Source organism: Phragmites australis, chromosome 9 (assembly GCF_958298935.1).
Source record: "Phragmites australis chromosome 9, lpPhrAust1.1, whole genome shotgun sequence".
Lineage (NCBI taxonomy): Eukaryota > Viridiplantae > Streptophyta > Magnoliopsida > Poales > Poaceae > Phragmites > Phragmites australis.
In genome coordinates, this window is record NC_084929.1 from 29,663,672 (window position 1) to 29,735,760 (window position 72,089).

General features: G+C 42.6%; 3 protein-coding genes, 1 long non-coding RNA gene and 2 pseudogenes across 4 annotated transcripts in view; 2 read left to right on the forward strand and 4 right to left on the reverse strand.

Moving 5' to 3' along the window:
- LOC133929063 (uncharacterized protein At5g39865-like) overlaps window positions 1-1,116 on the reverse strand; it is a 1,285-nt gene extending 169 nt beyond the window's left edge. Inside the window, exon 1 of the mRNA XM_062375655.1 lies at window positions 1-1,116. This exon is cut by the window's left edge and continues 169 nt beyond it. Within this exon, the coding sequence (XP_062231639.1) occupies window positions 206-970 (765 nt within the window). The 5' untranslated portion in view covers window positions 971-1,116 and the 3' untranslated portion in view covers window positions 1-205.
- Window positions 1,117-30,325: 29,209 nt separating this feature from the next.
- Window positions 30,326-31,410, forward strand: LOC133929064 (protein G1-like8). The gene has a single exon (XM_062375656.1). The coding sequence runs from the start codon at window positions 30,555-30,557 to the stop codon at window positions 31,284-31,286; it is 732 nt and encodes a 243-aa protein (XP_062231640.1). The 5' UTR covers window positions 30,326-30,554; the 3' UTR covers window positions 31,287-31,410.
- A 6,658-nt stretch (window positions 31,411-38,068) lies between these two features.
- LOC133928130 (probable methyltransferase PMT23) lies at window positions 38,069-39,732 on the reverse strand (annotated as a pseudogene).
- A 4,065-nt stretch (window positions 39,733-43,797) lies between these two features.
- LOC133928132 (ribonuclease MRP protein subunit POP4-like) lies at window positions 43,798-57,842 on the reverse strand (annotated as a pseudogene).
- Window positions 57,843-58,269: 427 nt separating this feature from the next.
- Window positions 58,270-59,879, reverse strand: LOC133929576 (uncharacterized). Its single transcript, XR_009911629.1, has 2 exons — window positions 59,756-59,879; window positions 58,270-58,524 (listed from the first exon to the last, which is right to left on the reverse strand). It is a non-coding gene; the product is annotated as an uncharacterized LOC133929576 (long non-coding RNA).
- An 8,511-nt stretch (window positions 59,880-68,390) lies between these two features.
- On the forward strand, window positions 68,391-70,863 carry LOC133929066 (zinc transporter 9-like). The gene is made up of 3 exons (XM_062375659.1): window positions 68,391-68,936; window positions 69,075-69,224; window positions 70,401-70,863. Exons 1-3 carry the CDS (start codon window positions 68,406-68,408, stop codon window positions 70,704-70,706), a joined length of 987 nt encoding a protein of 328 aa, XP_062231643.1. The 5' UTR covers window positions 68,391-68,405; the 3' UTR covers window positions 70,707-70,863.
- Window positions 70,864-72,089: the final 1,226 nt, after the last annotated feature.

Below are 72,089 nucleotides of genomic sequence, written 5' to 3' on the forward strand. Positions count from 1 at the left end.
ATCTAAATAACTCCAGAGCCCCAGCTCCCGATCTGTAAGACTGTAACTGACTTCGACCACTTCACTAATCACTACTAGTAATAACTACAGTACTAGACGCGACACAAATGATCTCCTAATCAAGTTTGATGGCAAGTGGAGTACTAGCATTGAAGAGTTGAGTTATTAGAGGGGAATCAGGACCAGATGGATCTTTGGATCTGGATCAGGCGGCGGCGACGCAGCAGGCGGGGCACCGGACGAGGCCGTTCTCGTTGCAGTCGGCACAGGCGCGGAAGCCGCCGCCGCCCTTGAGGCTGTACCGCTTGTGGCTCCCGTCGCAGCCGCCGCAGAGCACGTAGCGCTCGCCGCCGCAGCGGGCGCAGTTGAGAGAGGCGGAGGGCGGCGCGGGGGCGACGATGCGGCGGAGCTCGCCGGACTCGTGCAGGCGGCGGACCTCCTCGGCGCCGCCGAGATGGCGGCCGCCGACGAAGACCTGCGGGAGCGTCACGCGGCAGCGGTGGGGCAGGAGCGCGGCGAGCTCCGGGAGGAAGCCGGGGTCCATGGAGAGGTCCCGCTCGTCGAGGGCCGCGCGGAGCCCCCGCAGGATGGCCCGCACGGCGCGGCAGTCCTCGTAGGTGCCGCGGACGACGCGGAGGGAGGTGAAGTAGAGCACCACTCGCCCGGCCCCCGCGGGGAGCTCCCCGGAGGCGGGGGGTGGGGCCGAGGGCTGCTGGAGCGTGCGGAGGACCCGGAGGGCGGAGGCGGCAACGCGGATGCGGTGGAAGACGCGCGGCGATGGGGAGGAGGACGGAGCGGCGACGTGGGCGGAGGTGTCCGGCACGAAGAGCAGGGACTGGAGGTCCTTGAGGGACGGGGAGTGGAAGGATAGGCGGGGGCACGCGGCGGCGGCGGGGACGAGGGCGGTGGAGGTGGAGGCGGCCGCCGAGGAGGAGGACGAGTTGCGCGTCTTCATCCAGGACGGCCACATGAGGGAGACGGGTGCGGTGCGAATGTGCGATTCGGCGGGCGGGCGACGGGGAATAGTGTACCGGTTTGCTTCGCCTTTTTGCTACTTTCGGCCGGCCTTGCGGCGTGGGTTTTATGCGATAGAACGAGCTTTCCTTCAGCCCGAGCCCATTGGAACAGTTGTTATCCAATGGAGTGGTACTCGTTTCCAATTTTCCATCCAAACCCAATCTGACCATATCCAGTATTCCAAATGGATGCAGTCCAGAACTTAGAAACTGATAACAAAAGAGCTCAGGTTGTATCCAGACAAAGATAGCTGAATTCACGTAAGAAATAGAATCTACCTTTGTAAGCAAGAATCGAATATACAAGAAATAAAAAAAATTAAGGTAAAATATAAAAACGGTACATGTATACTTTAGTCTTTTGACTTGCACTCTTATTTTGCTCCTAACACTATACAAAATTACTTGCGAGTTTGAACTAATTTGTTTATCTAAAATTTGCTTGCAACAAAATTATTCACAAAATATTCTCATTTTTTAATTAAAAATATGTAGCAGCTAGATCCAATATTGCCTTCAAATAATTCTAATTTGTTCATAAAATTTGTGTGAACATCCTATCTGAATTGCCTTAACTGTTATTAAGTTGCTCATATATCTATTCTAATTTACTTCTGATTTTTCACCAATTTGCTTACATAACCATATTTAAGAGGCAAACGAACAAATGAATTATTTATTAAATGATTTCTCCATGTATTGAGATAGGGCACAAATAAGCGTTGTAAGTCCAGATGTAAAAAATATAAAAATAAAATAAAATGCTCATGTTCAGACTTTTTTTTTCAAAAAAGTTGTGCATACCATAAATCTAAAGTATGCGTGTGCAATTATTGTCCAAAAGTTAATCATAGCATGGCTTTTCTACTTTTTTTTATTCTTACACTAGATAGGATGGTAGAAAGGGAATTCGATGAAGAATATGAAATTGGTTCTCACCTAGGCCTTTGTTTACATGTACTATCGTATCTCTGGATGATTGATAAAGCCGATTATATAAATATTTATTTAAAGTAGGGATATCTAGTTATAATTGTACGTATTTAAGATGAGAGTATATGATTTTATACAAATTCAAACTACTCTTAGGGTAATAGCCCTACATCCTATTTCACTTTGATTAATCTCGTAAAATAATTATTACCATGGGGTGTGTCTAAATCTAATATTAAGGATCTTAACGAGTTCTTTCGGGTTCTAAATCCTGATACCCTTACTTGATGAGTCTAATCATGATATGACTCTGTTGTAGATCTTAATAGATTATTTTTATCTCTATCCAACTGAACTTGCTTTGTATTACTTGACTAACTTCTCACTTTCTTTGGTTTAATGACTCTCCTCTGTCTATGTGGGTGGTGATGGTGGGGAGCACTTGGGATCCAATTGGGTATCCTAGAATCAGCTTGTCTGACTGGAATCATATGTTTATGGATGCACCACTTACTTTATTACATAGTTGGGTTAAGAGTACGTACTGTATCTGAAGTTTCTGAGTGTAATCTTTTTGGATTGTTTTACTTCTAAATATATGTAAGTCTCATTCATAATCTGATGATCGTTTCCATACAGAACACGATGAATTATCTGAAATATCAGCTCATATCTTATTTATCTTATAGCGGTTATAAAACCTACCGTATCAGATAAAAGGCACATATATAATGGTGATCTGCCTTTAGGATATAACCTATTTCTAATAAATTCTTAATTATTTAACTATTAATTCTTTTTCTAAATCAAAAGGTTTCCTAGCCTAGCCTATCTCGGTGTCTCGTAAAAAAATCATATAATAAATGTTGAGCTAGCTCAAAAGCTCTTCCGGTCAGAACTCATTCAACCATCTTCAGGCTTATCGGATTAGGCAGCGATGATAGACTTTTTTTCCCTAAGTTTTAGACCTTAGACGATTCTGCAGTGGCGTGGCAACTGCTGAGAGTAAACCTATCTCTACAGTAATAAATCTGCAACAGTTAAGATGAGTCAATACAGCAACACTGCCACAGTATAAAATACAGAACAGTACCATTGATTACTATATTGCCAGTAACTTTGCTACAATGTTACCACAGGGACCTGTAGCGTAAAACACATATTACTGCATGTGCTATAGTTAGGACTGGCACCAGGGCGGACTGAGTTGGTCCCTGTTGATTTTACACTCAACGATGTGGGGTTGGATTTTTGCTCACGGCGGTCGCGGGTCGGGGCCTCGATTTCGGGTCAGGTCTGGGCGAGAGCCGTCGATTTTTACCCATGGGCCCTCGTCGGGCACCCGATTCCCAGCCGTCGCCCCCGCCCGCTTCCCAGTTCGCCACCGTCCGTCGCGCATCCGTCTGCCTCCTAACCGCCCGCACCTGTTGCCGGTCGCCCCACGTTTGCCTGCCTCTCGGCTGTCACTGCCCGCCCGCACCCGTCGTCGGCCACCTCGCCTCTGCCTGCGCTCGCCCGCCCACCTCCACCCATGCTCACCCGCCTCAATCTCTCGACCACCGTCGTGCCCGCAGGTCCTTGTGCGGGTTTCGGGTCCTCGCTAGGTTCGAGATCGGGGGCACATTTTCACCTATTAGTCAAATCGGATCTAGGTTGGGTTTTCTAATTTAGGTTTCACGTTGGTACGTTCTAGTTACACCCAATCCTGACTCGACCCGATCCGTTATCATACCTAACTACAGGTCTCTGCATTGGCTCTTCACTACAGAGGACCCGGGTCCACCGGATTCAATCATGTCGATCGTGAAACGTGATTGTTCTATCTTTATCTTAGTACTCCCTCCAGTTAGCAAAGCTTGACGTTTCGGACATGAGTACAAAATCCCAGGCATGATGATATTTACTATTTTGCCCCTGTTAACACTTAATCACGACAGAAGAAAAAAAGCAGCACTAGGTCATGACTCGTCGTCTCCGCCTATGACTGCTCTGTCTCTTTATGAGCGATTTCTTTTCCTTTCTACCCCCACTATGCCTCTCCTGGCCTTATGGAGCCTGATCCCTGCGAAGATAAGTTCAACCCCACATCAGAAGAGCTAAGATCCTGGTAGTATCACGCTGATTCGGGCGGCGATGAGCTTGATCCCAGTAGCAAGCCGTCGATTCGGGCAATGAGGAGCTAGATCCCGACGACAGGGTGTTGAGAAGATGGATCCCAATGGCAGGGCATCGATTTAGGTGGAGTGGAGTCGGATCCTAACGATAGAGCTTCGATTTTGGTGGCGAGTAGCACAATCCCGCTAGGAGACGTCGATTTGGATCTAAGCTCATCATCAGTTGCAACAGGTGCTCCCCAACCTCCATCGGTGCTCTGTGACCTCCATTGATAGATCTGCGAGCCCTGCCATCATAAAAAACTCTGCAAGTTGCCGTTGGGAGATCCACGAGTACCGTCTTCATTGGGAGCTCCATGAGCTTCGATAACACTGATAACCAACAGTCCATATGCATGACTGGGATCTCAGTCTTTCTCTGCGATTGATTATTGGTTTTGTTACCAAGCTGAGCCAATAGTCCTGTTTATTTTAGTTTATTGTTGGCTTTTGTTTCTCAGAAGCCAAAAACTGAAATAAACAAACTGACTTATTATTGGCTTTTGAAAAACTGATTTTTGATGAAATAAATTAAAAGCTGATAAGCTCGCTTTTATGGCTTTTTGTGTGTTAAAAACCTAAAATTTCTCGTAAAAACCAACCATCAAAAGCCATAAATAGCTTTCAACAAAAATTGTTTTTCAGCAAAAATCTATAAATTTTAGCTGTGCCAAATATGGCCAATGAGTGATGTTAACTGGGGGCATGACCGGTAATGCGTTGCTTGGTTTCCCTAACGTCAAGTTTTGGTGAACTAATTCAAAACCCTCCAAACGTCAAGTATTGTTGACAGGAGGGAATAATTGGTAAAAATGAAGCCCTCATGTTTAACTTCAAGGACTATAAATAACTATGTCTTTTGATTACTGGACCCAGATTATAATGGTATAGATTTAATATAGCCTGAGATCACATATAAAGAAACCATCTAGATTATTGTACCATCACATCTAGCCAACTATGATCCTACTAAAGGATTTTTATCCTATTAACTCCAAATATAATAACAAGTACTCCCTCCAGTCTGAAATAAGTATCGTTTTAAATTACATACAATCAACTGTTTCAACCTTTGTTATAAATTACTTTTTACGTATTAAATTTGGATACTTAAAAATAATATGAATATATTTGTATCGAAAAAGACTTTTATAATAATATACTTTTGCTATGTTTTACTAATATATTACAACAAAAAGTAGTGGTTAAAGTTGTATTTTGTAATCGTATCGATGTCTAAAACGATACTTATTTCGGATCGAAGGGAGTACTTTATCAGCCGTTGTAAGTCGTGATACCTTCGTATAAAAAGCCAAGAAACAACCTACGGCCTTATAGACAACGTCTCAGTCAAGATCGATATCATGTTGGATAGAGACATACTTTTAGATTTAATTTGAACTCCTAAATCATGTGTTTCTTGGGAGGCGCTCTTACCACGACTAGACGAGGAAAGTGAGCGTGTGTTCTTCTACATCCATCTACATATGCTAATGAGATAGAAGATACAACTCATTTTAAGTTGATCTTCCTATATATCCACTAACTATATGAAGTTAAATCTTGTATCCTCTATTTGCTTATTGAACCTTTAAAATTTATTAAAAATCATTCACAAAACAAAATGGACCAAGCCCATAAGTATTTTAACATGTTGTCTTCATCGTATCATCCGAGGGAGCGGCATACCCATGCGCCAGCAAGTCGACCGTCGACGGGAAGGTCGGCATCACGAGCCGCTCCACGTGCCAAGAGTCAGCCAAGGCTTCTACGCCATCGTGGCTGAGAACATTCGTCTGGTCCATCGGTGGCCGCAAGAACCTGGCGCCCCGGCCATTATCGACCTCTCCACGACTCCACCGACTGCGAGTCTCCAACGAGGCAACATGCTAGGTGTTCGGCGAGAAGGACATTAGTGTGAAGCTCTAGGCTGACCAAAGGCAAAACGCTCACGTGAGTGAGTTATGTGCGTCGTCATTGTACCCTATTAAAAAAAAGGCAAGACGCGTGACTTCGCCCCATTCACGAGAGCTTTCGATAGTCGCGCGTCTTCCAACATGTAATGACGCGAATTGGTTACGAATCCGCAAGGGCGAATCCATCGCCAACAAATATGTGAACGGGCATAGAGCCACACGAGAGCGGTCGAGCCCGTCGGGGTTCGAACCTCGGCATCGTACACCTCTATTAAATAGTTTCTAAAGAAAGCTTCGGATAAGGGGATCTAGTTAAAAAAAAAATGACAAAGCATGCTTAAAAAAAGAAAAAAAAGAAAATCTCCGTGCCAAGCATTAGGCTTCCGTGCCAAGCATCGGCGAGTCTTTCGTGCTCCCATGGCTGAGGACATTCTTCTGGTCCATCTCCGTCGGCCTCTGGCTGGTGAGCTCGAGTGGTTCCTGAAGCCAGCTCTTAGCTAGGCGACCTGGGTTAGGTCGGCGCTCCCTATGTTGCTGAGGTGTGGGTCTCCATATTGAAAAAGGAAAAATCTCCGTCGGTGGCCCGTGGCCGCAAGAACCTGACGCTCCAGCCACTGTCAATCACTCCACCGACTGCCAGCCTGCGACGGGCAACGTGCAAGGTGTCCGGCGGCAAGGATGCTTGCCAGCGAAGCTGTAGCCTGATCAAAGGCGAGATGCGTGGATGCGCGCCATCGAGAGCCTCGACAGCCGCGCCCCTTCCAACACGCAATGACGTGAATTTGTAACGAATTGATTTCTTATTACAAAAAAGGCAACTCTTTGGTAGTGTTTGGTAATTGAAAAGATGAGATATTTCATGTCCGACGACGGACGATTATCTAGAAGGCTTACAAGGTGCTCAATTAATTGAAAGCGATTCAATCGATAATTGGTGGTGGATGAGGACTACGTTTGTAAACGAGGGGTGGAGAGGCACATACCGAGAGTCCTTACGTGAAAAAAAATTATTAGTGATTAGTGATAACTGATATTAGTAATATTCTTATTGTGTCATTAAAAATCATTAGTGACGGATCATAACCATGATTTATCACTATAGACTGAACATTAGTGACGGGTTGTAATTTGACTCGTCACTAATGATCGATGAACATTTTTTACCCGAGCTATCCCAACGCAGTCATATCCTATATGCTTTACAAGTCACGCTTTTTCATATTGTTCTCAAGTTTTCATTCTATGGGAATAGAACCCGCGACCTTCTCCTCACGTGTGCAGCCACCTTACCACCTCTGATATCACGTAGTTGTGATAGAAACCGGATATTTTACCATTTTAACCTTCTTTGCTGAAGATTATTAGTAACGCGTCGTAACCATGACCCATCACTAAAGAACTAATTTTTTCGAATTTCGTCGAGGGTTATAATTTGATAGGTGACCTGGAGTGCATTCGGTAAAACAGGTATAACTTTTACATACGAACTCTGATTTTGACCTTTTTTGACTCTACGAACATCTAAAAAAAAGTTACATCCGTTTCTCCCCCACTTCATCGGGTTTAGAGAATTTTTCAAGACAAAAATAGCTTGAAAAAAAATCATTAGTGATAGGTGATAATCGGTATTAGTGACACTCTTATCGCGTCATTAGAAATCATTAGTGACGGGTGATGATCAGTCACTAATAAGATTATTAGTGACGGGTGATAATCAGTCACTAATAAGATTATTAGTGATAGGTCATAACCATGACTTGCTACTGTAGACTGAACATTAGTGACGGGTTATAATTTGACTCGTCACTAATGATCGATGAACATTTTTTACTCGAGCTATCCCAACGCAGTCACATCCCATATGCCTTACAAACCAGGCTTTTTCATATTGTTCTCAAGTTTCCATTCTATGGGAATAGATCCCGCGACCTTCTCCTCACATGTGCAACCACCTTACCACCTCTGCTATCACGTAGTTATGATAGAAACCGGATATTTTACCATTTTAACCTTCTTTGCTGAAGATTATTAGTAACACGTCGTAACCATGACCCATCACTAAAGAACTAATTTTTTTGAATTTCGTTGAGGGTTATAATTTGATAGGTGATCCAGAGTGCATTCGGTAAAATGGGTATAACTTTTACATACGAACTCTGATTTTGACCTTTTTTGACTCTACGAACATCTAAAAAAAAGTTACATCCGTTTCTCCCCCACTTCATCGGGTTCAGAGAATTTTTCAAGACAAAAATAGCTTGGAATATTGAGTTCTCAACCCCAGAAGCTTTTGAGCCTGGACTCTCGTGTACGCTTAAGATCCGACATGTGGACGTCAGTATAGAAATTAGGTTACTGGTGATGTTGAATTCAACATGAAGAAGAGCATAATAGATTTTAAGGAAGTGAACTATCCTCACACAGGTTTTGCCATTGAAAACGCTATTATAAGTAGCCTAACATATTAGGGTATAAGAGATAAATTGTTTACTTTGACCTTAAATAATACGAGTAATAATACTTTAGCATGTGAGGAGTTGATAGATAATCACAAACATGAATTGTTGTTTGAGGGTGCACATTTGCATGTTAGATGTTATGCACATATCTTAAATATCTTGGTCCAAGACGGAATGGAAATAATTCATGTGCCAATATAGAAGGTATGCGAGCTGTCAAAGTATAAAGATTCTTCATCGTACCGAATTCAACCTTTCAATTCACTTACAAGTAATGTGGGTCTTCCTTCGAAGCCTGGTATTTATCTTGATATGTCAAACTGATGACATTCTACATTCAAAATGATTTTAGAAGCACTATAACACAGATATGTCCTTAATAGCTATGTTAATCAATATGGTGAAGTTTCCCCAAATGAGCAAGAATAGTTAAAAACAAAAGCAATTTGCGCATTTCTTAAAGCTTTTAAAGAGGTTACAAATGTTGTGTTAGCTCACCAGAAGTTAACTTCACATACGTTCTTTCCCCTGGTGCTTTATATTTGCCATGCCTTGAATGACCCAGCTTGGTAGACTAGTAAGGTGCTAAAGGAATTGGTTGCCTCTATGAAGATAAAATTTGATAAGTATTGGGATCCTAATCCGGATGACTTTAATCCTTAGAAAAAGAAAATTGGTTATGATTTTAACCTTGCAATTGTCATTGTCGCAATATTAAATCTAAGAAGGAAAGGCGTCTACTTGGATTTTTTTTATCAAAAGGTTTGTAGCAGTGTGGATCAGTTTTATTTATTTGTTAAATATGCTATGCACTAGATGAAGAAATACTTCAAAGAATATGAGCAACTTGCAAGAAGAAGCAGTACATACTCAATGCATCTTCTATTGAAGGCAACAATATTGTGGATTCGCTAGTTCTTGGGAAAAAGGCAACTACAAGAAGAGTTTGTGCATTTCAAGTCACACTACAGAGTTGCTTGTTTCCCAATATCTGAAATCGATACATATTTGGAAGAAGATATTGAGAAGGATAGTGTAAGTTTTGATGTTTTGGCCTGGTGGAAGACACGTGCTGAAAAATTTCCCGTGTTTCTTGCAATTTCCTGTTGGGTCAAGCATTAGATGTAGTAGCCGGTAAAAATATGGTTGTTGAGCCAAGTGATTCTTTGGTTATGTTCCTAGGTGGTGTAGGTCATGCATTCAGTAATGTGCACTTAACTACTGACAAGGATGCATGATATCTAATTTATGTGAATCAAATGGAACATGACATCCTTTGGGAGACCATTGTGTGTATATTGCGATGTCGATGGACTCTTGAGTTATGAAGAATAGAAGATGGGACTGATCCATCAATGAAACAATACCATAATTTATTCTACTCGAGTCATGGATCTGCAAGCGATAGCCATGCAAACAATACCATAATTGATGGGCTCTATGCTAGGGCTAAGCGGATGGTTTCAATCCATCATGAGGAAATGGTTTGGATCTGGTTTCAAACCGTGCCGAGGGAATTGTCTGATGTGGTTTGGAGCTGAAATTGCTAGTGGGTTGGGTTGGTTTGGTTTTGAGAGGTGGAATGGTGGGGTGGTTTGGATTATTGGTGAAATTTGCTACAATAGGATGGCTTGGTGTGGGTTTGAGCCCATTAATCGGTTAGACTGTCAGCAGATCATGATCAATACTACAGTTGGAAGAGGAGGCGTATTGTCAAATGATTATCAATACTATATACTATGCGTGGAGGAATCGACAAGCGCTTAGGGCCTCTAGCTCCTGTAGCTCCTGTAGCAAGCCTATGACAGGTGGGACCCATTCCCAGTGCCAGCTTCCACCCCGCATGCATCCAGAAGACTCCAGCACCTTCCATCATAGACTCCAGCCATGAGCGGAAAAATCCTCGCCACCTCCTTCCTCCGCGTTTCCTTCACGTACTCCCTACGTCCTCCTCCACCTCGCTCCTCCGTGTTTCACAGCCAGGATTCGTCGACGTCCGGAACGAGATAGGAGCTAGCCGAGATACCTCGGCCCCTCGGTGCCACCTCAAATCCATGTTGCCGCCGCTGGATCTGAGCCACCACCGCCCTTTCATGCCTGGATCCGCTTCCTCCACCGCGGGCCGAAGCCGCCGGAGCCATGTCACACCAGAACGAAGCCACCACTGCCCGAATCCGCGTCGATTCGCCTCCCTCCCCCCACGCGACACCCCCCCCACGGGCCATCGCTTCCACTCGCCGACCTGTTGAAGCCTTCCCCAAAGCGCCGCTCCTCCACGACCCGCCTCCATCTTCCCCTCTATTATGCCTCCCGTGTTCAGGGCCCAAGAGGAAGGGAACCGGTGGCACGCGTGCGGGCGTGTTCTCTGGAGCGGGAGGCGGAGGCGGGTCATCTAGAGGCCGTGCTCGGTGGAAGACGACGGTGGGTCAGCTGGCTAGGGTGCGCGTCCCCTACGGGAGCCATGCGCGAGTAGGGAGCTCTCCCTGTGGTGCGGAGTCCACCTCTTTAATCCGCCGCCGGTACGTCCCTCCTCCCATCGTTCCTCCTCCCATGTGAAGGAATCACCGGCCTCTGGCAGTGTCTAGCCACGAAATCGGCTTCCTTAATCGAGATTTTCATGGGGATTTTGTTCCTTCCTCTCACTTTCTGCAGGGATCAACCATTTCCACAAGACACCGGACCACGAGTGGTCCGAGACTAACGTGGTGCTCAGGGCCAGCCTTGACAACTCCTTGTTCTTCACCATCCATTTTGTTACACATTAGTTGAACTTTCAACTGGACAGTTTGAATATAGAGTTCATGCTTTTCAGATTATACCGAATGTACATTAATCAAGAAAGGTATACGCATATCTGTATATATGGCATTTGTATTCTATCTTCTTTAGCATATTTCTGCCAATAATTTTTCATGCTTACAATACTGAATATAGGTGCTGTTTTCATGGGAATATGAGACTCTAGAGTGGTTTAATCTTAATCACTATCATTTTACCTTCTTTTATTCAAATGTTTAGCCTAATATATGGATGCCGAAAACTAAAATATTACGACATTTCTAAACCTGAGACTAATATATATGGCATTTGTATTATATCTCCTTTAGCATATTTCTTCCATTAATCTTTCATGCTTACAATGCTGAATATAGTTGCTGTTTTCCATGGAAATATGAGACTCTAGAGTGGTTTAGTCTTAATCACTATCATTTTACCTTCTTTTATTCAAATGTTTAGCCTAACATATGGATGCCAAAAACTGAGACAATATGTCATTTCTAAACCTGAGATTAAAATCTGGTTTGCATGTACAACTACTCTATGTTTGCAAATTTTTTAAATTAGAATAAACTGTTAATTTTCAAGGTACTGCTTCTCCCTTTCTCCTAAATAGCAAAACCCTAGCGTCGTTAGCATGTACAGTTGGGAAAAGAGGGGTTCTACCCTCTATATCCCTCTCATTTGATTTGGTTCGCAATTTCCTTTATTCTACTCCCCACAAATCAAATCTACACAGCAGTAAAAAAGTATCGATCTATTTTCTCCACCTATGTTATGCTTTTTTTATTCTTATACGAACTATTCTCTAATGCTTTATTTTTTTACCTCGATCATGTAGACCTCCATCACCCACCTGTAGATACTCGACTACTTGAGCATCTGAGTTCTCAGTCTTCACAACCAGTACAAGGTAGGTGCCACTCTGCTGCAATGTTCATTGCTCATTGGCGCTTAGCTTTGTAGTTTTCTATTTTTCAACAGTAGTTAGCCATACAACATTCTAATATTAATGTTGTGTTGTGCTTAATAGTACCAAACTATGAATCAGACATATATAACGGACATATTTTTCTTAGCAGACTCTAGACTCTAGTAGATATAGAGTAGTGGTAGCATTTCAAGCAGTCCGTGCCCTAGATTCCTTGTCAGCCCATTCGTTGATCACGGAATTTCGCTGCAAGTTGTCGGCCTGACGACGCTAAGGATCAATTATGCTGTTTTCAGGAGGCCCCAGGCCACGATCCATCACAGTGCCTGCACTCCAACGGCGTGACTGGTGAATGATCTTTCATAGGGTTCGTTCGAGTCTGACTGAAAATTCCCATTCCACTAAAAAAAGGTCCCGGTCTTTCCTTTTCCATTAGCCTAAATCCTTTTTGAGGTGACATATCTGGAAGAGTGATTAGCATATATGCATGGAAATATGTCCTTTCTGGAATATAATGGTACAAGAGGTGACGATTAAAATGACTGGCAACTGGAACAGGTCGAATATCTCGATCCTAGCTGACGATTAAAAGGACTAGTACAGTACAAGATGGTTGCACTGTCGTTGGTATGGCCGTGGTCGATAGTGGCCGGAGCTGTTGTTAGTTGATTGTCTGCCGAGCAAGGTAAGTTCAGTAATTAAGCCAGGGTCCCATAACTATGTATGACCATGTCTGTAGTGAGATAGTGTCTTGCCGACCTTTGATGTCAAGGATAAGATCGAATTTATTGTGGTTACAACGTACAAGGACACCGACGAAAACAACAGCTGCATCGGGAATCTACGAAGCTAAGCAAAAGATATGTGTGACTAAAATAAAAGCTGCATCGGCCATTTGACGCGAGTTTGATCAACCCGGACACGAGAGAGTTTTGGCGATGACATTGGACACGATCGAGACCCATACACGTCTAGGCACTCTCTACATGTACGCCATGCATGCATGGTGCAAGTCGTCAGTTCATGTCAACGCGCATCACTGATGTACGATACTGTATTACCAAAACCGTCATGGAGAAAACAAAAGGTTTGGTCGATCGCACGACGTGGTTAGCTCGCTCGCGCTAGCCCGCGCCGCCACGCAACTGCGGCTGGACGCGGCGACGTCCCCGTCGGACAAGACGCGATAGGCTGATGGGCGGATCCACGTTGGTGCAAAGGTATTCAATTGAAACCTAACTTTTTTAAAAAAAAATAAGTATATAGTAGGTATACTATATATATATTTTTTAATTGAGCCGACTTATTTACTTGCTGCTATAATATATCACATCACTTAGCAAAACGTGAGTCAAAGCTAACATTCATCTTCCACTTAGCTTATTAACCGAAAAGAATCCACCTTTTTATATCATAGCAACAAGCATAAAAAATCTATAATATTGATACCGTACATACTGAATACCTAATCGCTAAATCTGAATCTGCCATTGGATATGCTTCGGGCTACGGTCTCGCGCGCGCTGGGCTCGATCGAGCGAGTCGTACGTCGTGGTCGCCAGGCCCATGGCTGGGTAGTGGCCCACCGGCGTCCGTCCAGCTCCAGCTAGCGGTTCCGCGTCTCAGGTCTGACCGACCGATCATCGGGCGACGCGTTTCGTGCGGATGACTGCTGCAGAAGATGGGCACTGTTTGAAGGGGTTGCCATTGCCAAGCAGTAGCAATCTCATGTGGCCTAGCTAGCTACTAGTTATGTTCGTTTTGTTAGGAAGCAAGTAGCATTTGCATTAGCAATTTTCAGAAGCGAGGCTATACAGGGTAACCTGAGGTACACACGTGATTATGGGCCCCCTGTGAATCAATAATAGAAGAGATTCACCCAATCAATAATACAAACACGTGAGTATGTATGTGGTGGAACGGCCCATCGCCCCGACAACAGCTCGGGAACATCTAGAGAATTCCAAACGAATGAAGTCTATCTTCGCCAGTAGGTTACACCCTTCGCTAGAAGAGCGGAGGCCCGGAGGAAGATTTGTTGTTGTATAAGCTATTTAAAACCGTTGGTATGATGTGAATTATGTTTAAGTTACGAGAGGCCAGATCTGTCGGAGCGGATTTGTTTCTATCTTCGATTCTAGTCGATTTATGCCACCGGATATGGACATGACTAAATACTGGCCGTACATGCTATAAATGGATAGCATGCACACCTTTAATTAGAAAAATACTTAATTAATTATTTTCTTAATCAGAGCAAATTGGTATCCGCACGCAGAGCGCGCCTACGATAACACCTTGGAAAAAGCGAATTTCTATGTTCATAGACAAAAATCATATGCATTGAAAAAAGCATTTTATATACTATGGAAAAACATTTCATATGCTGTGAAAAAGTATTTCATTTGACCATCTTTTTTATTTTTAGTAATCCTAACAAAGACTAGCAGGACAATGCAGCAAAGAAGAGAGACGCACCCAAGCAGTCCAGAAAATCCAAAAAGCAAATTGTTTCAATTTGCAAAACTCAAATCCGTGTAAACTCATAAAAAAACATATTAGTTCCAAATTACAAGCAATTCATATGAACATAGAAAAGCATATTATATAAATTTGAAAAGCAAAATTAGTATAATTAGGTACAGATTTGAGAAACACATTTCGACGAATAAGCAATTTTTTAAAGTCATGAACAAGTTTTCAAAAAATTGTAAGCAAATTATAATACACACAGAAGCACTTTTTTATATGAAGTTGATGTAAAAAAATATATCATCAAAATATACTGAACTGGGGTCTAGTTTTGAAGCTCTTATCGCACGAAACACAATGGTGCAATTGGATTTTAATTTAGGTACTCGGTTTGGAAAATATGATTTTTTAAAGTTTTAAAATGAAGTTGTATGTGAATGACGTCATCAATTTTATCATCTTTCTCTTCTCCATATATACAACAGCACACAAACCAATAACATCTGGTGCTCAATGAACGACTGATATGAACGTGCATGCCGCACGATAAATACATGCACGCTCAGAATTTAGTCTTTAGATCTTAATTATGTTCTCAATCTACTTCGTTTTATGTCTGTCCATTTCTAGAAAAGAACGCCCGCTACTGGGTAACCATTCAACGTTATGCATGTGAACACTGAAGGCGTAGTATGAAACTTATTCCACACATCTGTCCTGTCAAATTAGGTCTCGTCAGCAACTTGTGAAACGGGCTACACCCTAGGCAAAGTCTATTGTTTTTGTTTAACTTTTAATGGAACTTCATTCCACAAGCTTTTGGTCAAGCCCAGGGCCGGGTTCCGCTCCCCGATCGATCAATCGTCCATGTACTTTGAGTAATTCAATCTGGCTCAAAAAATACCCTTTTTTAAGTATATTGAAGAAGGCTAGAAGCACACGATCAACACACATTGCACTCACGCCCCCATATACACTCATGTAATAGGATGTATCATGCAATATTAATTGATCTGCCATGTAGTATTTTTATTGACGTGGTAAGGAGTTAGTGTGGAGAGCGAAGAAAATTGTATGTTATACAAGATACTGCTCGGACATGAAATCCAAGAATATGAAACCGTGTAGAGATGCACTAGGTTGTATCATATGACAAATTACTTACAAAATTTACAACAATTAATTGCTCTAAGGAGCCCAAGAAACAACAATATTGCCTCTGTTTCACTCTGTTTGTTCATGACATACACTACTATAGAAATGATTTAGTGGAATATTTCTGTACATACGGTTTTGTGAAGTCATCTATGCAAAGATTATCACAAACAGCTCTAAATAAGAACCGTCTGTGATAATGATAAGACGTCTCCGGAAGTGGTAGAACGCTTTTAGTATAGAAAGTTGCTGTTGGAAACCGTTTGTATTAATATTACATATGGCTCTTATTACGAGCCGTCTATAATAAAATCAGTATCACAGATGGCTCTAAATTAGATCCATTCATAATATTAATACAAACGACCTGTATTTGGAGCCATCTGTAATAAAAAAAATATTACAGACGGCTCCACACAGAAACCGTCCGTATAATTAATACAGACGACTTCAAATATGAGCCGTCTGAGAAAATGGCAGGGGTAGGTGGGACACTTTATTACATACGGCTCCAAATATGAAGTCGTCTATACTATTAGAATAGTACATCATCCCCTACCCCCAGATCGAAGCATAGCAGTGGCGCTAAACAACAGCGCACAGCTTTTGAAGGGAGAGGACGATTTTGACCAAAAAAATTATTAGATTTCAATGAAAGCTTGAAGATTTATTGGTATTTGTTTCTCCAAGGTAAGCTTTATGTTCTATTTTGATTTAGATGGTCTAGATTTTAGTTTGGAGAGCTAGCTAAATCTAGATCTAGCTTTTTTCCATAATGACATAGTTTTGTTCTATTCATTAGATGATTTAGATTTATGTTCTAATTTAGTCTTGAGAGATCAAATATATCTACATCTAGACTTAGATTTTTTTCATGATGATCTAGAATATATTAGGTGTTCTAGGTATATATGAAGCTCAAAATATAGATGAAGGTTTAATTATGTGATACTATAAATGACTAGCTTTAATCTAGTGTTGCATATAAATTTTAGATTTTTTATATTTAAACATAAAATTATCAATAACTATATAGTATTTAACGACAAGTTTTGAATTAATATTTGTCCTTATTTTTAGGTATTCATGTATATAATATAACGGTAATCATTAATTATTTTTGAATTAATTATCATTTGTATGGTTCATTCATGTATGCATGCATGGTAGCTCTATTTTTTTCAATGAAAAGCTTGGTTGCTCTCTTTTATTAGGTTGATTTGATATTAATTTACTTCGTCCAGAGCTCTGGGGAACAAAGAGCACACAGGTCGCACGTGTGGCATAGGTGTTTTCGTTCCATGGAAGTTGGGATTCTCTGACGACGTCGATTCATATAGGAGCAGAAGGAGAAACAAAGCTGAGCGCGAAACAGCCGAGCGTGAACGGATGAGAATGGAGATTATCGCTGAGGTCGAAGTAAGGATGAAAGAATAGATGGATATGCTTGCAGAAAGAATGGAACAACGGGTCAAGGAGTGAGTACGGGCTATGAGGCAGTAGGATGCAGCCACGACACTTGAATCTCCACCGGCTCGACATCTGAGCAGCTGCGCATCTGCACCAGACAACGCTCCAGATAACATGTTCGATCAACATGACTTCCCTATCGGTGGATTTGAAGGTGACCCCCCTCCCCCCGGTCGACGACATTCAGAAAGAGGTCCCTAGTGAGAGATATCCCATCGATGATATAGAGGCGGCCACCAAGTGCAAGCTTCTACTGCCCACCACCGTTTGCTCCGATAACATCATTGAGGTTGGCACAGGCTTGGCGTTCCCATGTGGCGGGGAACAGACGATTCACAGACTCCCGCTATAGTCTGGTTACGCTAGGGTGTCAGTGGACTCGGTGTACACGAATTGCACGTCCCTCCCACTTCCTATTCCCTTAGAGGATGACGTCAGGACACTTAGGGAGGCCGTCCACTCCTTCATTCAGTGGCTGAAGAAGTTCATAACACTGGTTGCCCCTCCACCACATCCGCAGCCTCTATCTCCAGTACACGACAGTAGCAACTTCTCTTTTCGTCATGCTCCACCGAAGGTCAAATCTCCTTCTGCACCACATGAGCAACAAAAATTGTCCAACAAATCAGGCCAACAGTCCGTCAAAACGACACCTCCTGGAAAGTACAGAGCCAGCAAATAGAAGGATAAGAGCAAGGAGGTAGAAGAAAAACCTCTATCAAACACCTATGTGGCAGGTCAGTCGTTACTGAGCAAGAAAGCCTTAGAGCAATTGGTCTGGGCAAGTATATATGATTCTGCACGACCTATACATGAAGAGGTTCCATGAGGAGAAATATCTTTCTCCTTGTTTCAGCGCCAAGTACCAGTGGCAATATTTTTTGCAACCAGCTGGAACCTTCCTCGTGACCTTCGAAGATTTATTCCTCCTCTACTGTCTTGACAAGTTGGATGTCGGTCTACTGAGATGATAGACACTGTAAGTGTTATTAATCGCGTTCTATACTTAATGAACCGCCTAACTCATTGATACGCTCATTCATCTACATTACTCTTATGTGTAGACTTATGATTCAAGAAGTCAGGAGAGAGAATCCGAGAATCGGATTCCTTGACCCATAGGTCGTATGTAGGTCAACGATCACTTGGTCTCCGGAGGAGGTCGAGAAATACGTCACGGAGGCCATAGTCGCTATCTGTGGGTCGAAGGAACTTATTCTTCTACCGTACAATTACTGAGACCATTGATACTAGTTTGTATCTATACACACAATCAACACTGCATATATTTCGACTCGATGTACTACGACCCACAAAGGTATTCAGATATGACATACTTGTTGACAAGGGCGTTCGCGAAGTATGTTTTGATGGACGGGATTGTACGAAGAGATAAACCCTCGGTGACCTATCAGCACAAGTTCCCCGTAATAATTCCTCTGTCACACATCAATTTACCTCTCTAGGTCTATAATATGCATTCCATAGAATTAATGTACTGTGCATAAATTTCTGCAGTGTCACAAGCAGCCGCAGGGCACCAACCTCTGTGAGTTCTATGTTGCCCAGTATATGTTGCAAATCGTTGGCTCTAATCTCTCAGTATATACATCGATTAGTGTAATTATAGTATATTAAAATGTATTTTTCATCATTGTGCCTAACTACTTAAATTTTCTTCTACAGACGTATAAATTTCCTACAGGTAATCTCATGAAGGACAATCTAATGTATATTCAAAAACGGCTCATCCATTTCATACTTGCGGAGATCATAAAGGAGACCGGTGAATTTTATAATCCCGAAAACTTTAGGAGCCAAGGTTTGTAATCTCAACAGAAGCTGGTCATTTCAATATATTTAAAATGCTTGTATCTTGCAATCTATTGATGTATTATACATTTATGGCTAATGATATAGAAAATGAAGCAAATGAACTCATTACTTCCTTTTTAATCCAGTGTGCTAAAAGCTAATTTGTTGGTTTATATATTGTTAGGCACATAGTTGACTCAAAAATGAAGAATGATTTGCAAATGTTGTGAGCCTTTGTAAAATTAATATTTTACTTCTTTTTATGTGTGACCTTGTAATGTTGCGATACTTTGTAATATTGACTTTATGATATTGAATGAAGATGTTTGATCTACAAAGTGTATGGAGTTTTAATGCAAATGATCTACTATCTGTACGATATATTGTTGTGTGTATTTTGTTGCTGATATGTCAGTTACATTCAGCAATATATAAATTTTGTATTGTATCTATGACAGTACAGACGGTTTTAGGAATACAACAATCTGTACAAATGATTTTTATAACAGCCTCTGTTATATAGTACAGATAGCTCCAATAACGAGCCGTCTATACTATCACTATATCACAGACGGCTCGAAACTTCAAGCTGTCTATGATATTACATATTACAAACGACTCTTGTTTGGAGCCATCTGTACTATTACTATATCACAGATGGCTCGTGACTCCGAGCCATCTGTGATATTCAATAGTACATACGGCTAGTGATTGGAGCCATATGTATAAAAGTTTTATACATACGGTTTAAAACCCTTCTGTACAAATCTGATTTGTACAGACTCTTTTCCACAGACGGTTCAAAAAACTGTCTCGTACGGGGTTTCCAAACCGTCTGTAAAAATGATTTTTCTAGTAGTGATAGGAAGAATCCGTTTCAAAATGTTTATCCATAGAGAAAATCAAGAGGGTATATGTTACAATGTTTCCACTCTCTATCCCTAACTAAATACTTTAAAAAAGAGAGAAAATGGTTTAATCATATCATTTAATAAGAATATGGATGGTAATTTCAACTAATACTTACTTGGTCAGTATGCATGTTGGGTTATAGATAAACATTGTGAAATAGATGTGTTAGAAAAATTGGACATAAGAGACAAAGATTTTACTCAAAAAACCCTCCAATGCAGAGGTAAAAAACTACGAGAGACAAATCTATTATTGGTTGTACGATATTACAAGTACAAGAAGCGGTATATATTTATAAGCGTTTTATATAGTCATATTTTACTAGGACTTCATACTCCTTGATTATTGAGTCATTATCCAACAAGATGGAATATGATACTATGTATTGAAGGAGTTAATTCAATACATCAATTTATTATTTTACATATAACGCGTGATAGTCTTGATATAGCAATATAGTAGTACTATGTATTAGGAGTAGCCTCACTTCCCAATGAACACACCATCGTTGAGTCTAAGACTTGAATCCAAATGGACTGGCTGTACACCCATGGCACTAAGCTAAAAAATGCTTTCGACTAAGGTCCCGTGTGGTTGTAAGGAATATTTTAGATTTTCTGGTGGTTCTCTAGAATTCCTATTAAACGTATTACAACGTAAAACGTTTTATCTTGAATCACCTGAAAAACATTTCTCATTTTTAACACTACGAGGAGAATCATCTAAAATAATGTTTCACCCGTTTCGAGAATCACTCAGATCATTTTTCTTTAAGAATCCGAATCCAGAATCACTGTCAAACGTTTTCAAAAAATTGAGGATAATTCATCGGAGAAATGTTTCCAGAGAGAATCTGAAATCAAAACGTTTCTGGGAGAATCTAGAGCCCTGCCAAACGAGCCGTAAATATTATTTCAAAAAGAAATAAACAAAGTTTTTTTCCTTTTTTTTAATAAAGACTCGGAAAGCCACCGTAGCATCAAACAGAAGATACGAAACACCTGGCCATTGGAAAGGTTTTGTGTTCCATCTGGTGGCCACCTAGCCATACTACCTCCGTTTCTATTTATTCGTCACAATCTGTTACTGTAGCAAATTTGATAGCACGCTTTTTCTAAAAAATTATAAATATTAAAAAACTTTTATATTATTTGTTTTATCATAAAATAAACTTTATTAGTATTGTATATTTTCAAGTACCTATAAATCTTTTTTTAAAAACGTTTAATTAAATTTACTACAGTAAAAATAGTAACAAGTAAACGAAAACATATGCTTATGAGCTCTTGCACTTCTGCTTCCCGCCTCCCCCAGCCCCTGAGTGACGTCAAGTTTCGGTGTGCATGGCGTTTGGCAGTCTGCAGTTAGGACGCAGGTAGAACGCTCATTGCGGTCAAACTCAAATCCCTTCCACGTTCCAGGACCAGAACCCCACACGGCGGCCAGCGCCGCCCCCTTTGGAAGCTCGAGCGGCACCTGAGAACAACGCGCAGCGGACAGCGGTCATAATCAGACGAGAGGAATTTGGCCGTCGCGTTCGCAGTTTTTTCCATAGCCCCAGTAGCCTGCTGTCCAGATGGCTTAAGAAGTTAACCAATGCGCGGATTAAAATAAGCATCAATCACGCTAGTGCTCAGAGAAAGTAAAGCTACTAGCTAATCGCGACCCCGCCCCACAAATCTCAGCCGATCTGTGACGAACGTACCCACAAATCGCAATAGAGACTGCAATGGCCAGCCATCCTTTCCGTCGTCGTCGCCTCGGCGGTGGCTCCGTCGTTGGAGTCTTCAGGATAGAAAGGTGAGAGGTTAGCCTAGGGGAATCATCGTACGTATTTGACGGGCCAGGAGCCAGCGCCAAGTAATGTTGCTTGGTCCATGATCACGCATGGTTCACGTTTGAAATGGAAAGGGGGAAAAGAATTTGGCGCCGTAAAGGACGCCACAAGGAGGTGCATGTATATGCATGCATATGTGCATATATATGAATTCATGGTGTATAGGTCTTTGCTAGCATATCTAAGTAGTGAACAAGTTTCATGCCAACAATCTATTTCTGTAGTGGGAATGTAATAAATTTTGCCCATGTGCCCTTATGCAAGTCTGTTGGATCTGCACTGAAATTCGATCGCAACATGAATCTAACGAAGAGCATTTATCCCTCTTCTGTAGTGCACGAATATCAGTGTGGATCCAACGGCACAATCCGTATGGGCGCACGCCCTTAAGGGTAAAAAACCGGAGTAGCGAATGAGTAACCTCAGCTCTTGAACAATCCGTGTGAATTATCACTTAACTATCTTAAGTAGCTTGGAGGCTTGGACTACTGTGACACATATGTACGTGTGGAGTTGACGTTACGTTCTTGAAGATGTTAGGCTATCCAGCTCCCAGGTGAGATAGGTTCATGAGTACGTGTTGTTGAGAATGTGTCGGGCTAGAATGACAACGTGGACGTTTGGCCTAATATTTCAAATATCTTGACTCCTTTATGCAGCGAAGGACATGAGTTGGAAGTGTCCCACTAATAGTCCAATGCAGTTACTTTCAGCCTATGAGAAAAGAGCAAGAGAGAATACCTGATGTCCAGATCTGCTGCCAACAAGTTCCATTTCCCCTGTAGAAAAACCATGGCTTGTTGGGTGCCATGGAAACAAAAGCAAAAGTGTAGCACCGCGTTGAAAACATGCTGCTTAATTTCAAAGGCTGCTCAAGTGAGATGGCCGGTACCCTCATACGGTAAATGCATTGACAGATGTCTGTACATCAAGTCTTTTCTCCTAGCTGAACTTATTGGCAGTTGTCCAACCTAAAATTCTAAGAGGGGAACTGCATTTGTGACTGAAGGGTCGTTTTTCTGTGGTAGAGTCCAAATTATTGTTGACCGGGGTTTTGAGTGGACTGTAAGAGTCTGATCCATCTAGCCTGGTCTACTTATACGTGGAATACTCACTAATCACCAGATATAGAACTACAGACCACATAACCAGACATATTAGGTATATCGGCCTTATGTGTAAAAGTAGAGGCATATTTTAGATGCAAGGATAATGCACACACATACATCTCTACATAGGCATGCACAACCACACTCATATACTCGTGAGTACGTCACCTATTACAAATCTATAAATATTATTACTGAATGCTCTTGTGTGTATGTAAAAAGTGGATAGTAAAAGAATTAGAAACATGTGAATAGTTAAATTTAAACCCGATGGGCAAGGGTGGATCCAACAGGGGCCAAGGGGGCGGTCACTCCCTACACCTTGGGTACTCTCCCTTAATCCCCTAGCCCACATGTATGGCATTGCATGAAAAATAGTTATGGTTAAATTTGGTTCATTTGCTACCCCTTAATTTAATTCTTGATTCCGCCACTTGGTGTAGGCTTTATCATGTTCGAAGCTAATACAGTAATGCTACAAAAATACAGTCATTTGCTACCCCTTGATTTGTAAATGAGCTCCCCTTAATTTAATTCTTATCTCCACCATTGCCTATGTGTGAAGTGGATATGTCAATGTCTCCGAGAAACTAAAATCTCGGCCTAGACTCAACAATTGGTGATAGAAGCTCTTGGCGCACGTTTCACCTAGCACTATGCTTTCTTACCTGCTGACAGGGTCATCGGTGGCATACTGCTTGCTTGCTCTGACTCATTCTTCTCTATTTCAGACGTAAGAATGTCCCAGCACTCTGTCTCAGCCACTATCTCCATGCTGAATGACAATCGTTGCTGGTCGCTAACGGTGGTCTACGGGTCACAAGGAGAATTAGAGAAGACTATTTTCCTACAAGAATTACAGGACCTCAGACAGCACATGAGGCCTTCCTGGTTGCTTTGCGGCGATTTCAACCTAATATACAAAGCTAAAGATAAAAATAACGAAAGGCTCAATAGAATACTAATGTGCAAATTCAGAGAGGCTAAAGACAATATGCCGCTGTGAGAACTAAAACTGAATGGGAGATGCTACACGTTGTCCAACCAACAGGAAAACCTAGTGCTCACCTGTGTCGACAGAGCTTCCCACACAATGGACTGGGAACTGATGTTTCCAAACACCATCATGAACGCTATGTCATCAAACGGATTAGACCACTGCCCGCTCCTGATGAAGGAAATGAGTTACGCCAAAAGCACGCCTCATTTCGATTCAAATCGTTCTGGGTCAACATGCCAGGGTTCATGGATGTGTTGCAAGCGGGCTGGAACAAGCCGGGGGATATGACAAACGCAATGAAAAAGTTTCATTTCAAGATGATACGACTGCAGAAAGATCTGCGTGTATGGAAGCAATTGTCGATAGGAGACACAAGACTATGACTAGCCATTGCGCAAGACATGATTCTATGGCTTGATCAAGTAGAAGAAAAAAGGCCTCTAAGCACAGACGAGATTGAGTTCAGGAAGCATCTTAAAAACAAAACGATGGGGCTGGCAGCCATTGAGCAAACCCGGCTTAGACAACATTCACGGCTTACATGAATAAAAAAAGGTGACGTTAACTAAAAGTTTTTTCAGTTGAAAGCCTACTCAATAAAGAGAAAGAACCATATACATGCTCTGGAGACAGAAAGCGCCCCCGTCACCACGCATGCGGATAAGGCATCAAAACTATACACCTTCTTCAAGGACCACATCGGCATGGCCAAACCACGAGGGCTAGCGTTAAGTTGGGAGGCATTGAATTATCAACATACCGACCTACACAGCCTAGAAGATCCTTTTGATGAGGAAGAGGTACTCGCCACCATCAAATCGATACCGCCAAAAAAATCACCGGGGTTCAACGGCTATATTGGATTGTTCTACAGGAAATGCTAGAGTTTTATCAAGGAGGATTTGATGCAAGCGATTCAAGCCTTCTATTATCTACGATGCAAGAACCTATGCTACCTGAATGACGCAAACATAGTGCTTATCCCAAAAAAGAGGGACCGACTAGGGTCAATCAGCTCACACTCCCCCCTACCTAAATTATTTTGTGTCAAGGAGCCAAAATGCTTTTATCAAAAAGACGATGCATCCACGACAATTTTGTTTACATCCAAAGCGTTATCAGAGAATTACAAAGGAAGAACAAGCCATCCCTCTTTGTGAAACTGGACATATCGAAAGTGTTCGATTCGGTCAGCTAGGCTTATATGCTCAAAATTATGACTACCCTCGGTTTTGGCCAAAGATGGCACGACTGGATTTCACGACTCCTTGTGACAGTGTCTTCCCGTGTGTTGCTTATTGGGGAGCCGGGACAATTATTTAACCACACACGGGGACTTTGTTGGGGAGATCAGCTCTCCTCAATGTTGTTCATCTTAGCCATTGACTCATTGCAACGACTTGTAGGGATGGTCGAGGAACAAAGCATCCTAAGCTTGGTTCTCCCAACCAAGGCTAAACTCCGGTGCTCCTTATATGCGGATGATGCTACCATCATTGCTAACCCCGATAAGGAAGAAATGCGAGCTTTGAATCTTATCCTTCTGGCTTTTGGTAAGTGCACCAGGCTATTGACAAACCTGTCAAAGACGAAGATATATCCAATTAGATGACATAGCTTAGACCTACAAGTGGTTAGCACTGAGTTTCCCAAAAATATCAAATCCTCCCCTTGCAAGTACCTCGGTCTTCCTCTTCATATAAGAAAGCTGAAGAAGATTTATCATCAGCCTTTACTAGCAAGTTACGAGGAAAACTACCAGGTTGGAAGGGTCGTCTATTCTTGCTTGCTGGCAGGAAAATGCTTGTCAAATTAGTGCATTCATCCCAGCCCACTTATCACCTGATAGTTTTCCCATTGCAAAAATGGCTCGCGAAATAAATTGATCGTATCCGAAGGGCCTTCCTTTAGAGAGGAGAGGAGCCTGAGAAGGTCAGCGACGCACTCTCCCTAGTTAATTGGAACTCCACTACAAGGCCAAAGGAGCTCGGCGGGCTGGGAATTCTAGACATCAAAAGATTTGCTAGAGCGCTTCGTATTCGTTGGATGTGGTACCAGTGGACTGATTCAGAGAGACCATGGGCCAACCTATCGCTGTCGTGCAATCCCATCGACAAAGACTTGTTCATGGTATCCACTGAGGTCTCAATAGGAAATGAGAACAAAGCTAAGTTTTTGAACGATAGCTGGTTGAACGGAATGACGCCGAGGGTGGTTGCACCCGACCTATACAAGCTAGCTAGGTGAAAGAACAGAATAGTCTGCAAAGAATTATATAACGGGATTCAAAACTTAAGGCCGTTGACCACAGTAGAAGAGCTACATTAGTTTGTTGACCTATGGAACACGCTCCAGGAGATCCACCTACAACCTGAAATAGAAGACAACATAAGATGGAGGTGGGCACCAGATGGGATCTACACTAAGAAGAGCACCTATAACATTCTGTTTGTCAGGGCTTCAAAGTGATACAACATGACGCTAATTTGGATGGCGAAGACTGAGCCTAAGTGCAAAATATTTGCTTGGTTCCTCATCCAAAGGAAGATTCTTACGGTGGAAAATCTTGCTAAGAAAAACTAGCCTCATGATAAAGTTTGCAAGCATCTGACCAAATATTGCACCTTTACTAGACAGGTTTGGTATCATATATCGCATTGGCTAGGATGGAGCCATGTGCCAGACTTTTCATAGTGGACTACGGTAAAGAAGTTATGGCAAGAAGCACGATGCAAAGTTAGAAAAAAAAAACCCGTAAAGAATTCAACAGAGGGATGATCTATTTTTGATGGCATGTGTGGAAAGAATGAAATCGTTGGGTTTTCCAAGAAAAAGCTCTTCCGGAGTTGGTTGTAAGATCGATTTAAGAAGATATTTATCAGAGAAACCTCGTGTGGGTTTAGATGCCTTCCCAAACCTCGTGTGGGCTTAAAGGCTTAGGAAGTTGTTGGGGGGACGTTTTTCCATTTGTGTTCCCTTTGCATCGTCGTGGTGTAGTCGCTTTGCATCCCTCTCTCTATCTCATGGTATGTTTTGTAAAACTTTTTATCCTTCTATTAATACATCCACGGCAACTCTCTTTCTATACACTTAAAAAAAATATCAGACTCACAACTCGAGCCCACAAAAGAGTTGGTGAGCAAGCCTCGGAAAGTAGGCATGCAGTGGTGCGTGTGCCTTAGTAATCAAGCACAAGATTTCCTTTGTAACTGCTTGCTCTCAGAGTGCACCCTTACTTATAATCGAATAAAGATAAACATATCTAATTCTAAAAAGACATGCATTCTTGTCTTCAATGGTCCTTGAAGCACAAAATGGTACTATTAATTCAAGATTGCGTGCTTCAATTTGTATGTGTAAGTAATGAAATTAACTTTATTAGCATTAGTGTTAGTTCACTGCTGCTTATGATCGATACTTCAGCTAAAAAAGAGTGGGTACATACTGACCGTTCAGTAGATAAGCTCAAATCATATCGGGTCTACAAAAAGATAAAATCAAATCAAAATGTGTGCTATAAAGTAACAATCAATATTATCGTGTATTCCCTATCAAAAGAAAGTAACGTTATCGTGCACACGTATAACTATACTTCTGTTACTTTCATGCATCTCCGCTTTTAACACCTAGATCCTGCTCGCTTATCAAAATTACAAAAAACTTGATTGGAAAGTGACATTTGAAGTCCAGGTGAAGATGTTTGATAAGCAGACACGCGCAAAAGATTTAGACGGATCGGGGGTGTAAAGAAATAGGTGAAAACAAAGCAGATATTTTCCGCCCGTCTCTTCAACTGAAGGCATACAAAGCAAATATAAGATGCAACAATAATTATCTATACTATTCGAAACTATCCGTATCCAACTCTAGATCCGAGAAAAAAAAACAAGATAGGATACATGATGACTGGTATCTGCTGCTAGCAGTGTTACGAGAAAACTATTATAATTTTATTTAAAAATATAATAATATATAGATATATTGTCACATACTTAGATAGATAATACTAAATAGTTTGTTTTTATATCTCGTCGATCACTCTCTCTATGCTTACTTTGATTACACCCCTATATTGTTTAATGTAATGTGTGAGGATGTAAATGATGTAGAAAATTCTATCTATCCGACTAATCAAAAGCTTGCGGCATTATCTGCTCTGACTGACTCCAAGAAAAAAATTGTAGAAAAAGATATAGGATAAAAAAATAATTATCCAGCACTATCCATATTCGACTTCGATTTAAAAAATATATAAAATATGATACATGATGAATTATATTTGATCCGTTTACACCCTAAATGTACTTACTGCAGCTGATTGCTGGGAGAATCCGATATACACATAACACCCAATCAATATTCTAAATCTACTAATACGCAGATAATACAAGCTATATGATACCTCTACAGTGGGATTCTCTGTTCAACTTGTTATCAAGATTTTTTTTATCATATCGAAAGAACATTCTTTCTGCAATTGTGTTCAGTGATGCAATTCTTGTTGCATGTTGGAAAAACTTTTCGTTTGTGGACTTTGGGACCGATGGTTATAGTTTGGATGGTAAAGTGCAGAGAAGAAAAAATAAGAATGAGACGCAAAAGGTTTCAGAAGAATGTGTAGCCGAAACTCGAAATAGTACGGCAGCTTCATCTATCTCATGGTCATCCCCGTCCGACAAGCGCTGGTTGACACTGATGGCAAACTACGCACCACGAACTAAACGCGCTAGCGAGCTAGCTGCCACACCTGACGCGCTCGAATGATACCACATCGGGCGCCGGCCATGCAGGAGCCCACTATATGCATGCGACCGCGCCACGCAACAGCCGGCACTGTTCGTTAGGGCTAAAAACGGTTGCAAACTATCGGAAAAGGCTAAAACCGTTTTCAGTTTCATTTTTTAAGCGATATTGAAAATGATAAGTCAAAAACGAATACGACATCGGTATTACTGAAATATCGGAAACGAATACGGCATCAGTATTACGGAAATATCGGAAACGATGATGACGGACAGAAAATATGACCGTATCGATCGGGAATCAATAATTTATAATCGATATACCGATCTGTAGCTCACAAACCATATATCTCATACGACAAGACGATGAAGTCACACATGACTTCATGACATAATGATAGTACGAGTTAAAACACATCTCGTATAAATATATGATAGAGGATAAGACACATCTCGTATAAATATATGATAGAGGATAAGACACATTTAATATGATAAACATAAATTCATGATACATACGAATATATGAAGACAAGTTCTAATGTTAAACATAAGTTTATAGTTCACATATCACAACTCAGAAGTGACAAGTCACATACGTCATACGGACATACCCATAGATATAGACACAGAATGAAGTCTGAACCAAAATAAAATGGTTTGATGGTCACACATGAAGTTTAACAGCTGAACCAAAAGGACATATAAACATAGACATAGTTTCACAGAATGATAGTTGACATAGCAGCGGCGGCGTTGGGCTTGAGACTCAAGAATCAGAAGCCATGAGAGGTCGAGAGGTTGGTGGTGGAGTTAGGCTTGGGCTTGGGTCGATCCGGTCTGGAGATGGGTTGGACTGATGGGCGTCACCTAGGCCATGAAAGGTTAGAATTAGTTGTAGGTATTCGGTAATTATCGGTAGAAATTATCGGCTACAAACAGAAATATTCGAAAACGGACGGAAGGAGGCAAAATCATTTTCGTTTCCGTTTCCGACTTAAATTACTGATATCGTTTCTGATTCGATATCAATACCGCAAGAAACTATCAAAAATTCGCAAAAACAACATCCAATAAAACAGGAATTTTCACTACCGTTTTCAGCCCAAAAGCTCGTCCATACGAGCCCGTACATATGTGCTTCCATGAATCCGCCCACGTACGTGCGCGCCTGCGTGTGTCCTCTGCTGTTACGTCGAGGAGAGACGGAATTGTGTTCGGGGTCAGCACAGGATCCTCTAATTTCATAATGAAGTAAAGTCACAATGTCTTTACTTTATTGTAAGTCGATGTATTAGAGATATGTTTGGATCAACCGCACCTAATAGAATCCTCTAATTTCGTGGTGAAATGGAGTCAGTGAGTGTTATATTACATATGAATGACTATAATTTGATGCTATAGTGTTCTAACAGTAAAATCACTGTTCAACAGGGTGGTCGGAGAGAAAATTCGACTAGCTTTTTCATTGTATGGATTATATTTATATTAAGATTCGTACCATAAAAATAGATAAAAATATTAAATATATAAAAGAATTAATAAATAAATAAATATTAGATAGAGGAGATAAATAACATAACATAACCTGTGGGTTCATACCTCATACAAAATTGTCTTTCCCTGAGGGCCACCACCACGTGAAAGCCCCCCGGCCCCCACCTCCTGCGATCGACCCTCACGCCTCCGTCCCCTTCACTTCACTCGCAGCAGCGTTCAGTTCACCTGCCTTTCTCCAGTCCCCGTCGGGACCCAACCCACGCCCGCACAGGACGGTGCGCGTCTCCACTGATCTGCACGATCGCGCGCTCGCCCGCGCCCGCTGCCGGGCGGCCGGGTGGGCTAGTAGCTAGCGCATGGATCCCTCGGGGCCAGCCGGTTCGTCCTCCTCGGCGGCGGGAGGCGACGCACAGCAGCACCAGCCGGTGCAGCCGCTGGCTCAGGCGCAGCCGGCCCCTCTGGCCGCGCCTCCGCAGCAGCTGAGCAGGTACGAGTCGCAGAAGAGGCGGGACTGGAACACGTTCCTGCAGTACCTGCGGAACCACCGGCCGCCGCTGACGCTGGCGCGGTGCAGCGGCGCGCACGTCATCGAGTTCCTCAAGTACCTGGACCAGTTCGGCAAGACCAAGGTGCACGCCGCCGGGTGCGCCTACTACGGCCAGCCCAGCCCACCCGCGCCGTGCCCGTGCCCGCTGCGCCAGGCGTGGGGCTCCCTCGACGCGCTCATCGGGCGCCTGCGCGCCGCCTACGAGGAAAGCGGCCACGCGCCGGAGTCCAACCCCTTCGCTGCCCGCGCCGTGCGGATCTACCTCCGCGAGGTCCGCGACGCGCAGGCCAAGGCGCGGGGCATACCCTACGAGAAGAAGAACCGCAAGCGCAAGCAGCCGGCACCGGCGGCGCCCGGGGAGGCGTCGAGCGCCGCGTCGTCATCGGCCACCGCGGCAGCACGGGATGCTGCTGCTGCTGCGAGTGGCGGAGAAGGAAGGTCCAGTGGCAGCGCGTCGGCGGCGGCTGCACCGACGACTGGCGGCCAGGCGGGGGGGAGTGGCAGTACTACTACTACTGCACCGACCAAATCCCGAGTATAGTAGAATCACTTTGCAAATCATGTCTATTTGCTTCTGTACGTCTCGCTATACCTCGAGCTTTGCAACATTTGAGCTGTTTCTTCTGCCATTTGGTTTCAGTATCGATCCTTCTCGCTCTTTAGCAGTTGCCTCTCCTTCTTATTTTCTTGCTGGATTTCTTCCTGCTGTTTCTTGAGTCTTTATTCTAGCTGTGCGGCTGTGCCAGCTGAATTAGCTAGCTAGGTCAGTAAGTGGCAACTGACAATTGGGATGTGGATTCATGAGTCGACATGTTTGCTCGTTTCTCACACATACCCATTATCAGATAAAAGCAAGATTTGAGGTTAATTGCACATTTAAGATCTTCATGTTTCAGCCCGGGATCTCTCTCGACTCTTTAACTGACTGTTTCTCTATAGTTCTAGCTACATAAATAGTTATATAAACATATAGTGAGATGCAGTACTCAGTACTTCAATAGTCAGTACTCACTCATACATCTCACTTACATTTGTGTTTTGCTTATACTGTGCAAATAGGTGGAAATTGAAAGCTTGCATCAATGGTGTGTGCCCTCCACCGCAAGCTTTTGGTACAAACACAGTCCTGAATTCACTCTAGCACCAATTAAATTCTATCCCAATCTAGCCCCTGCATGCACTTCTTCGCAGCAGCTTAATTAACATATGCTGAGCAAGGTTGATAATTCAGTTGGTAGCATAAGCAGCTGGTTCAATTGCCATGACGAGAAGTACGGAGCTAGAAGTGGCCATGCACTCAGGCTTCAGTTCTCACGATGGTGTTGTCCTAGAGAGAGTCTTAAATAAAATAGCGCGTGCTCGGGATGGAGGAAGAAGATCTGCACTGGTCCCCCGGCCAGATTGGATTGTATAGTAGGCTGCCGACTCAGGCCCATGGCGCTGACCACACGTGCGCGCGTCCACCACTGTCTCTCTCTTCAAGGATCTCGCTCCCACTGATCACCAAATCATGCATGCGCGCACACAGCTAGCACACTCGCTCACTGTTTCAGCAGCATGCTTCTCTAGATCTCAGCCCCGACGTGCGCGAGCACTCGTCTGCATGGCCGGTGCAACTCCTTTGCTTCCCCGCTGCATCTGCATGCCCTCTCTTCTTTCTCTTCTGTATCTTCATTCAGAGTGGATCAATTCAATATACAGCTCACCAAATATGGTTGAGAAAAATTTACAGATCCACGCACCAAAATGCATGTATCGTTCTTGTCTCTTCTCTCTCCCATGCTCACATTCCTGATCTGACCCCGGTCGATCTCATTCCTGCAAGCCTTTTTCCTTTGCCATGTTTCTTGTTCGAGTAGAAAAAAAGCGACAGAGAGGAGAGGAAGAAGAACAGTAGCTAGCCTTTTCCCTCCCTCACTTTCTCACGCGAAGGGAGGGATGCACGGTGGGCCAGCGCCCACGCTAGGCCTGGTGCGAGCTCCCTTGTCTTTTTGCATACATGCATGGCCCCCTCATCGCCTAGCTCGCTCTTCACCCATCGATCTCTGATCAGCTCGGCACTGTGGCTAAGCACTGCGCGCGCATGCACTTCGCCCCATTTTTTCAGGAAACATCTCCTTAATTTGCTTGGCGCCATGACCCCACCGTGCAAGCTCGCTATAGTAGTGCTCCTCACTGAAACCAGCTCCCCGTGCGATTGCTTTCAATTCTCGCATGCAAGTCTTGTCTGAAATCAATGTGGTGAACCATGTCTGCTTCATCCATCGATCGGCAGCTCGACCAAAATTTAAAATTTGGCTGGCTATTTTGCACCCGATGATTAAAAATGCAAGCTAGGTATAGCTATATAAGGAGCGCAACAAGGTTAGCTGGGTGCCCAGGTTGCTTGTGCTTTTGTTTCTATCGTGGCCGTGGTTGCAACGTTGGTCTGATTTTCTTTTTGTTACTATACGGCACAGTAGAGTAGGGTGTACCGCAGGAGGTGGCTAGAGGAATTATTTTGGGAGGGAGGGACGACAGGCATCATTGGATTCTCGATCTGTGATGATTGGGGCTGTGACATTAAAATTTGCGCCCCGTACACAGTTCGCTGCAGAGGCTGACGTACAAGCCACCCCTCGCTCGTTGCTTTGTTCTTTTCTTGTCCTTGATCGTTGTATATATAGAGAAATAACTAGCAAGCTGATCGAGGAAATCTCACGAATAGTAGGTTGCTTGTTTAGTGAAGCAACATTAGGCGCACTTTCATAGTTTACAATTCATTGCTGTCCTATTTATAATGTTGCTAATGCTAGCTGCGTCTTCTCACTGATGAGTGATGATTGGATATCAGTACGTTATTAGCTAGACGAGACTGTCGTGGTTGCTGACTAGATATATGTAGGCAAGTTAATTGCATGGCTTCCTTGATGTGTCACTGTGGTTGCTAGCAAATAGGGAACTGCACAAAGCTTGGCAACGCTTCCACATTCTGCTGCTGTCTTCTTTTTCAGAACTTGAAGTTTGTGCAGGGTGTGGTGCAAACAGTACATGAGGTACTGTGTGTTCGAGCTAGCACGGGATATGACAGACGAAGGTAGAAGACAAGAATGCAGCTTTTGTGCGAGAATAATATATATATATACGTACTAATGGACCCAAACTTCCAGTACTACTACAGGAAATATTACCGTTTTATGTTCTTTCATAAATTCGAGGCAACCAGTCAGTTGACCCTACACTATCATGATGCTCCTTCTTCAACTCATGAGTTCAGTCAAATGTTTTTTTTTCTCCTAAAGGAGAGTTCGGTCAAATGGTTCACTTAGCCATTAGGCAATGTAATTTGAAGCCTCAGGGTATATCTGCAACCACCTGTGTTCCTTAACTGATTGGGTGGTGGTGATAGCTTTCCTTTTTGTTAATTTAATCTGCTGTTGCTTGGAGATGAAATTTTTTAAAAATAATATTATTTTATTGAAAACAATAGATAAATTCACAAAATTGCAAGAATAAGTACCCGTCGGCATGCGTAGTCCTGACTAGGGACATGTCGGTACTCTACATGCCGACATCCCACATGGCAGTGGGTCTGCAGGCCTGTCGACACTTCAGTTGCCGACAAGTCATATGTCCCGTAGACGATATTTAAAGAAAAATTGATCTTAGATGGAGATGATCTTTATATAAAAATTATAGCTCTTGACGAGATCTACAACTTTGTCGTTGCACACTTTTCTATTTGAAACTGTTTATATATCAAAAAGTGGTTATAAATTTCAGATCTGAAGAACTAGATCTGCAACTTCTAGCCATATTTTGGTCATCTAAACAGATTTAAATGGAAAAATGTTCAACTAAAAAGTTGTAGATCTTATCGATAGGTACAATTGTCATATAAAGATAATCTTCATCCGAGTTCATAGAAAAAAGTTATGATTTTTTTTTAAATCGTCTGCAGGACATGGGGCTCGTCGGCACGCGGAGTGTCGATAGGCTCCAGACATGTACATATTCTTATAATTTTATAAATTTAGCTATTATTTTTTATAAATTTTCAGTAAAATGATATTATTTAAAAAAACTCCTTGGAGATGCAGGTTACTGCGCAGCTATCTTGCGTAAAGGACAGTATCGTATCTGGTTATTTTATTATAAGACGGTTACTACCAATCATAGTACCTGTAAGGAGTATTATTAGAGTTGTCATATACTTTGTGGTTCTAATCAGCTAAATATATAGTACTTGATTCCTCCGTTCACGTTCTAGAATTCGTGCCGTAAAACTTTATAAAGTTGATTACTAATATATTTAGAACAATAAAAAATAGTTATATGAGAACTATATTACTTGATTTTTTTTCTTTTAAAGTGCTTTATGTGTGAAGTTATAAAAAGCAAAGGTCATGGTTGCATCTTGGAGACCCCAAGATTCAAAGACGTCGTACATATGTAAATCCAACTGGCAATGCTGCTTATTATGCATTGCATTATGCTTTATATTTAATTACCTTTCAAATTTAGCTAATTCAGACGATAACAATTCTGATTTCTACTTCAAGATAGTTGTTCATTTGCCCTTTTGTTTTCCCTTAATTAAGATTTGACAGAGATGTGTAATCCAATAAACTATGCGTGGGTAGGAACTTATCGGTGGTACTGCTTCATATCATATTGGCCTTCACTATACTTTCTAACTAACAGACTACTGTCATATTATTTTATATATATGTGGGTGCCCTGTTATCCTTAGTTGGAAATAGTACAGTTAGGTGGATGTTCTTGTACTATTTCATTTTAATTTTTAATTTATTTTAGTTTTGAGGACTGTACTATATATATTTTATATAGATTAGGTAACTGAGTGCACTGTAGTTCACTGTTGTGGCATCTTCAGTTACGATACTAAAAGTAGTATCGTTACGATCCATAAGATAGGTCAGTTAGTATAAATATATATGAATGTAACTTGATACATTCTATAGTCGTAATTATGTGATTTTTATCATGTGATCGTAACTTGTTCACATCTGTTGCCACCTAACTTGGTACATTCTATAGTCGTAATTATGTGATTTTTATTATGTGATTGTAACTTGTTCACCTCTGTTGCCACCCTCAATTACGATTCCAAAAGCAGTATAGTCGCGATCCATAAGATAGGTCAACTCTATTAGTTTGTTAACTCGCGGAAGCCTCAGTTGGCTACACAGAGAGAGATAGAAAATAAACTAAGCCAATCCGCTGGGTTGTGAGGCAGAATGATTCTTCCTCCAGTGCAGCGAGCACTCAATATTTCAGGAATGAATTTGTGGGGTCGGACCAAGATTACCTCTAATTATTTTTGACAAACTATGCGCTATGATAACATGGTACGGACACTTTATGGGAGCATAGGAACAACTAGAAGAATATATCAACGTTGTCGCAGTATATATATACCCATGGCGTTCACCTGGAGAAAAAGAAAAGAATGGGTTCATCACGCAAAGGACGTCTGCTTACAATGCATATGTTTCTTGCTCTAATGGGTCGGGATTGATTTAGCAAAGCGAACCTGGCCAACTTGATGTCCTGATGTGTAACTGGATGTAGCTGGGGGCTAATTAGATTCGTAATGCTGAAGGATGCATCATGCATGCGTGTTCATGGCTAAGCTAGCCGGTTAGCTTGGGTAGTACATTCAGGAGTCAGTACACATCACTTCGGAGAGGACTGCATGCTCTGCTGAACCGCTGTTCACTACGGCCGTCACTCGTACAGCTGCGCCCAAAAGATGATTGTACCGGCCGTGCTATGCATACGGCCGCCTGCAGGCCGACCGATGGGTACGTAACGTACTCGTACCGCGCTGCGCCCAAAACACTGGCTCGGGCGCAGCGGTGTTCACGGCCCACGATCACCTGAGCATGCAGGAGTGCCTAAGTGCACGGACAGATGGACGCAGTACGTGCGGCAAATAAATTTTATAAGACCGGATTCTTAAAAAATCTCCTTTCTACAATGATACTGTTACTTTTCTCTTTAATTTAGCTGTTAGATCAGAGTATGTATGATTAGATCAAAATCTCATGAAGATTTTTTATGAAAAAATCCTATAAAATTAGCTTCCCTACGTATGCGGTGCAAAGATATGCACCGCATCTGACATGATGGCTAAGTACCGGACGGGATGATACAATATTGATATGAGGGTATGCCGTGCATGAGCGTACGCGTGCTAGTCTTTCTGCAGTTGGAGGCCGCAGGAGACGGCGGCAACCACGAGCAGGGGAGGGGCCCGAGGCAGCCGACCAGTGCGACTTTGGCCGTGCCGGCTGCCGACCTAGCTACCCATCAAACCAACGTGCCGACACGCTCGGGTCACGTGTGCGCGACACAGAGTACAGACGCCTCCGAACTCGTGTTGCATGTAAAGTTGTGCTAGGACCTAGGTTGCTTGCTCTTCTAGCGATTAGTTGGCTTTACCAGAATGAACTGGCATTGACAGGTGGCCTGACGATGTCACCACCCCTGAGCCGCCCTTCTCCTCTGTCCTTCCTTCCTTGTCAACCTTTTCTCATCAGATCCTCCTCCCATCCTATCACCTCATCTGCCTCCGCCACCTCCTTGCGGTGACCGGACCTTACCCCTATCACCGCTCCTCGAATGCTTAGATCATTTTTAACCATATTCCTTTTATTTCATTCCTTTCTCGATTCTACTCCATATTTTTATATCATTTATTTTCTTTCATCTCCTATAGCTGTCTTTGAAATGATTTATGAAGAGAAATGAAAAAAAAAATCCTATAATAAAAAAATTGAAGAAATAATTATTTTATAAAGAAAATTATTAGAACGCTAAAGAGAACGAGAATTTATTCGTGAAAGAACAGAACTCAAAAACCCTTAGAGATGATCTAACTCGAATCCCCGGCCTCACCTGAAACCTGACTGCCGCAGTTAGTTTTGAATAAAAAATTTAAGGTTCACACTCTCACTACAGAAGTAGAGACAACAGTAGAGAGCAAACTTCGAGGTCTCAAGATATTGACAGAACAAAAACATGAAAAGAAAGGAGGTCGCGTTTATCCAAGGTTGTTTCAAGATCTTTATTGCTGAATGTACAGAAGTTACTGCTGAACAAGTATGCAAAACGAGAGCCTCTGTATTAACCGTGTATGCATCTGTTAGCCCTAGCCTAATATTGAAGTCTATAACATCCTTATTATTCTGTTTTCACAAAAAAAAAAAATATTTCAGCTCAACACACCGGAAGTATGTATTTCCTATACTTATAAGTGATCGTCTGGATCTAACCATCCTGTATCTCTGCTGTATAAAGAATTAATTCAATCAGAATTCAAAGAATCAATAGAATCTCTGTTCGTTGATGACTCCCCTGAAAGTACGGCCTCCTATGAAATCCTGATCTCGAAGCTGATTTGCCAGGACACCAGGAACTCTTTGTAGCAACAAGAAATTGCTGCTTCACAATGACGGTTTCATAGTGCAGAGACTTGAGAACCAGGCGCATCTTTTTTATCATTTGTATGGTGTCTTTCAACACACACCATCTCCCAGGCTTCAATATCCTGTCGATTTCAGCTGCTACTTCAATGATGTCGCACCTAAGTAACAGACACAAATAGCACCACAGATTCGATAGAAGCACAAGTAGTAAAAGTTCTGAAGGTGTGCGAATTTACCTATTTGTAAGACTTCCGACGAGATCACTCATGTGGAGAAGATCATAGGTCCGTGGGTAGGTGCTGAAAGATTCACACCAATCATGATGTGCGTCAATCAAATCTCTGTCGAAAATAACCGGCAAGGTATCTGGCAGACCAATTGGTACAACATTCATAACCCATAAAGGTTGATCAATGAGTGCTGCTGCAATTCTGGTTCAACAAAAACAAGCCTGATTAGCATTCCTATCATGAATGGAGTCCAATTAGTTTGATAACAATTGTATGTTATGCAGATCAGCATCCAACTAAAAAGTAAGAACTTAAGTATCACTAATTTCTGGTTTGCCTGATCCCACAAAAGAAAAGGGATCTCTGTCTTGCTGACTTTGCAGTCCAAATCAGCAAGTATTAGAATCCCATAAAGAGCAACCCCTCAAGCCATGGCTGAAACAAGGATGACAGAGTTCAAGGTTTCAGGCTATAGTTCATGATAAGTTATCCCTACTTCACTGATAAAAACTTTCAGATTGAAAGGCCAACCCTCATGTCCACACAATATCTATTTAATCTCTAATATTCCATGTATCAGAAACAGCTGGCAGACATGGTATGCCACATTATGAGCATTACTATTTCCATGTCATACAGAATAAATTTAAGAGAAGCAGAAAAAATTGTCTTCACTTACCCTCCAGAACCAGCATTCATGCCCATTACATTACGAATACTTGACCAATTAAGTGGAAAGTCATTAAAATATACTTCTGAAACAACATGTTTTCAATACTTTGTATCAGCATCTAACTTCTCTTTGTTCGAAGTAGAATCGTCAGGTACACTTGCATATCTGACATTAAGTCTTTCAGGCCATGGAACGGGCCAATTGTTTCTTTCATCTGAACTGGAAACAGCAGTTGCCAAAAGGCAACTACCAAGAGGAGCATACCTGCAAAAGCAAAGATAAGAGCAATGGAATACGTAACACTTGATAGAAACTGCAGCATAAATCATTTATATGTCTACAACATCTGTAGCCAGGACAGGTTGCAGATGGCATCTATCATGATACGCTATTTGTCAGTGAAACAGTAAGTTACAGTCCGAAATAGGCAGTTGGTGGCAAGTGGCAACAAGACCTGTTGAAGTGATAAGCTGCAACTTACCAAGGAAAACGTGATCTGTCTCTCTCAGAGCATAGAGGGGGTTCACTGGCCTTCCTCTCAACATAGCAAGAATTTGATGTCGGTTTTTGATATATAACCACTCCAATTCCATTGACATCTTTAGATTTGACCACTGTTCTCCAGCAGATTGATTTGGTCAGAGTAACCATTGCTGCCACAAACAATGCTGCAAACATCTTAAAAGCTTTTGCAAAAGATGTTGTAGCTCGTTACATCGCAATGACAACTGACAAATAGTATACTTAGCATTACATCTTCTACCACAAGAATATTTTCCATTAGGAGGACATCAAATATAATCTATATAATTACAAAGGACTTGTGGGATCCAAAGCACCACCTTTAATCCTACATTACCAAAAAAATCCTAGAAATACTTTTATTAATCCAGATAAATAGAGAAGAAACTAGACCAGTTATTTTTGTGGGACCGGATTATAACACTGTAGATTAATTAGACCACTCTCCGACCGTCGTCGCGTCCCTAGCGCCACCACCCTTAGTGAACTCTTGCCCCCTGTCCCCGTTCGCTCCGCCCATTCACCCTGGCGCAACCTCGTCCAGTCGTACCATGGTGCAGTGTTGGCTCTGCAACTCCCCACTCTCGGTCTCCTCGGCCGAGTGGTCGCCTCCTATCCTGCCGCCCAGCGCAACACCGTTCCTCAGCGCCAGGAGGCTCTCGGCTGAATCCAAAGGCAAAGCCATTCTACAGGATGTACCACGCGCTCCACCGTCGGACTCTCGCCATGATTTTGGGACCGCTACAAGGGTGGCCCTCTTTGTTGTGCCTCCTCCCAAGCCGGTCGGCCTCGTCTGCCGCGCGTCGGCCTTCAGCTCCTCTAGTGGCCTCGTGCCCACAGCTGACGACGGCGGTTGGACCTTGGTGACTGCCCGACGACGCCCACGACGGGCGACGTCTAGGCTTGGTCGCAAGCCTTCCGCATCGGTCAAGCGTAGCCTGTCGACTACCCTCGACGGGCGATGTCTCAACTACCTGTCCTCGTCGCACCGACGAGTGGACTGTCGTCTTCCACCTCGCTGCTTCCGCTGAAGAGGCTTCCGACACTGTGCTAGAGATTGCAAGCGCCCGCGGGCAAGTTCGTCTGAATCTAAGAGATCCGGGTAGCGTCGTCAGATCTTCCGGCTCTCTTCTTTGCCCGACTCCACTCCTCCTAGTTCAGCGGCAGCCACCGATACGCCGCCGCACCTCGCTGGTATGGATCGCTTGGATTCATGGACCAGCTCGACTCCGAGAGGGCCGGCAGCTTTGGGATCCACCCCACCTTCATCCCCTCCGACGCCCAGGATCTTACGATGCTCTTGTTCAGCCACCAACGGTGGCGCTCAAGCACTATGTTGTGCCCTGGTCGGATACCTTCGCTGTGGAGGAGTGTTGTATACGTTGGGCAATTCTTGCTTACACTGACCAGTCTAGACGGGGGTTTCAGACACATGACATCTCGTGAGCCCTCGGCGTTCCGGTGGAGAATTTAAGCTCAAAACCTTCTACCCTGATAATTTTCTGATTATATGTCATTCACAAGAAGCGTGGGACACCATTCTCGCCGCTAGTGGGCGGCTATTGCCGGCGGGGGCCACGTGGTATTTCCGGTCGTGGATGAGGTTGGCCTCTGCTACTGCTGGTATCCTCTGATACAGGGTTATCATTCCTCTGCATGGTGTCCCCCCATGTGGTCCACCTCCACGGCTCAGCACCTCCTCGATCGCCATTGCTGGGTTGAGCGGCTCGAGGACGAGACCGCCTTAGCTGATCGGACTGATCTCTTTGTCCCCGTGTCATTGTTTGGTGCAACTTTTCGTAGAGCATTCCTAGCGTGGTTGTCATGGAGGTGACGGAGCCTACCTCCTTTTGTTTCCTACAACGAACCCACCCTCCAGTAGCTTTTTGGGAACCTAACGCCCTACACCATGGACAAGAAGACTCTACCTTACAACATCGCCATTTGTCTTGTATCCTTGGCCGAGTTTCACCTCCCTTCTTCCTCTAGCAGTGAGGGGTCCATCACTTCAGAGGATGATGATGGCGACGGACCTCTGGCCAGTGGCATGAGACGGTCTGATCTTTCGCTGGGGAGGCGGTTGTCCTTTCTATCACTGCCTAACACGACTGCAGGTAGCCTAGCATCGTCAGCCGGTGGCCATAACAACTGCGTCCGATGGGCGGCCGGAGTTCTTCCCTCTGCTTCGGCTTCCGTGCGCATAACCTTTGGGGCCTTCCGCGGCGCATCGTCCGAGGAGAAATTCTCTCGTAGGTCATTAACTGATGACGAGGGTCGTGTGCTGGCTCCTTTCTGAGCGACACCGGTGGGTTCTTCAGACCTAGTGGTTGCATCCTTCTGCCCCCATGATGTCCCGCCAAGCAGGCCGCTTGATCCTATGACTGTGGAAACCCTCTCACACGCCCTGGAGATTATTCAAAATCCTCTGCGGCCCGTGAACACAGGTCGCGCGAAGTCAACTCTCCTCACGTCACACTCTGGGGCGCTGGACCCTATGGTCCTATCTCTGTACGCCCATGACGCCCTACAGTATAGGTGTCACGACCCTATGATTGAGGAACTCCTTTTCTGTGGCCAGGCGGTTGCCCATGTTCTTTGGCGGACCGTGACACCTCGCCCCATCACACTTGTTTATTTGCGGTGCCTGCGTTGTGGTTGTATTCGCGCTAGCCCCTCAAGGTGGGAGACATTGGCTCCTTCTGTCGTGGGCCATTCACCTCATAGAAAGCCCCTCGCAAGCCGCGACTCTGCTAGCACATGTCCCAGAGGGCACGAATTTGCTAACCCGTGCACTGTGCACCATGCATGTAGACCATCCACATGCTCTGCCAGTCACGGCTCTAGAACAAGGCTAGGGCATGGTCACGCCAATTGTTAGACGGCCAACAGGAATCCCGTGACACAGCCACAGGATGTTAATGCCAACCATCAGAATAACTCAATTTCTATGGGAGTGCACACGCACTCTATGGTCAAATCGAAAGTGATGTCTTTTCTATAGGGGTTGTCCAGGGAGATCCCCACGCCCTTGGTCACGCTTCATCGCAGGAACACACTAATGGCCTCCGATCAGCCTCCGAGAAGAAGTAAGCGACTCGCAGCGCAGCTAAGCCTCTCGACTGTGCGACCTTCTAAACGCGGTGAACTACTGCTCATGCACCGACTCGGACTTGTCAAAGAGAACAAAAGCATCTCACCGCAGCTCCATCAGGCTTATATACAGCTATTCCAACGCCCATTGTCCGAGCAGCGTCTCTGGGCCATTCTGAAGCTATTCCTGGGCCAGGACCCGGAGGCCATTACCGCGGACTCTACAGCAGTGTGCACTGATTGTTAGGGTGCCGCCATCCGTTGTTCGTGCCTACAATGGAAAGCTGTAACATATTAAGTTGGAATGTCCGTGGCCTAAACTGGAAAGCCCATTGGGACGTTGTCAAAATGATGATCACTGACCACAGTCCTTTTGTTGTTGTCCTTCTTGAGACGAAGCTTTATGTAATCAACACATTCCTAGTTAATGAAATTTGCGGCCCTGGATTCTCCAAATACTCCTTCTTGCCATCTTCGGACACTAGGGGTGGGGTCCTCGTGGCCTGTAGCCAACCACTGTCACTCAATGCCATCTGTGTGCTCCAGTTCTCGGTCACCTTACAGGTTTGTTCTTTGGAGGGGTCCTATCACTTGACCGCTGTGTACGGACCAACAGATGAGGGGTTGAAAGATGATTTCCTTGCCGAACTCACTAATGTTAGTGCGCTGTCACCAGGCCCTTGGCTGGTAATTGGCGACTTCAACATGGTTTGCTCAGTCGCTGATAAGAATAACGACTGGCTCAACTTGCAGTCCATCTCTAGATTCCGCAGGTTCATTAACAGTTTAGAGCTCAAAGACCTACATCTATTCAGAAGACGCTACACATGGTCCAACGAGCGTGCTTCCCTCACTCTTGTGAGATTCAACAGTGCTTTGATCTCTGGTTGGGACGCTTTGTTCCCAAACTCCTTCTTGCAGGCGTTGTCTTCACAATACTCGGATCATTGCCCTTTGTTGCTCTCTGATTCGACGTTCACTGCGAGGCGGCGGCATTTTCACTTCGAGTCCTTCTGGGCCAAGATGCCCGACTTCCTCGCTGTTGTGCAGTACGCTTGGAAGCTGACACTGGCAAAGGAAACGTTACCCCCCCCCCTCCACCGACTAGACTTGTTGCGTCAGTGCACTGCTAAAGAGCTGCAACGTTGGAGCAGCAAGAGCATTGGGAACATTAGAGAGTAGCTGCTTATTGTGCGCGAGGTCATCCTCTACCTTGATACAACCCAGGATGGACAGACCTTCACACCTGGTGAATCAAGGCTGTGTAAGCACTTAAAGTTTTTGTGCCTTGGATTGGCTTCCCTCGAGAGCACGATCGCTCGGTGCAGATCCAGGGTGGCCTCGCTACGGGATGGCGACACTAGCACGAGGCTTTTCATTCCTTTGCCAACTTTCGCATGCACAAGAACACCATTGTTTCTCGCTCAATGGATGAAGGCTCTGTCACCTCTCAGCCGGAAATGGAGCAAGCAATGTTCAACCATTTCTCCTCTATGTTGGGTATTTCCTTGGCCAGAGAGTTTTTCATCGATCTCCATGCGATCAACGTCTCGCCATTGGATTTACAGGTGTTGGACTGCCCTTTCAGTGAGGCGGAGATTCTAAACGCCATTATGCGCTTGCCTCTCAACAAGTCCCCGGGTCCGGATGGGTTCACAGTGGAGTTTTATCACGCAGCTTGGCCGGTCATTTGCAAAGACGTTACTTTGGCCATTTGTGCTTTTAGCTTGGGTGACAGAAGGGGGTTTGATCACCTAAACAACGCCCTCATCACCTTGCTGCCAAAGAAGCTGGAGGCATCTTCACCTTCCGATTACAGGCCAATAAGCCTCATTCACATCATCGGTAAGATCATCACAAAGGTGATGGCCCTTTGGCTCGCATCGTGGCTGTCCTCTCTGATCACGGGCAACCAGAGTGCTTTTATCGCTAGATGATCAAGCCACAACAACTTCAAATTGGTGCATTCCACTACTAGGTTGTTGAAGAGAACCAAACGACCTAACATCATGTTCAAACTGGACATTTCCAAAGCGTTCAACTCCATGAACTGGGTTTTCCTCTTTGAAGTCCTTTGGGCTTGGGGGTTTGGTCCCCGATGGTGCAGTTGGGTCAAGGGTATCCTTGGGTAATCTTCTACTCGGATACTCCTCAATAACGATCCTGGACCGACATTGCATCAAGCCAGGGGATTGAGGCAGGGTGACTCCCTATCCCCGTTTCTCTTTGTGCTTGTGATGGACATTTTAGCCCGCTTACTCTCCAAGGCTAGTGAGGTCGGTGTCCTTAACACCATGGGGCATGGCGTGATCTTGCACCGCTACTCCCACTACGCGAACAACGCGGTCCTCTTCTTGTCGCCAACCCCACGAGACATCTAAGCGCACTTGGCCATTATTCACTTCTTCGGGGCAGCTTCTGGTCTGAAAACTAACCTTCTCAAATGCGCGGCGGTTCCAATCAGCTGCTTCAAAGATGACAAGGTTGTGATCCAGGACAATCTCCCTTGTAGCATGTCTTCATTCCCCATCCAATACTTGGGAATCCCTCTCACTACTGGCCAGCTTCGCAAAACTCATCTCCAGCCGATTGTGGACAAAGTTGCCTCTAAGCTTCCTCATTGGCAGGCTAGGATTATCTCTAAACTGGGAAGGGCCACTCTTGTCAAGTCGGTTTTATCTTCCACCCCCATTCAATTGCTCATCGCTACTGCAGTACCTCCATGGGTGATCAAGGAAATCGACAAATTAAGGAAAGCTTTTCTTTGGGCTAGTGATAAGGCAATGTTTGACGGATGCTCCTCCCTTGCTTGGTCTGCTGTGTGCCAACCAATTGAATATGGTGGCTTGGGAATTCAAGACCTCCATCTGGTAGGTGTGGCTCTACGATTGCACTGGCTTTGGTGGCAACGCTACTAGCCATCTAAACCCTGGGTCACTCTGCCATTGTCCCATGGGAAAGATGTTGTCCAACTCTTTGATGCCTTGACCTATTTTTCAGGTCGGGGCAATCTGACATTGTTTTGGATAGATGCTTGGTTGGGGGGCCGTTCTATCATATCCTTAGCCCCTTAGCTTTTCGGTTGTGTTGCTCAATCGGTCACTCGGACTAGAACAATGCATGATGCAATCAACAACCGAAAATGGATTCGGGACATTTCTGGCACCTTATCAATTGCAACTTTATGTCAATACTTGCTGCTCTAGGATCAACTCAAACAGTCATCCTGTGTCCTGATGATGATCGAGTTGTTTGGAAATGGACCTCTACCAATCAATACTCTACATGCTCAGCTTACAACATCATGTTTGAAGGTTGCCTCTAGTTCGGGGGAGCCAACCTCATGTGGAGGACTTGGGCACCTTCTAAAGTCAGATTCTTCAGTTGGCTTGCGCTCCATGGTAGACTTTGGACAGCAGATAGAAGGTGGCAGCATGGCCTCCAAGATGAATACTCGTGCTCCCACTGCTCTCAGCTGCCGGAAACAACAGACCATCTACTTCTACACTGCAGCTTTGCATGTCAGGCAAGGTGGCGAGTGCTCGGCGTTCATACACCACAGGCAAGCACCTCGGTTCTTGATTGGTGGATCAATATTCAGGTGAGGGTGGACAACAATTTCAAAAAAGGACTTGACTCCTTGACTCTTCTAGTTTGTTGGAGGCTCTAGCTATCAAGGAACAGTATCATCTTCAACAAAATACGTGTCTCCCTCGATTCCCTGGTGGCTCTAATCCGGGGTGACATCACTCAATGGTGTCTTGCTGGCATGACGAACTTGAGCGTTCTAGAAGAACGGTTGTGACCCGTCACTTATTACTAATCATAAGTGAGGGGTCAATCTTGGCTAGTCATAAGTGACGGATCAAGTTGTGATCCGTCATTAATAATTAACTCATCAGTGATGAGTTATTCTAAAGAGTCATTAGTGACGGGTCAAGTTGTGACCCGTCACTAATGACCAGTTTGATGAAACAGAGCATGTGAAAGAATTTTAATTAATCAATCATTAGATGGATTAGTCAACCAATTTTTTATCACAATTTTTTATTATATTGTAAATATATACATAGCATGATGCTATAATTTTTTATTTTAATTTTAACTTTCTCTTGTTTTTTCTCACCTCAATAACATTAGAATATGAACCAATGTACATTTTTCCTCAAGTTTGATGTAAAGGGTAACGGCTATGAATACAAACACGTGTTCCGAAAATAGTACAGAAACTTCAGGAGGGGCGAGAACTCAATCCTCCAGACCATTTTTTGCCTCGAAAAATTCGTCTAACCCAACAATGTCCGGAAGAAATGGATGTAACTTTTTCTGTAGATATCTGTAGAGTCAAAAAAAAGTTAAAATCGGAGTCTGTATGCAAAAGTTATGTCTATTTTAACGAAGGTCACTCCGGGTCATCTATCAAATTACAATTTAGCAAAAAAGCAGTTGTAAGTGGTGGGTCACGGTTACGACCTGTCACTTATGACGTTCGACAAAAAATGTTAAAAAGATAAAATATTCAGATTCCTTCAGAACATACGCGATGATGTGGTGGTAAGGGGCAATGCACGCGAACGGAGGTCGCGAGTTCAATTCCTACGGAACGCAGAGTTTAAAATAGTATGAAAAATAGCATGTGACATGTGGCAGGCGAGTTGTGATGGCCCATGCGTTGGGATTGCTTGGGTGATAAAATATTTTTTGACTTTTTTTGTGTCCGAAAAACATGAAAAACGTTCATCAGTCATAAGTGATGGGTCATAACTGTGACTCATCACTTGTAACCTTCATTAGTAACAGGTCAAGTTGTGACCTATCACTAATTTTCTCATTGGTGATGGGTCTTTATTGTAGGATCGAATATGCGTAAAATACTCAATCAAAGGGGGGTGAGACATGAGGCATGTTCTGTGCCGTCACTTGATTATTCTCAGGGACCACATATGGCTCGTAGACTTTTTCCCAATGTGCAAAGTCATGTGCTTGAATGTAGGCATCCATCTTCGCCTTCCAGAACTGAAAATCAACTCCATTAAAAATACAAGATTTTATGGAATACCTATTTGAAGCCATGTTTCTAATTACTTATTAAGATCAATTAGAAAGGATTAAGGCTCTGGTACCAATTGTAGGATCGGGGTGAATGATTGCGGAAACCAAATTCAAAGATTAACTCACACAAATTGAAACTCGATTTATACTCGATATTCCACTCGAAACAGATTGCACAAGTTCTAGTAAAAAAGATGTAGAGAAAGATCTGGTGGTCGGATTGCTCTCAATTTTGGTCAGCAGAAACTAGATTCAAATACAAAACTAACCCCATAAGAATCAAGTAAATTGGATATGTGGATCAAGAATTATGCCTGGTCGAAGCAGATTATTTTAACCAGAATCGAGTGTATTAGAACCTAGTCGAGTTGACAAAAAGCTACTCGAGATCAAACTAAACCCACTCGAAATTTTCTCAGATCAAACACTAGATATTCTAGTAAGGTTTTGGATGTATTAAACCAAGATAAAACTTCATAGAAACATAAAATTAATTGAAAACCCAAACCGAGCATATAGAATATAGAACATAGAGAAAATTCTGAATCAGCAACTCATCAACTTACGAAACTTGATTTTTATTGCATAAATGAATTTACAAGATGCCTCTCCAAAGCATCCAATAAGGATTTATATGAAATCCTAAAACAGCTCTCTCTCGAGTTTCTCTATCTCTCTACTGTATTATGCTGCAATATTCTGCGCTTACCAACCCAATACAACAGACATCTCTATTTATAGGGTAGCCACACGCACAAACGTGACCGAATCAAATGATAATTCCCTGTCGTATTCAATCTGGTCTCTATCCTCCTCTAATCATAATAGGACAAACAACTTCTACTAATTAAGCTAATTAGCTTACAACTCTTACGTAATCATGCATGCACATCTCCCATGCATATATGCATATACGTAACCAACTCAGGATCCGTCTCTGACACTAACTCTTGTCTCAAGTCCAGCCACCACTCGACTCTCTAGTGCCTGCTTCGACTTGAACACGAATTAGTCTTCACATCATCTCACGATTAGATCGCCTCCTGCATCCATCGCGAAGCCTTATCTCCATATGCATTGTTTTCTCAGCTCGAACATCTCGTATGACATCCTCGATCACCACGACATCAGTTCCTCCCGAACCTAGTCGCCGAACCTTAGTTCCTCCCTGAACTTAGTTCGTCGATCCGTCATCGACCACGTTGGCTTTCGAGCAACACCTGCACATGAATCAAACACCAATCGAGTATGAGCACAAGTCCTTTCCAACTTGACTCAAGATCAGTTCACGCAACACTACGTAAACTCCAAGCAAAACCAACACTCTAACATCTTAGCAACTCATGAACATCAACCAAATGTCATTATGCTAAATCACTTTGCTTTGCTAATTTCATCAATCAACCAATTTTTCATCACATGATCTCACACTTACCCGTCACTTATGACTAGTCATCAGTAAAACGTTCGGGTGACGGGTTACGGACCCGTCAACCATGATGATTATCATCCGTCACTTATGACATTTTTCGCGTAATGGCTTCTCAACTTCTTGTTTATTTCCTCAGAAATCACTTTTCAGCAATCCTATCAGAAGCAGAAGCCCAAGCAAATAGACCTTAAGTTTGTTGGCACTGGTACGATCTCAAAGGGTCCTATGTGATTAAGCAAAATTAGTGTTAAATACCTATATAAAAATTATATGTAGTCATATGTGACTACATATGCTTAAACATAGTTAACTATTTTGTTAGCACTAATATAAATAGCGATGCTTAAGTAAACACTTTGCTTTTCACTTAAACACCTCTGCCAGTGCACTTGAGAAAAAAAAACCTGATTTCCATAAGCATCTACTCTAAACATTTCATTGTACATGCTCTAAGTTGAGTTCTGATTTCTGAACGTTAAGGCCAGAGGAGATTAGTTCTTAAGGGTCAATTTTGAGTTGACATAATGAGCTGTTACATTTGAAAAATTGAGTTTTTAGTGAAAATTTGAGTTGATCTACTGATAAAAAAAGAGCTGATCTAATCGGTTGTTTTATTGGCAGATTTGATTTTATCTAATCAGCCCGTTATATATCAGACTAGTAATACAAGATGGCTATTCAGTTCTAATTCTTGGTGCAGTAAAACCCAGAGAAGTTCTCAGAACGCCCATTCACCCAGGCTATATTACTCATGCAATCATTGTGGCGCGGCCAAAGACCGAACCCAATGGCTTCTCTTCGCGGGGGAGATTCTCATCGTGAAGGGATTCCTGTTCCCTTCAGCGTTCCAACGGTTTTCCTTCACGGTTCTCTTTACGACGGGATTCTCAGGATCATTTTCTTCAGGACGGGATTCTCTCTCCTTTCTCTTCGTGATTCCCCTTGAAGGGAAGCTGTTGAAGATGAGAGGAAATAAATAGAATAGGAACGGAGAAGAGAAGCGGGAAGGAAACAAAATGAAAGAAATATGGTTGGGAGGAGTCAAGAACTTCCGAGGACCGAGCGTAACCATAATGCATAGCTAATTAACTACTACTCCTGGGCTCCTGGCTCACGGCCATACACCTGAAACCAGACAAGAGGTCACCCTTCGAGGCAGTCACAGGTTCACAGCCATGTTACAATTGTTGTCGATCAGTCACAGGTTCACAGCCATGTTACAAGGTTGAGTTCCTCGCAAATAAAAAATAAATAATGTTACAAGGTTGAGTAATAGGAAATAGTGAAGCGTCAGGGAGATAGATTGCGATCGAACTTAAGCCACAAGAGCTAAAAGGAAAGGGGAAAAAACTGTGCATCCCTCCTTCAAATTTTTTGAAACATGCAACAGATTGGGAACAATCTGATCAGTGACTGCGCACGCTGATGAAGTTGGTCCTCCTTCCACTTCTCCTTGGGCGAGAGTTTGTCGCCGATCAGTGTAACCTTCCAGCAGTCAGCTTGGAGGATGAAAACCGAACCAGCTTTTGGTACAACTGCAAGTTCCAAGTTACGTTACTTAGCAAGTCTGCAGTCAGTATAACAGAACCACGTCTTCATGCAAGAGATATCAATGACAAACAGCCTCTGAATCTGCCAGATGGGTTATTTGACTATAACATTCGACGTGTTTGAGTAACAAGATGAAAAATCCTGGCTGCTTGAAGTTCCGATCATGAAAATTTCAAATTCAGGATAAAGTGAAAAAGAGGTTCCATGGAACATAATTTAGAGCAGGATTTGACCATTGTGGTCATTGATAACTCAGCCAAAGATATTAAATCTACATCTATGAAAGTATATCGGGCCACAACAAGTCACTACTACAAAAGCTATTTTTTGAGATACCTAGGTTTTATTTTCATATGTTGTTGTTTATATGAACCGTCTATGAAAATAGCTCTATTTCTACAAACGGTTAACATAAGGAACCGTCAGAGGAAATGAAGTATTTTCACATGCGGTTCCTTATGTGAACCGTCTGTAATAATAGACTCTATTTAGACAGAAAATAGACTCTATTATCATAGGTGGTTCACAGAAGTATTTTCATAGGTGGTTTCTTATGTCAACTGTCTGTAGAAATCAGTTCATTTCCATGTCTGTGAAAAAATAGATTTCCACAGGCGGTCTATTTTGTGCCTGTGGAAATCCACAGGCCTTCGGTCACAAGTGGGTGCGCTAAACATCTATGAAAATGAATTACGAATCGTCTTTGAAAATAGTTTCTATAGTAGTGAGTGGTCCTCTGACTGGAAAGAGGAGAGACAACCACCCCAAGAAAAAAAAATGAAAATTTTACTTTGGAATGTCAGAGAGCTTGTGAAAGCAATTAGGAGAAAACAAATCAAAGACTATATTTTCCAATAAAAGTGTGATATCATTGGTATCAAGAAACTGTGAAGAAGGATTTCACAGCTAAGGATCTTAGGGAGATTACTAGGAATGAAACTTTTGCCTGGGCTGTGTTCTCTACCTAGGGTCAATCTGGGGGGATTTTGGTTGGTGTTAAAGAGGATTTGCTGGAGCTAGAGAATTGTGAGATATTCCATTTTTGTATTAAAGTCATAGTAAGGATGAGACTATCTAATTTGGGATGGAAACTGATCATTGTATATGGACCAACAGACCATAGCTTATCCAATGATTTCATCCAAGAACTTGAGGATATTTGTGAAAAGTTATCACTGCCTCTGGTGGTGGGAGGTGACTTTAACCTAATTAAAAATGCTAATGATAAGAATAACGATAACATTGACAAGAGGCAGAAGGATCTCTTCAATGGCTTTGTTGGTAAATTCTAGTTAAGAGAAGTGAAGAGAGTAGACCTTAAATTCACTTGGACAAATAGAAGACCAGACCCTATATTAGTCTATCTAGACAGGTTTCTCATATCTAGTGATTGGGAACAACACTTCCCTCTTTGTCATGCAAGGAGCCTGCCAAGGGTGGGCTCAGACCATAATCCTATCTGTTTATATTCTGGAGAAGCTAGCTGTCAGAGACAAAAATACTTCACATTTGAGAAACAATGACTACTTCATGACAATTTTAAGCAACTTGTTGGTGACAGGTGGGAAAAGAAAAAGGCAAGTAGACCTACAAATGGATATTCTATGAATAATTGGCATGGAAGCCTTTGTGATATTAGATAATTCTTGAGGGGTTGGTATAGGCAACAGATGGGAGAACAGAGGAAAACTAAGAATGAAATCCTAGGCTAGTTGTCTGTTTTGGATGCAAAGGCAGAGCCTGAAGGTTTAAACACTTAAGAGTGGGATACCCGGTTACATATGGAAAGGAGTCTAGAAAAAATCCTTGCCATGCAGGAAATCTTTTGGAAATAGCACTATGGGAACACTTTGATCAGAGAAGGGGACTCTAACACCATATTCTTCTACTTGCTTGCCAATAGGAGGAGAAGAAAGAACCTAATCCTTTCCTTTGAGACTAATCGTGGTCAGATAAGTACTCAGGATCAGATCATGTAACATGTTTATGAGATCTATAAGCAACTTTTTGGGGCAAGTTCCAATGAGGATTAAGGTTATCATAATTCTTTTGGAATGATCAAAGCAGGCTATCAAAGGATAATAGCAATGCTCTGATCCAACCTTTCTCTTGTCAGGAGATTGAGATGACTTTTAAAGGAATGAAAGGTGACTCTGCTCCTAGACCAAATGGTTTCAGTTTCACCTTTTTCAAAGTCTTTTGGCAGTGGATGAAAGAGGATATCTTTGAGATGTTCAATGACCTCCATGCAGATAGGTTGGATTTAAAGAGACTTAATTATAGAGTCATCACCTTAATCCCTAAGGTCAAGGAGGCCAACAACATCAAACAGTATAGACCCATATGTCTCTTGAATGTAGACTATAGGAGCTTCACTAAAGTTCTCAACAACAGGCTAACCACAGTAGCCAAGGAGGTTATTGGACCGAACATATGATAAGGTGATGTGGGCTTTCTTAGAGGAAGTTATGATTGGAAAAGGCTTTCCTCCCTTATGGACTCAATGGGTCATGCAATCTGTCAAGGGGGCCAAAGTGTGAATAAACATTAATGGTTAGAGAGGCCCATAATTCAGGACCTTCCAAGGTTTGAGACAAAGGGATTCCTTGTCTCCTGCTCTCTTTAATATTGCAGCAGATGCTCTTAATGCCTTGATGGTTAAGGCAAAAAGCAAGGGGCTCATTCATGGAGTGGTTGAGCACTTGCTGCCTGCGGGGATCACCCATATACAATATGTAGATGAAATCATTTTAATTGTTGATGGATTTGATAGCTCAATCCTCAACCTTAAAATCATCCTATACTATTTTGAGTGGTTATTTGGTCTAAAGATCAACTTCCACAAGAGTGAATTTTTTTTCTTTTGGAATGGATCAAGGGGATAAAAAAAGAGTGGCCAATATGTTGAATGTCAATTGGGTCAACTTCCTTTGAAGTATCTAGGCATTCCCATTTCTAATCATAAGCTAGGGCTAGCTGCTCATTCTGGGATTCCCACCAAAATGGCCAATAGACTATATCCTTGGAAAAGCAAAAACTTGATCTCAGGGGGAAAATTGACTCTAACTAATTCTTGTCTCACCATCCTCCCTATGTATACAATGGGCTTTTATCACCTTCCTACTGGTTCTCACAGCAGGATGAACACTATTAGATCAAGGTTCTTCTAGAGGGGGGCTGAAAATGGGAACAAATACCACATGGCCAAATGGGAGGCCATTTGCCGGCCAAAAGACCATGGAGGTATGGGTATCCTGAACACCACGATCATGAACGACTATTTGTTCACCAAATGGATTGGGGAAAATCTGTTCAGGATCTCAAGGTACTTGGTGCTAGCTCCTCAAAGAAAAATACATGCCAGATGAGAATTTCTTCACTTCCAATCACAAGGGCACTTTCCAATTTTGGCAAGAGCTTCGTAAAGTCAAACATCTTTTCAAATAGAGGCCTATATACAGTGTTAATAATGGTAGGAATGTATCCTTCTAGGATGATGTCTAGCTTGGAGATACCCTTTTGAAAACCCAATACCCTGATCTCTTCTATCTCTGTGCTCATCAAAAAGCTCTAGTTGCTGATTATTGGGACAATAGAAACTGGGAAATTCAGTTTAATAGAAGTTTTATTGGGAGAGACATTACTCAGTGGGAAGAGCTTTTGAACAAATTATAGCAGGTTAACCTCAATAAGGAAGAGGATGAAGTCCTTTGGGTGCTAGATAAATCAAAGAGATTTACCACTAAGTCTCTGTATAGATTTCTCACCTTTGAGGATGTCTCTAACAGAGGGCTCAGGTTATCTGGAGAAGTAAACTTCCCCTTAGAATTAAAATTTTCTTATGGCAAATGTCACACAACAAACTCCTTGTTGCCATGTCTCTTAAGAAAAGAGGGTGAAAAAGAAGTGAGAGGTGCACTTCATGTGGTAAACTAGAGATTGTTGATCACATCTTTTTTGGTTGTGTGATTGCTCAGTGTGTCTTGAGTGTTGTGCGAAATTTTTTTGGATGAAACAACTTCCCTTGCTCGGTGGGGCAAGTTGGCTCCTAGGGGTTCTCAAAATTTCTCAATTGTTGAGCTTATTCTTTTTTGCAGGACTTGCTTGTGCTATCTGACGATCTAGGAACAAAATGACGATCGAAATGAAGTTTTCAAACAAACCACTTGAAGTCTTATACTTTGTTATGTCATTCATGCAGAGTTAGAGCATTCTCATCAGATAAAATGACAAGCTCATGGTGGATTACGCCATCTCGAAGATCAGAGGATGGATGTGCGAGTTCTTTTCAATTGAGGAGCTGGTATCTGATGTTTTCGAGCTATAGAGCTCTGCTTCAGAATAGTTGTGTGATCCGAACTTCACTTGTCCCTTATTACGTGTATTAATATTGTGGAACTAGTATCCCCAGTTTTTATGTTTCTCTTGTTCTTCTGTTACTTTAACGGGGTTCTGCTAACTTTGGATATAAGCTGAGGTCTTTCTTCCTTCAAAAAATAAAAGTATTGTTCCATAACGTAGCACCTCTACTGTAACTTTTATGTTATTTTGACAACTCAACGAGTATCCTATGGAGGAAGAGCTACAGAAGAATGATTTAGCAGTATTTATGGTAAACGGAAGTTAGCAATAGAAAACAAAAGCTGATCAGTGACTCTACGATCCATTTTGTTACGCAAAATAAAATAGAGGTTATACAAGTAATACAAAATACAGCATCAGGAAGAAAAAGAAAAGTACATCGGAAGCGATTGTCCTCTGATGTAATTCCAAAAGTCTCTGCAGTATCCCGAATCATGATGCCACTTACACCTTTATATGAAGCTGCTTTGCATTCGGCCACTGGATGCCACAAAGCCATATAAAACATGGCCAAATTAAAAGAAAGTTAAAAAATAAAACAATCCAGCGTTCAACTACTTCAAGTATATCAATCGCCTATTAGAAGGGCCCCATGAAGATCTGCTGAAAAGAGGTTTTCTGACAATTGCTTTTTCCTGTGGAGAGGACAGGGCACATAAATAGCTCATATAAGGTATAGAAAAGGCATAATGACAGGGTTAGGCCCAATTTTTCAAAAATACTTAGTTGATCCCCTACTCTGATTGTGCTTGTTTTGGCCCTCAGGCTCATTATTGCGTTTCTTGATTTTAATTGTTCAGCTCTTCAAATTTGTTAACCTTTCATAACAATGCTTAGTATCATCAATACTCTCGCACTCAACTGTCTTCAATGATACCAAATGATTTGGTGACTTTAGTCCCTACAGTCAATAAGTTTCTGTTCTAGGAGCTGTTAGGATTTTTTAGTGGGCTCAATTTTGATGACATTTTAAAGTGCACATTAGTGTATAAAGCTTGAGGATATTAGTATAATTCTAATAATTTAGCACAGAACACCCATCCTGCATTTAAAATCCCTCGAAGTTGTACAATTCAACCTAACAGCTATAGAATTCTATCTAAAACCAATAGAGTTTAAGGCGAGGAGAACAATAGCAGCGGAACATTCAGAGACTGATGGATTGTTTGGTTCTGAAGCTAAGCTAAAATTTAGCCACGTCTAAAAAATTTGGCTTTTATTTGGTTAAAAGCCAAAATTTGGCCGTGTCCTGAAAATTTTGACAGGCTAAATTTTTTCTATAACAAAGTTAGGCAAGATTTTGGTGCCCAAAATAGCCACTCCGATTTTTGACCGACCAAAATTTTAGCTTAATCTCAAACTAAACACTACTTGATATGGCCAAATTTTGATATAACCTCATTAGTATGGACAGATTTTGGCTTGGCTTCCTAGGGGCTAGAACCAAACTTCCCCCGAGTGCCTTTTATTTGTTGAAGTTGAAGAATGTCACACAGGGCTTTTATTTTCCCCGGGAAAATGTAAAGAACGAAAAGACAGAAAAGAGGTTCGAAATAACAGACAGAAGGATAATGTGGAATCGTATGGGGTTATTTTATTAAGCTCTCTGCTATACTCTTTCCACATTTCATGCATTGTCTTATAAAGGTCAAACCTGCAAGCAAGAATGACAGTTAAAAATTGTGTGGACTTCAAAGGTAATAAGGTATCGTGTGGAGATTTGAGCAAGGATATAAACTGTAGTTTAATCATTACTCTTAAGGAACTCTGTTTATTTTCATTCATGTCATTAAAAAGAAACCAAAAGAGATCATGATATTTTGGTGGTGAGGGGTCAATCTATGCACAACTCCCAAACAAGACTTACTTGTGGAATGTACCATCTAAATCAAACGAACCGCATTTCTTATGTTGCTTCAGAGACATGTGCCTTTTTTATCACTTCGAGTAAATCAACAAAGATCTCGCTTGGGCGTCCACTAATCTAGGACCCCTCTGAACATAGTTATTTATCCAAAAGGATCCCTTTTTCCAGCTTCAACTTTTTGGCTCCCTTGGTAATTTTCCCAGCATCCCTACATTTCTGAATTATGTCATATATAACACTGTGAACAACCTCTTAGCTATCCAATTCCTACACCAAAGTTCGCCGCAGAAAATATTAGAGGTCGTTTCATCATACATAACGATAAATTTGAGACCCGCAACCCATAACACAAAAATATTTACCGAAATGTCATCTTGGAACAAATTGTCGTGAAGGGCACATGAAAGTTCAGCGGATACAGGGTTGCTTTCTTCACCTACGGAGTTAAAAAGTATTTGTTAAACAGCCACGTACGTGCACACACAGAGAGAGGGAGAGAAGTTACCTGAGGATGCAGAAGGTTTTTGTTGACGACTGGAACTGGAAAATGCTACACCTGAGAAGCAGAAGTAGCATAATAGAAATTGGTGAGATGAGAAAACCTTGCATCATTGCACGGAAAGAATAATAGACAAAAATAAACCTTTGGTTGGAGGGAGCTGGGCAGATGTACGACAAGGAGTGAACTCAGAAGCTTTGCCTTTACTTGGCGCATCAAACTTGGGCTTAGGGGTATTAACGTTGTTCTTCTTATGCCACTTAAGCTGTTCATCTTGCAGTTTCTTATCTTTTGCAGCAGCATACCGTTGCTCAAGGGCTTCTAAGGTGCGTTTCTTCTGATCAGAGGTAGTCGACATTGAGCCTTTAAGCTGGTATCTGATACTGAAACAAGCTCATTAGTACCTTAACAGCATGACAAACATTCCAAAATATTTGCAGCTGCACCATACAGTTAGGCCTGCTAGTGGGATGAAATCTGACCCAAACCCAACCCAATCAATACAATACATCTCATGAAACCCAACCCCACCCAACCCAAAGAACAGCTCTGCCAACCCAACCCAAACCAACCCACCAAGTTTTCTCACCCAACCCAAATCTCAAACAGGCTCAATCCATTCTCCAACCCATTCTCAAGCCCATTATAATATGTGCATTGTGAGTCTGTTGAACAGAAAGTCAGGAACAAGGCAAGTCAAGCAAAGTTTTTGTTATGTATAAAAAAAAAATGAAAAACGGATACTGTGGACCTGTGATCCATTAAAACTAACGTAATAATAGGAAAATGAATTATCACAAATTAGCTAAATGCTAAACATCACAAAATTAGCTACATAAAAATAACTATCACAGATTTTGTACATAAATAAATTGAGAATGCATGGAAGATTCAAAGACACAGCAGCATCCTATTCATATCTTTTTTGTTTACCAAATTTACATCAATTTTAGCTACATCAATAAATTATCACAACTAACGCCTTGTTTCATACATAGATTGCTCTGATTTCTGAATGGATGCTTCTCTTCATACAGTTTTGTCCCATGATGACGAAGCCAGAATAGCCTGTCAAACAGACCTAGTCACTGTTCTGTTGGATTAAATGAAACATACAGAACAGGGCCAATGCATATGCTCAGGGCATATGGGTATTGCAGCAAGTTAACCAGACATCAAGATTGATTGTAGCATGTGGGTATTTAAACTAGAACCCAAGACACTCATATGGGTATTTAAAAAATTGATTGCAGCATTAAGCAACCCAGGACACGAATCTTTGTGCCGTGAGGCCATTTCCACGAATCAAAAATGGTCCAAAATTATGCACGAGACAGTGTGCACTTCAAACAGACTCTCATGGAGTACAACTGAACCAAGATTGCAGGGCAACATGAGCCTGACAGGCCAAACTAAAATATATTATTTAAGAAAACAATTAGATCCTATGCACTGCATTTGTTAGTTGTGACTGGTAACTAGCAATCGAATAGAATAGAATATAGTAGTTGTGACTTGTGACTGCATTTTTATTTTTGCATTTGTTAGTTGTGACTTAGTAATTAAGGTCATCTTCAGTAGAGGAGGAGGTAAATTTGCAGATTCGGCTGGTACAGTGTTTGCGGGGTACGGTTCACGTACTGTAGCAACTTCAGCATAATCAGTATCCGATGCTACAGTGCGCACAGTATTGCTGCATACTGCGGAGAGAGAAAATGGACTGCAAATCTGCGGAGCTGCTGTAACACCCGTAACACTGTAGCAGTGCTGTAGCCCACTGTTGCCAGAGACTGTCAGTGGGCTGAAGGACGAAAACAACGTCTGTACTGTAGCAACACTGCGACTGTACTGTTCACAGAGGCTGCTAGCGGGCCCGAGGGAGAAAAAAATAGTGGAAGTAGAAAATAGGGTAGCTGTTGGAGATAAAAAATAAGGGATGCTGTAATAGTGATAGGGGATGCTGTAATAGTGTTTTTGAGAATGAAAATTTAAGGTAGCTGCTGGAGATGGTCTAATAATCAGATTCTACGCACTGCAATCAAAATAGAATAGAATAGAAATAACAATAAGATTCTATGCACTGCATTTTTATTTTTGCATTTGTTAGTTGTAACTGGTAACTAGCAATCGAATACAATATAGTAGAAATGAGAATCACAGATTTCAAGCAACATTCTGCAAGTCACATACTGCGCGATGGAATACAAGTAGCAACTGATTTTCATGACTACCTAAGGCAGACTCGGGCTAGGTCCAGACGAGGGAGAGGAGAGGGAGGGTGTCACGCTGGTCTGCTCACCGCGGGCTGGCAGTCCACAACGGCGGCGGCAGTGACGACCGAAGGCAGAGGTGGCGGCGCTCTTCAACCAGGTCGGTGGACGGCAAGCTCCGTGGCGGATCGGTGACCTAGACGGCTAGACCGGTGGATGGGCGTTGCGGCGGATTGTTGAAGCTCGTGGTGACCGGTTGACCTAGACTAGTGATCACAAATTTGAACATTAATATAGTAATTTTTCTGTAACAACTAGAGTACTAGCACTCATAAAACTGAACATTAGCATGAAGAATTTGGTGGCCCTAGTAGCTCTCACAGACAACCCATCTAACCCAGGATCAACATCGTATTTGATTAACATGAGTAATGGAATTAAGGTCACATACCTTTAGCTCTCCGGTCCGGCTATGGTCATCGTTGCAGGGAGCAAGCCATCGGGGTTATGTCACGGAGCGCTAGGTCGCGTGCATCTGGATTCGAGTATGGCCAGGCCGCCGTTGCACGCCCGCTCACCGTTTCGCGCTGCCCCGCCAATTCTCACGTCGTCTCCAACTTTTTTATATTTCTTTTCAATATTTGCAACCATACATCCCTTTCAAAAAATTACAACTCTAATCTATCGTGATCCGTGAAAAGGATAATGACAAATTATCGCTCATCCAACAAATAACATCTAGTAAATACAATGATCAAATAAGATCAAATTTAATATGGGTGGTGACCTAGCTGCCATGGCGACATATGGCCCAATGGATGAGCGACACTAAAGGTATCGACCTTCCAACAGGCGACAAGAGCGTCTGCGTGTGTTCAGGACCACTGAAAATTGGAAAAGGTGTTATCCCATTAGATGGATAACATATTTTCCTATATAACTACGTTGTATTGACCTCTCCTCTCCCATGCCTCATTTTTAGTACTATATGACATCGTGTATTTTGTAGCTTCGATTAAAATTGACATATTCGACCATCATTTTTCGATAATTCCATATATCAAAAATCTCAAAAACATCAAATAGTGCATGCACTTTTAAATACTTTGAAAACACCAAATAGCAACGGACACACGCTAACTCTACCACAAACAAAAATAAGCACGACAAAACCCTAAAATCAGCATCAAGCAAACCCTAGAAAGATGTTGGGTGACATCTTCCACGCCACATCATGCATCTGCCACGTTGGTCTGCCATGCCAACAGGTGACACCCTATTGTCATCTTTTAGATAGATGACGTTAGGTTAGAGTTGCAATATTTTTAAATGAGTATGTAGTTTTACTAATATTAAAAAATCCATCCCACTTCAAGCCACGCGGCCTGCCACCCGTGTTGCCCTTGCCTCAGTCGGGCCCTCCCATCCAAACGTTAGAGTTGACTGCTTAAGGTATCTGCCACTGTTCACGCTACCGCCGATACTCTGCCACGGTTGACTACTTAAGGTCCTAGCCGTTTTATGAAAGAGCGCTTATGAAAGAGCGGTGGCGTTTATTTTTATAATTCTTTTATTGTGAATCTATTTATTTAAATATTAATGTTAGACAATATACAAATAAAAAAACTCCAAACCGCCGCCTCCTTCAGTTTGTGCTTTTCAGGCCAGGTCAGGCTGTGTCCGCCTAACCGGTCTACTCATGATGGGCCAGCAGCCCACTACCGCTACTAACCTGAAGCGCTGTGCAGCGCATTTCCGTGGTGGAAACTGAAGCTAAAAAATTAAGAAAGTCTCTTGTCTCTCAGCAACCTAAACCGACGTGAGGCTAGCTGCTGTTCACGACCTTATCATCGATAGCATCATGTGGTCATCTGCGTTTACGGTGTCGACATCTCGACGGCGTTATTCCAATGCTTCGTTAGACCCGAGATTACATCTCTCCAGGGAGGCATGGAGCGCTATAATTAGGCACCGTATCGAACAAGCAGAGGCGTTGACCTGATTGTTGGATAGAAGCGTACTTTTAAATTTAATTTAATTTTTAGATAAATTATAAAAAAAAAACTGATATACCAATATTATTATACATTAAGAGTATAAACTAGATATATATGTAACGAAAGATATCTCTAATATACTCAATAATAGAAACATCAAAATACCACTCAATATGACAAACATGATTAAAAAAATTAATTATAGTGAATGCATCGATTGGTAGCAAGAGACTTAGAAGACCCCGTGATAACGATACAGAAGATGATGACGAACAAGAAGTAGATTGTGAACGGTCCTGCGGAGCGCTTCTCAAAAGCTTTATTTGTCCTCTCCTATTACAAGATCCCAATAACAACGAGTTTCGAGACATGCTCTCTCTATCACCGGTGCACGCCGGTTATCATTGACTATTTCCCACACAACAAAAGAAAAAAAATACAAAATGGAGGCACCACACCCACATGCGTTTGCTCGCGCCTCAGTCAGACCAACAAAGCGAGCGAACGTGAGCATGTGATCTTCTAGTCCTCTCATCGATATATGCTAATGAGATGGATGTCACAACTTCATTTAAGTTAATCTCCCTCCACCTTCACTCACAATATGGGACTAAACCCACTATCTCTATTTTTTTAACATGCCTTTAAGATTTATTAATAATTTTTTTAAAATAAAATGGGCCAAATGCTATCCTAACAATGGAGATGAATGCGGCGGCAGGTAGAGAGAGCAGCTCAAGTAATACTACTACTGCAAGGAATATCATATATATATGGGACATGGTATAGTCTCCTATCTTTGAGCATGCAACATTTGACTGCAGATGAAGTGTGAAGAACCCAAGGAGAATCGTTTCAAGAAAAATAATTCAGTGCCCAAAAGAGTTTGCATGGTGATTGGTGCAGAGATCGGGAATTGATCCTGGATAAGTGGATTGATAAGGACAACGTGAAAAGTGTCAGTCAAGCAAAACTGGTGGACTGATGACTGCAGTTTTACGCACCAGGCATGCTGGTCACGTTGTAAATGGCCAGTACGTTCAGATTTCAATGAATCATGAGTCCATGACACTAATCTAATTGATAAAGCTGGTGAATGTCTATTGGGTCGGTCCGAAATCCTCCATCAGTTTGGTCTGACTGACATAGTCGAGGCACAGCATGATATGACACCCCGTGTCATGTGCGGTTTGACCGGCTATGACGGGCACGGCCAGGTATGGCACGCCAGTGGCTCGCCACCCTCAGCGTCTAGGCGTCGCTAATGCTTTCCATCGGCTTGTCCGCAACCAGCTTCACCGTCACTCCTGCATCTCGTCAAATTCAAAGAAGAAAATCGATTATGTACACGTACGATAGCAGATAAGCCACACGAAACAGCATCCTACCGCGAGGACGCCACCGAGTGTGGTCTTATCCTCGTCGCGCACCACCCACTCGTTGACCGCATCATCCGACTGCGCCTGCGTGGCCAAGCCACCGGGAATATTGGCGTTCAGCCCGGTGGCTCTTGCCTCCGCTGCCTAGATGGTGGCCGCATCGTTGCGCTCTAACAGCATGTCACCCGCGGCAAGCGTCGTTGCCTCCAGTGCCTCACCGATCATTACCTTTGTAACATCCGTCACTACCTCTTTCTGCACCTCCGGCTCTAGTGCCCTTAGCACCAGCCATGGCATCATCCGGCGCAAGGTATTGGCCAACAACCTGCGCACAATACGAGCGTGTGCATAATAAAGTGTCTGCGCATCAATCTATGATTCTGCATACTTGCACTTATACACGTGCAGAGGGATGTCTATAGGCATTCACCTAGCCAGTGACAAACTCGGTGACCATGCGGCCACCTGGGATGCGGGTCTCGCAGATGGTGACACCCTACACGATGGTGGCATTTGTGGCCCGGTCGTGGTCGACGATGCTCATGCACTTGTTGCTGGTGGCCGGCGGGCTGGCCGTGCCACCGTGCTCCACTGTGCCAGCTGGGCCTTGCCATGCTATTATGCCCATCGGGCCGCAACCATGCCCAGGTCAGACTGACACAGCATAATCGCTCACGGGCTGTGATGTGTGCCACACCTCTAGCACGCGGACTGACACGGCATGACCCATTAATCTAACCAAGCCTGACAGGTCAGCCCGTCAAACTTTTTGGACAGGTCTGCTGTTTCATAAATAAAACTTTGTCATATTGATAAGATGGAAAGAAATGTTGAATTAATATTTGCTACAAGTTCTATATGATAGATTACACACTAATAAGGCAATTTAAGTGTTGTGAATGATTGCAAAAACTAAAATCAAATTTTAATGGTTAACAATTCACCCTTAACAAAAATTCTAACTTAAACTTAATATTCTACTTGAGATAGGTTGCAAGCACATTAGTAAAAGCAATATAGATCTAAATCTGTAGCTTCGATCGGCCTTAAACTTTAACAGTAGAAAGAAGACAGCTGCAGAACTAACCTGATAAAAATCACGTCAATTAGATATTTAGATTTATGTTATGAACCTAAAAAATAAACCATGGAAGATGATGATTAAGAATTGATTACTCTAATTTTGTATTTAAATAAGAATTACAAAAGCTTAACCAATAAAACTTTTCAAAATTTTAACTTGATGTTCTAGAGAGATGCTGGATGGATCAAACTAAGACAAATTACGTTAAACCAAGAACTCCATAAAAAACTAAGACTGAGTATGCAAAAATGAAGAACGAAGAGGAAGAACCAAATCACCAACTCATTAACTTGCGAAACCCGATCTTCATGGATTTCTCTCCAAAGCATCCTTACAAGGATTTCCATAAAATCCCAAACCCTATATGGGTTTCTCTCTTCTTCCTCTCTCTCTCTCGTTGAATTCCTCTCAAATCATTCTCTCTAGATCAAAACTCACCTCCATAAATGTCTCTCTCTCAACCTAAACTCTAGGCTCTCCTTTGGATCTTGGTGCCTTCCCTAGCCATAACCCTTTCGTTTTATAGCATCCCAAGTCGACCTTGACTTGGAATCAAGATTAACGAGTCTAAACCGAGTTGGATCACTTCCAACCCCTTTTCTCGTCGTGTCCTACTCTGACACCATCCATACCAAGAAGATCATGTCCAACTTGCACAACTACTCGTGTGACCCATAACTTTGTCTGTTTCATGCTTGCGTCTGACTCCGTCTCACACTCGACTCCCATGGGACTGGACTATGCGACTTCATCACACTATCATCATGCCTGGTCATCCACGACGACATCATCAACTATGTGAACTGCAACCCAACCGCGCCATGCACTCGAACAACACCAACCCAACCACGCAATGCACTCAGTTGATCGTAGTCCAACCACACTAGGTTGCTCATGACCTCGAGTACATCTGCTCTTCCCTCGATGCACCTAGTCATACACCTGCAACCTTATATTCACATGCACTGTTCTTCTGCCTGAACATATCACATGACATCCTTAATCATTAGAACATCAATTCCTCCCTAAAGCTAGTTTAAAACCTCAGTTCCTCCCGAACCTATTTTTGATCCCTTCATTGACCATGTTCGTCCTCAAAACACACATGCACATGAACAAACCACAAAAACACATATGAGCACAAGTTCTTCCCAACTTGATTCAATATTAATCCATACAACATCACTCACACAAATATATTACATCCATATCAAAACCACAAATACGCTACCACAAACGTAACCAAGCAACACATCACTTTGCTACCATGAGTATATCTAAGAAACATATTACCATGCTATCAATAAGTATATCCAAACAACATATTAGCAACATATGCACATCATATATATATATATATATATATATATATATATATATATATATATATATTAAAATTACTCTGTACTCTCGGGAGTACATACTCCCTACTATGATATATCACATAAATGAACTGGATATACTCATTTGTCACTGTGAGTATACTTATATACCCATTCTAAGATACTCCAATGTGAACTATATGAAAAAATAGAAAATAAGTCCATCAATTTTATTAGATTTTGATAATACCTTTGTATTTGTACATAAAATATAATACACTAAAAAAAATGTGTAAACCACCTAAAAAACTATACATACCACTTGGATTATCTTATATACTCACATACTCCATGTACATACCATTTATCACATGACATACTACCTATATAATAAGATACATATGTGGTAGTACATACTCTGAGAGTACCAAATATGCTTCATATATATATATATATATGTGTGTGTGTGTGTGTGTGTGTGTGTGTATCATTATGCTAAATCAATTTTCTATGCAATTTCATCACTAAACTAACTTTTAATCACATGTGATCTTACAGGTTCTCACTACTACAGAACATGTCAGTTCGAACGTAATCGGTATTGTTGACGTATCAGTGCCGGTTTTTAAACTCCCACACGCGAACCACAATTGAGGCGCTAAGAACCAGCACTAATAGGCTATCAGTGCCGGTTCTTGGCGCCTCAATCGTGGTTCGTGCGTGAGAGTTTAAGAACCGACACTGATGCATGTGTTATATTTATATCCAGCACTTAGCCGCTCTCCTCGTTTGCTCCATTCAGCTTGATGCTGCTCGTCCTCCCCGATAGTCGTCTCCTCCCCGTTCGGAGCCTCCTCATCGTGCGTCGGCTTGTCACCTCCTCGTCCTTGTCCTCATCGTGCGTCTGCCCGCTGCCTCCTTCTTCTCATCGCGTGGTGACCTTAGCCTCCTCGTCCTCGTCATGAGTCAGCCTGCCGCCGCCTCCTCCTCCTCGTCGTGCACCAACCACCGTCTCCTCATCCTCATCGTGCGTCAGCCCGCCGCCGCCTCCTCGTCCTCATCGCGCGTCGACCGCCACCTCCTCGTCCTCGTCGTGCGTCAGCCCACCACCGCCTCCTCGTCCTTATCACTCGCAAGCCCACCGCCGCCTCCTCGTCGCCTCCTTGACGTCCCCATGGCGAGCAGCAACGATAATGGAGGTGGAGGGTGTAGATCTAGGCAGCGTGGAGGCAGTCACTCCATCCTATCCGACCACCCGGTTCCGGGTGACCACCCTCGCACTCCCGGCCTCCAGATGCTCAACAGCGTATCCCCTTCCTACTCGAAAGAGCCACAAAACACCTAGGTTAGTTCTCAAATTCAAGTTAGCAAATTGTAGTTAGTAAATTATAGTTAGCAATTTTAGTTAGTCAATTTAGGTCCTAAAATTAGATATGTATTTTAGTTCAAAATATGTTGGCTTATTATTAGATGTGTATATCATGATATTGGATGTGTATCGCTATATCGATGTTTTAGATATTACCATCACTTTTCAGTGAGTAACTAGTTTGGTACTTTCTTGTTCAGCGATTGATGACTTGACATATTGCGAGATTATCCTCATGTGCCGATTGATACGGCATTAATGTTTTTTTCTTTGAGCATGTAGACGTACATGTGACTTGTCTTAGGTATATCTGCATGCTCAGAGATGAAAATTCATTTGCTATAAATTATAAGAAGGTTAGTTAATATTGCAGTTTGCAGTTGACAAATTTAGAAACTAACATGTCGATTGATGTAGATACTTCCTTATCTACAATGGCTACATGATATTATTGCGGACTTTGGTGGCACACCACCTGTGGTGACAATCACATTGACTGAAAACAATAAAATAAATATCACTATCTCTTTTAGCATTGTTTTTTCCTAAAGAAGGATATATCACTTTAATAGCATCAAGCTCTGAAATAGACCAAAGACTTATAGCTGAAAGATCTGATGTTCATGTGCTTCTACAATCGGTTAACTTGTAACTTGTATATATTTTTTCAGACTACAGCTATTTCAAATTGAAAGCGCTTGAACAGAATGAGGATGTGCTTGCAATGACTCCTAAGCTCTCGTGATTACACGCAGCTGAAATGGTTGGTGACATGAACCTGTAGTTTGTAGCTAAGATTATTTCAATAAAATTAAATTTTTTCTCTATATTGTTGCTCTTTGTCTATATGATTTTTACTGGAATACTTGGATACGGATGGATCGTAGCTTGACTTCAATCTTACCTCTTCTTGCCCAGCAGTAGGGTACATATTATTCGGTCCTCAATGCAAGAAGATCCGAGAAGGAAAGTACCAGTCGAACATTAAGTTTCAGTATGATAGTAACAGTTTCATTATTTACGAAAGTCCAATGGAACTTCCGTTTGAAGCAACAGCTAGTTCGCTCATTTATGCACTAAATTATTTTGATGTAATATTTGAAGTTGAAATTTTAGATATTAACTATGTACGTAATGGTATTTGATGTAATTTTAGAAACATATGTAGTTTGAATTAATTTATTAAGTGTTTATGGTGACTTAAACATTAGAAGAATGGATGCATGTGCATGTGATGTATTTTAGATTGTGTAATTTTTTTTAGCTACCGAGATCTATCAGTGCCGGTTTCGTATCTGATAGTGATTTTCAGTACCGGTTTCGTATCTGACACTGATAGTTACTGAATATCAATACCGAGTAATTAGTATTGGTTCAAAACCCGTTACTAATGACGATTTTGAACTGATACTGATAAGATATTTTACAATATTGTCTCAAGAAATCTACTACTCTCGATAATGTTGACATTGGCATCTCACTTTATTTTATTAATCTATCCTTAAAATAAAATTCTAGCAGCACTTTATATACCTATTTGTGCAAGTAGCGCTGCACTGCACCACCGTTCCTCTCCCCTTGGACTAAGATGGCTGCCAATCTCAAGCTTGCTGCCTTCTACCTCTTCGCCGTCGCCTCGCTCCCGCTTCTCATTGTCGCCGACTGCGACTGCTCGGCCTCCACCGATGAAGGCAGCGACAAGGCGAGGGCGCTCACGCTCAAGATCATCGCCATCTTCTGCATCCTCGTCGCGAGCTCCGTGGGCTCCGCGATCCCCTTGCTCGGCCAAAGGTTTCTCGCCCTCCGCCCCGACACCGACCTCTTCTTCGCAGTCAAGGGCTTCGCCGCCGGCGTCATCCTCGCCACGGCCTTCGTGCACATCCTCCCGGTCGCCTTCGACAAGCTCGGCTCACCGTGCCTCGTCAATGGGCCCTGGCAGAAGTTTCCGTTCGCGGGTTTCATCGCCATGCTCGCCTCCATCGCCACCCTCGTGATCGACACGATCGCCACGGGCTACTTCCAGCGCGCGCGCGCAAATAATACCACCGCGGCCGTCGGAGATGTAGAGACATCAGAAGACGGCGCCGCGCAGCTCATACGCCACCGCGTCATCTCGCAGGTTTATTGGATCAAGCAGTGCATGCATGTCTTCATGCATCAAACAAATTTTTGCTAGTAGCCTACTACGTTGTTGTTGCACGTATATATGTTTACTCATACGCTAGCTGTTGCGTTGTCTGCGCATGAATGTTTCAAGGTGCTGGAGCTGGGGATCATTGTGCACTCGGTGATCATCGGGATGTCTTTAGGTGCATCTGAGAGTCCCAGCACGATCAGACCACTCGTGGTAGCGCTAACTTTCCATCAATTCTTCGAAGGGATTGGGCTCGGAGGATGCATTGTTCAGGTATATGCTTGTATTCTTTAATAGAGTGTGTCAAGTGTCCAGAAACTTTAATGTCTACTGTGTTTTAGCTTCAGATGGAATTTTATTGATCCCCGACTCTTCAGAAAACTCGGAACTTCGTACAAGCAAATTAACATACCTTATCAAAATAGACCACTTCACTTAGGCGAGCCTGCTATGAAAGTCCAATTAAGCTTAGTACAGTGGTACTTGATGAACATCTAAAATCTAAATACTGTTTAATTAGGTCCCCAGTACAACCATATATAAAATCTTAGATCGAGGTAGCTTTTAAAATTTTCTATATCATTGGCTTCAACCCTGCAATTTCTAACCATATTTATATTCGACATCTCTGTTCAACAACAATATTTCATGCATGTAAGCCTAATTACTATTGTGATGCATGTGATATAATTAAGGGTCTGCTTGAAAGAGAGGAGTTGCTCTAGGAAATTTTAGGATTTAGTTCAAGTTAGGACTAAACCCTAGGGATTTAGATCTAAACATCACATTTCTGATCCAAGGATGGCCTAAGTTGTTTTGGATACGATAAGTTGTTTTAGGAGGGGAATTACAACATGAAAAATATTAGCTGTAGTTTGTAGACTATAAGTAAATCTTAAAAGGGGTGTTTGGATGAGAGGTTTTTCATTGGAAAGTTTTGGGAAATATTCAAATTTGAATTAGATCTCAAACATTCCAATATATTGAATGCCACCAATCCAAACGAGACCTAAAATTGTTGAAATTTTAAAAGTTCGATTGCACCAGTACAATACAACTTCATTTCCAGCAAGCCGATCCAGAAGGCAATGAAGTTTTAAGTGTGCTTAGAATTTGTTGCTCCATTTATTAACTCTTCAGGATTTGCAGGCAGAGAGTGGATAAGTAGCACTCATAGGTAACCACTCAATAGTGTACGGTGATCGAGCTTTGGAAGTATATGACTCTACCTACTAGCGTTTGAAGCCTGATGCCAATATTTTTTACAATGCAAGCTCTTTCGGTGGTGAAATTTATAAGCATGTAGTCGAGGAGCACTCAGCGGGTGTACGTAGTGGTGTAGTGGTGTGTGTTTGTCACTTGTGATTACAGAAAAATGAAAGGAAGTGGCACTCGTAAATCAGAAACATACACTGATCATTAGGTGATGAAATCTCTTGGTTGGTACAGGCCAAATTCCGTCTGAGGTCAGTGCTGACAATGGCGCTCTTCTTTTCGCTCACTACGCCGGTCGGAGTCGTGATCGGCATCGGGATCTCGTCCACCTACAATGAGAACAGTCCCAGGACCCTGATCATCGAAGGGGTCCTCGACGCTGCAGCGGCCGGGATCCTAAACTACATGGCGCTCGTTGACCTTCTAGCCGAGGACTTCATGAACCCTAGGGTGCAGAAGAATGGGATGCTGCAGCTCATCATCAATGTATCGTTGCTGATTGGGACGGCGCTCATGTCCATGCTCGCCATATGGGCCTGAACACACTCATGAGTACAGTGAAACATCAATGCAACTTATTTTTTGTTCTGCTTTACTAGGTTTCTTTTGATCTTGTGGGTAATTACATGATGGTTTCTCATTTTTGCTTGTAAAAAGAAGTACATACCAACTTCGATGTAATAAAAGTGTCGATGATCTTGCTAATTAAACGGCTAAACCCGTACTCAATTTGTTCAGAATTATAAAAAGAGAAGCAAAAGGTCAACAGTTGCATCAAATCCATTTCAAGCCATAGCTAGTGTGCCTTTTTTCTTTGTACAAATCAGTGAAAGCGGAACACTGTTGTTTCCCCTCTGTTAGATTATGTTAAGCTTGGTAGGAATAGTATATTTGATGAGAAATAAAAAAAAATTCTATCCTAAATGGCAAAGTTGACCAAGAAGCCATCAGACACGTGTCCATATGCCATTGTTTTTGCCACGTTACTGAAACCGTCTGAAATTTGGAATCTACTAGTGCATGAGAAGATCAAACGACCTCGTATAATACTAGAATTGAATGTCGACATTGTGACAACATGTCAAAAGTCTTCCCAAACGTTTCATCATAGAGTTGTTAAGTTATCCTGGTTGTTGTACTCTCCTTGTCCTAGTTTATTAGCTAGGTAGCTAGGTTGAAGACGCTGAGTTTCGTACGGCGCGTTGTTTACAAGTTCTAGATTGTCAGATAGTGTACCAACTCGTACTATCTGAGCTATCGGTTCGATCAGCGTGAAGTGGATCACCATCTTCAATCTGAGACGGTATCTGACTGGTAACCTGTTTACGTTACCGTCATCTGGGGCGGCATCGAGGACCACGGTGAGTCAGGGTTGTTTGGTAGGGCTCTGATTCTGTAGTGAGAGTGATTCTGTGGTGGAAGTAGAGTGGGAGTGATTCTGTAGTAAAAGTGATTTTGTTTTATAAAATCATTTGATTTGCTAGTGGTGGAAGTGATTTCTAAGAGAATATTGTGTTGAAATCGAAGAGAATCAGTCGGGAATCAGCTGGAAGCAGTTTTTTCAGCTTTCACCTCACTATACAAAACGGGAAGTGATTCCCGCGCAAAATCACTCCCTGACCAGCCCGTTTAGCAGCGCTGGGAGTGATTCCAGCGCGAAATCAGCTCCCAGAGCTCTACCAAACGTGGCCTCAGTTGGGTTTCATGCTACAATTGAGTTCTACTTCCCCAGGCTACAGTTGAGGAGAGACGGCTGAGCGGCGAGTCCTATCCGACGTAGATTCGACTGGTTCCCTGTCCCCTCCGACAGTCTTTCTGGTGCCGTAAGGGATGGGGAACCAGGGATCTCAACACTCGATGTGTATAGCTTTGTCTGGGTGTAGATTTAGGTAGGTAGTTTGTACGTTTTCTTATCGCAATGAG

What these genes read in the sequence shown, in the direction of transcription:
- LOC133929064 (XM_062375656.1), top strand. Translation starts at nt 30,555, where the DNA reads ATGGATCCCTCGGGGCCAGCCGGTTCGTCCTCCTCGGCGGCGGGAGGC.
- LOC133929066 (XM_062375659.1), top strand. Translation starts at nt 68,406, where the DNA reads ATGGCTGCCAATCTCAAGCTTGCTGCCTTCTACCTCTTCGCCGTCGCC. An exon ending in GCCACCGCGTCATCTCGCAG is followed by an intron (nt 68,937 to 69,074) that starts GTTTATTGGATC and finishes GAATGTTTCAAG; the next exon opens with GTGCTGGAGCTGGGGATCAT. An exon ending in TCGGAGGATGCATTGTTCAG is followed by an intron (nt 69,225 to 70,400) that starts GTATATGCTTGT and finishes TGGTTGGTACAG; the next exon opens with GCCAAATTCCGTCTGAGGTC.